The following is a 72,089-nucleotide window of genomic DNA, read 5'->3' as shown; positions in this document are numbered from 1 at the left end:
GGCCCATGCCAACTAGGTTGAAAAGTGAGAGGTCTAAGGTGTTCTAGGGAGCTATAGTAAAAATGAGACAGATGGGGGGGGGCATTAGGCTAAGAAAAGAAGTGCAGATGTGACAAGGGAGTGTTGGTTAATAGCCACATTAGAGACAATGATGGCAAGGCTAGGAAGAGATTGAGAGGAGTGGGTTGAGTGTGTGACCTTGGAGTGGGTGGGCGAGTTGATTGATTGTGAGACATCTAGAGTGTCCATGATGGAAAGGAAGTTAGAGGAAAGGTGACTGCAGGGCTTATCGCTGTGGGTGGTTGAAAGCCCAGGGGACAGGATGTGATGAGAGCAGCACAGTGGTGATGGACCCTGAAAATCCTCAAGGAAAGAATTATTATTAGTGGCTAAACAAGCCTATAGATTAGTTTAAGTTGGATGTTGATGACTAATGGATGGTTTTGTGATGTACATAAATGGGAATTAGGATACGGCCACCACATTCACATGAATTTGTGACTTACTTGGAATCTGAATACAAGTCTTGAGTGGGAAAAAACCTAATGCATCACCCTCCTCAAACATGGAGCTCCAGTTACTGTCTTTTTACATTCTGGGCTTGTCTACATGAACATTTAGATCGCAGCAGGCTGGGGAGTGAATCTATCCTGCACTAGCCTGTCATGCACTGTATCCATGTGGACCCTGCTGACGTGCACTGACAGTTTGTTATTGCACTTTGATCTACTCTGCTTTGAAGCGGGAGTAGACTAACGTGCACCAATAAACAGTTAGTGTGCATCACTTAGACACTTAGACCATGGCAGGCCAGGACAGGGTAGATTCGCACCCCAGTTTTCCACGAGCTAAATGTTTGTGTTGATAAGCCCCATAATATATACTTAGAAGAGTGGAAAAACAAGCAACATGGTATCTTCCCAGCAATGTGAAAACCAGAAAGCTATTTGAATATTCTTATCTGGGTGCTTTGCTTTCAGATAACAGGACAGAAGTAGTAGAGGGGTGTCAAAGGTATTTGTTCTAGATGCTACTTTTGTTATTGTTAATTGTTTTCTATTATTGCAGAACTGGAGCTCCTAGGAGCCATTGTGCTATATGTTGTGTTATAGCCATTGTGCTATATGTTGATGTTTTTCAACACTGAATAAGCTGAATAAATCATCATGGTTCTTAAATGAAAGCTAGATCACAGACCTATTTAGAAACTACTAAATCTTTTTATTTTTTAAAAAAAAACCTTTCCAAGGAGTTATAAGAATGAAAATACATATGTGGATTAACTGTGGTATAAGAAGTGCAAGGAATAGTTTTCTTTCCATAATACTGGAAATGAATGAGGACTTATAGGCAGCATGATGTTTTTGATGATGTACACACCTCTGAACGCCAAAGCTGGGAATTTTACAAAAAAGTTTGAGGCTCATCATAGTAACTTGTGGGAGCTGAGAAGCGATATGCCCTGTGCGTGAAGTTTGTCACGCATTATGTCTCTTATTTACTGTCAAGGCTGAATCCCCACTCTGTCACTGAATGCAGAAGATGGGGGCCCGCAAAGATTCTAAAAATTAATACTTGCCACTCCAGGTTTGTATGAAACTCCCAAGGCTATAGCTCTTCTCTGACCTTGGCTTGGTAAATGCTGCCACCACCCAAATGCCAAAAAAAACCAAACAACCCTTAGACCCAGGAAGAAACACTTGGGAATTCCTCCCTGAGGGGTACCCTCAAGCCCTTTCACCCGCGCCACCCTCTCCAGGGAAGAGCAGAGAAAGAAAACAAAGGAAATTAGCTGTTGCCACCAGCTAATCAAGCAGCATATGCACAAACCTCTTAGGCCACCAAAAATCCAATCATGTTTTTAAAAAGGTAAATTTTATTTAAAACAAAAAAAGAAAATACATTTGGAATTTAGGATTTTGCTAGATTTTAAAAGAGCAATGCCAAAAATTAAACACCTAAAATAGTTTTCTTGGGGGTTTTGCTTAAAGGTTACAAGCAAACAAAAGCATCTAGGGTTAGCACAGAGGAGATCCACAAGCCTTAAAAAATAAACAGAAATAAACCTGATTGCGTCTAGCTAAACATTCTGATCTACTTACACATTTGGAGTTCAGATAAGTAGTTCTAGGCATGATCTGATGATTTATGATCATACCTGGCTTAAAGCTGCCAGCCCAGAGAGAACAATGGAGAGACAAAGGGAAAGCTTTTTTCCCATTTTAAAAAGTTCTAGCCTTCCCATTGGCTCTTTTGGTCAGGTGCCCACTCCCTTTTCTCTACCTGGGGACTTTTTAACCCTTTACAGGTAAAGCAAGCAGCCACCCAGAGGGACTTTATAGCTAATTGGCTGGCTGAGTGTCCATAAAAGGGAGCTCCCCCCGACACTTTATTTATCATACTTACATATCTAATTTAGACTCTCAAGTGAAATTCCACACATTGTGCTAACTGAACTAAAAGGGGCATAGCACTATGAGCACAGGCTGGACCACACTTCTAATAACACTGGAGCAAACCACTGCTAGGGATTGGGTTACCAGTTATGTGGTTGATTGTGTCTCCATGGGGAGCATATAAAACAAAATTGGACATAAAGGCAACAGTTGCTGCTTTCAAACATAACTTTTTAATATTCCCATGCTTGTTTCAAATCACATACATGTGTTTGCAGCAAGCAAAACGGAACCACTGCATTTACATTTGGGCTATGGCAGCACGAAGGGGATACTGAGCTTAGCGATTTTATTGTTCTGTTTCATTCTGTTCGGAGATAATACTGTGCTTACACATTTTGTTGAAAAGTTTAGGTGAATATTTATGGTAAGCGAAGTCATCATGACTCCCTCCTGTGCTTTGCAGTTTCTAGGAAAGCATAATGTTGTGAAATATCTTTGAAGGTAATAAATGTCATATTAACTTTACAACTGAAGATTAATTCTTATCGGATCTGTCCCTAGGTAGGATAACAAATTCACTACAGTGCAATATTTGTAAATAGGATGATTGTTGTCTCGGGCAGACAGAACTGCTAATACAAATCTGATCAAGTCACACAAATATTATGCTGTGGTTAAGGTTGCCTAACACTTTCCATTATAAGACTCTGTTTTATAACAGCCAAAGTTTAACCATTTAGGCTAAAATTCTCTATATATTGCCTTAAGTGTGTATTGTGCTTTACATGTGTAAAGTTAGACAGCTCCCTGCCTGGCTGAATTTGCAAAATAAGATAATTTGGTTTAGAAAATAGGAATTCCTGACTCTTAGTCCTATGCTCATCATACTGAGCTATGCATCCCTCAATTAAATTTACTAGCTGATAAATTGAATATTCTCCTAAGGAGTCCTAAAAGCAGAAAGTTTCTGGTGTGTGCACACTCATGCTCACCAGCAGAATGAGCTACTGAAATATGTGCAAATTAATGTAAGCAGGCTGGTGTCTTGGAGCACAGGAGTGTAAATGGACCATTTGAATTAACTTCCCCTCTGTGTTTAGGATTCAGCCAGTTACCTGGATACTTTTGCTGTTGCAACCAGCAGATAATTATATCTAAGCATGTTGTTAAATGAAACCTGTTTAGATTAATCGGGATTTAGTCTGGTGGATTATGAGGATGGATTTAGATTTGGATTGAAGAAGTATTACATGATCCAAAAACAGCAACTACACCAGAACGAGCAAGCATTTCAGCCACCACAGCAAAGGCCAGGGCCGGGGGACAGTTGCTGAGCAGTTATGGCATTTGCTGGGCAGATAAATCTAGCAGTGAGGAAGAAATTATGCCTCTCCTTCCATCTTTGTTTATGTTCAGAAAATATTTGGCCCCTGGGTTCTTGTTTACACAAACTCTGGAGCAGGAAGGGGGCCTAAAGGAGTGGCTCTGAAATCACAGACATTTATTGTTTCATAGAATAGTGCCTCATACTTTCCATGCAGCCCCTCTGCTCCATAGAACCCACCTGAAGTGGTGATGGGCTGTAGGGAAAGCAGCACCCGGAGGAGCAAAAAGGGAGCATGAGCCAGACCCTTAGAGCCAATGTACAGGCCCAGGCCCTCAGGACAGATGGCCCTGAGAGCCATAGGCTTTGGAGGTTGAATCCTGCCTGCCACAGGTTTTCTCATAGGTAGGGTTGCCAACTTTCTAGTCGAGCAAAACCGAACACCCTGGCCCCGCCCTTTCCCCGAGGCCCCTGCCCCTCCCCTTCCCTCACCGTCACTCACTTTCAGTGGGCTGGGGCTGGGGGTTGAGGTGCAGGATGGGGTGAGGGCTCTAACTGGGGGTGCGGGTTCTGGGGTGGGGCTGACCTTGGGTGGCCCCTGGTCAGTGGCACAGAGGAGGGGGCTAAGGCAGGCTGCCTGCCTGTCCTGGCACCACGCTGCGCGCACCCTGGAAACCGCCAACAGGTCCGGGTCCTAGGCGGGGAGGCCAGGAGGCTCCACGTGCCGCTCTCACCCACAGGCACTGTTCCCCCTGCTCCCATTGGCTGGGAAACAGCCAATGGCAGTGCAGAGCCAGTGCTCGGGGCGGGGGCAGCACATGGAGCCCCGTGCCTCCCCCCACACACACACCCCACCTAGGAGCCGGACTTGCTGGCTGCTTCCAGGACACAGCGTGGCGTCAGGACAGGTAGGAACTTTTAACAGCCCGGTTGGCGGTACTGAGCGGAGCCACCAGGATCTCTGTTCAACCGGGTGTTCTGGTCGAAAACCAGACACCTGGTCACCCTGCCCATAGATGGGAGTGAGCTGGCCTCACATAGATGCAGTTTTACTTAAGTCGATATTTGTAACATAGGAAAAGGCCACATGAAAATAAAGGGGCGTGGCAGTCAGTCTTTGTTAACATTCTGACTCCAGTTGCAGGGAGCTGTCTGTGATGTTTCTAATGCAGATTTTTTATCTGAAATTGAAATACTGATAGCAAAGCACTAGCGATATGATTACAAAAGGTGAAGAACAAACCAACAAGGGCCAGCGCTGAGGGCTTTCTAACACATCTGAATCCCTAGTTTGTCTCAGAATATTCTAATCCCATCTTTCTGGTGTACATGTACCTGGATGAAAAGTGTTCAAAATATATTGATTACCAGTGAAATCTCCATAGCTTCCTTCTTCATGATTAGCTCTGCCATCAAGTCCAGAACAGTCCATATCACATGTACACTGCCTATCTCTAAATCCGCAAAATTAGATTAAGGGCTCAGCAACATCACAATGCAGTTTTTAATCCTCTGTGCTACCTACTCTGAACGCAAATGTCAGGGCAGTGAGGTCAAATTCCCATGAATGTCTTTCAGAAAAGCTCTTCCTTTGGGAAATGCAGTATCAATGCAGTTTAATGTGACTTTGTTTGTTATAGCTGCTTATTTCAGATTTATGCCGTGGTGTTGTAGCCATGTCTGGGTGCGTTAATATCTTTCATTGGACCAACTTCTGTTGATGAGAGAGACAAGCTCACAGAGCTGACCTTATTTCAGGTTTACATTCTTCCTATATGCCTCAGCTCTATAGGTTTCCATGACTTCCACAAAATGAGGGCCTGCTTCTACTGAAGTCAGAGACAAAACTTCCAGTTCTCTTTAATAGATGCGCAGTAGGGCCTTGAGATTTAAGATGAGGATAGACTGCAAAGGTCTACTGTTTGCAGCAGGGTTACTGTGCTTTAAGTTGCAATTTGTTTCTTTATTTAAACAGCAGAGAAATTCTAATACCAACACCTGCTGTTTCCTTGACACATCATAGATAGTTGACATGCATATTTGAGTTTGTTTTCCTGTAGTGCTTGCCTCCTAAAAATATACATTCAGATACATCTGCTACATCATTAACGTGTGATCATTTTGCGCTTAAACTCAGGCAAAGTAGATCATGAGTCTGAGGCTTTGTCTACATTGCCACTTTACAGCGCTGCAACTTTCTCCCTCAGGGGTGTGAAAAAACACCCCTTTGAGTGCTGCAAGTTTCAGTGCTGTAAAGTGGCAGTGCAGAAAGTGCACCAGCGCTGGTAACTACTCACCTCGTGGAGGTGGGTTTTTTTTTACAGCACTGGGAGAGCGCTGGTGCAGCGACTACACAGCCACATTAAAGTGCTGCTGCAGCAGAGCTTTAATGTTGCTAGTGAAGACATGCTCTGAGTCTCCTCCCACTCCTATTCAGTGAAGTCACTCCATTTTTATCAGCATCAGTGAGAGGAGAATCAGGCCCAGAGCCTTGAGGTTATATAGGTATTTTAACACTCTGTCAAAACCCCCCTTTTTCTCTCCAGTATTATCTAATGATTCATAATGTAATACAGTAGCTCCTCACTTAACGTAGTTATGTTCCTGAAAAATGTGACTTTAAGCGAAACAATGTTAAGCTAAGCCAATTTCCCCATAAGACTTAATGTAAATGAGGGGGCTAGGTTCCAGGGAAATTTTTTCACCAGACAAAAGACTATATACATATACATATGTGTATATGTATATACACACACACACACAATTTAATACTGGTACACAGTGATGATGATTGTGAAGCTTGGTTGAGGTGGAGGAGTCAAAGAGTGGGATATTTCCCAGGGAATGCCTTACTGCTAAATGATGAACTAGAAATTGGCTGAGCCCTCAAGGGTTAACTCTCACATGCTACAAGGCATCAGGAATGGAGAGAGGGGAGACAGCATTGCAGACAGAAACAGAGACACACACTGTATGTGTGAGAGAGAGATGCGCATTTCCCCTTTAAGTACACTGTCTTGTTAATTAGATCAGCTTGCTGAGACCGCAGCTGCTGCCAACAAGCTCCCTCTGTCCTGAGCCCTGTCCTGTTTCCCCCCTGCTCTATGGAGATGGGGTGCAGGAGCAGGGGGAAGTGGGACACCCAGATATTAGCCCCCCTCTTCCTTCCCTCCCCCGCACACAGCAAGCAGGAGTCTCGGGGAGCAGCTCCAAGGCAGAGGGCAGGAGCAGCACATGGCAGTGGGGGGAGGGACAGCTCAACTGCCGGCAAACTGATAGCCTGCTGGGCAGCTGCTGCACAGGGAACTTAGGGGATCGGGGAGCTGATAGGGGGAGCTAATAGGGGGGCTGCTGGTCCACCCTGGTTCCAAGCCCCCACCAGCTAACTGCAACGAGCTGCTCTTCCTGCAAGCAGTGGACAAAGCAGGCAGCTGCCAAACGACATTAGAAGGGAGCATTGCACAACTTTAAATGAGCATGTTCCCTAATTGATCAGCAATGTAACAACGTTACCAGGACGAATTTAAGTGAGGAGATACTGTGCCCCAAAATGAAGCAGAAGCAGTTTAAACCAGAGGTGTGGTGTGCCAACCACAAAATTCTAGTTGGAAAAATATTTTGACAGGTTAGTAAAATATATTTCCCACCAGTTATTACTAATAGTCATGACAAAAGATGAGTGAGTTACATTTTTTACAGAGACTGGTATGTTTGTATTGCAATTTTACCATTGCACCTTAGGTCCTGTTTGTGCTATCAGATGAACTGGGTTAGGAGACCAAATTACAGCATGCTTCTCGCTAGTATGGTTCCATCCTTGTAGTGTACATGGGACCTAAGTGTGCCCTGTAAATCATGCTAAAGCCTGGGAATTTAACATGATTCAGGGGCATCATGAAAACACACTGAAAGATGAAACTGTGTTGGGGACAACCAGAGACAGAATGGATGAGGTAATATATTTTATTGGACAAGTTTCTGTTGGAGAGAGAGAGAGACAAGCTTTTGAGCTTACACAGAGCTCTTCTTCAGGTCTAATATCCTGGGCCCAACATGGCTATAACAACACTGCATACATGTTTCATCCAGCTTATTTTTATAGTGTAGCTGGGACCTTTGAATAACTAAAACAAAAAATTGGCTAATGTGAAAGGTTGAGGCTTTCCAGAGCTGTCCAAAAACATGTCCTAACTGCTGCATTCTTGATGCTTATACAGCTTTTCATAACTGTTTATTGTTCTGGGAAATGAGAAAGGACTGTTTACACAGTAGCTACAGTAACATGTGGCACAAGGCTGCTAAATCTGTGATGAAGAATGTTTTCATTAGGAAACCATGGGATAGTTCTCCCATCCCTAATCTAAGTTTTCAGATCATGCTCCTTGTCATGATACCAGAAAGTGGGGGATTTTTATGGACAACTCCTAGGAAACAGAGCTGTGTGAAAGTTCCGGCAAACTTCATTCATGTGACAATTTGCATTACTTGGCATGCTAGAGAATATTTTGTTTTGAGCTCTTGTGTTAGAATGAACCCCAAAATACCAAGCTCTGATTGGCTTGGGGTCAAAACCATACCACCTAGCATAGTTCCATCCAAACCTTCACTTGCCCCCATTTGCTCAAAACTCAGTTTAGGTTCAACTTTTCAGAAAACCTGGCACGTGGTTTGTGATATTATCAAATCCCCAAACTGGTTTCTTTTTGGGGGATATGTTACAGGGTGACTCCTCCTGGAGAAGCCTCTTGTGGCAGTCAGTGGCAGAACAGGTGCATCTACCTCAGTTTCCCTCCTTCACAGTCCCCAGTAACTCCGTGCAAGCTCTCGTGCCTCAGGAATTCCCCTCCTTTGGGCCAGTTTATTTCACTAACAAAAGCCCCAAATCAGACTCTATTTATCACACCCAGTGCCTGTAGTCCTGGAAGTACCATGACAGCTAGTCCCTTGATGCCCACGTGCCACATCCTGGTGTCTCATGCCACATCTGGGCTCCTCTTCGGTCCTCTTCTGTCCTTCTGCCAGGACAGCCACCCCAACCCCAAGTGAAACCCTGCTCTTCCCAGCTGGAACCTCCACCCCTCTCTGCTGAAAGTGCCTCCTTCCCGGAGACCATCCATCACTCCCCTCCTGTTCCATTAACCTTTTGTCTCAGATGGGCCAACAGACAGTCCTTTCCACTGCTCCCTGGCTCCACCCGGATCCGGCATGCAGACATCAGCAGACAAGCCCTTCACTGCTCCCTCTGCCTTCAGCCCTCTGCTTTGGCTTCAAAGTCAGCAGGCAACTCACTCTGCTGCCTTCTGCCCTCACCAGCTGTCAGGCCCAGGATCTCTGGCTTGTGGAGGTCAGCAGGCAATCCCTCTTATTGTTCTCCTGCCTTCCCCCACACTTACAGCTTCCTTCAGGACTGCCTACAGTCTTCTGGTCTCTGGCAGCTCTCACTTGCTGATCTCGCCCCTCAACGGCTCATGTGCCCTCCTTTGAGACCAATTCGGGTCAGTGGCCTCTTCCCTCTTAAAGGGCCAGTGTCATCCTGTGACTGGAAGTTATGGTGAGATTTCAAAATCAGGCTTAATATGGGAAGCTAACTTCAGGGCCGGCTCCAGTTTTTTTGCCGCCCCAAGCAACGAAGCCAAAAAAAAAAAAAAGATAAAGCCACGATCGGCGGTGCTTCGGTGGCAGCTCTACCGCAGCCGCTTCACCGCAGCCGCTTCATTTCCTCCGAGAGGGACTGAGGGACCCGCCGCCAAACTGCCACTGAAGACCCCTTTCCTTTGGCTGCCCCTGCTTCCTTTGCTGATGCCTGGAGCCGGCCCTGGCTAACTTCAACTTTGGTCTCAAAATGTAGTTGTAAATGGGGAATCGTCATCGAGTGGGTGCGTTTCCAGTGGGGTTCCACAGGAATGGGTTCTTGGCCCTATGCTATTTAACATTATTATCAATGATCTGAAGAAAACATAAAATCATCACTGATAAAATTTGCAGATGACCCAAAAATTGGGAGAGTGGTAAATCACGACGAGAACAGATCACTGATTCAGAACAATTTGGATCGCTTGGTAAACTGGGTGCAAGCAAACAATATGTGTTTTAATATGGCTAAATGTAAATATATATAACTAAGAACCAAGAATGTAGGCCATACTTACAGGATGAGGGACTCTATCCTGGGAAGCAGTGACTTTGAAAAAGATTTGCGGGGGTGGATAATCAGCTGAACAGGAGCTGCCAGTGTGACTCTGTGGCCAAAAGAGCTAATGTGATCCTGGGATGCATAAACAGGACAATCTTGTGTAGGAGTAGAGAGGTTATTTTACTTCTGTATTTGGCAACTGCTGCTTGAATATTGTGCCCAGTTCTGGTGCCCACAACTCAAGAAGGTTGTTGATTAATTGGAAGGGGTTAATGGACAAGCCACAAGAATGATTAAAGGTTTAGAAAACATGTGATAGACTCAAGGAGCTCCATCTTTTTAGCTTAAGAAAGAGAAGGTTAAGGGGTGACTTGATTACAGTCTGTAAGTACCTACATGGGGAACAAATATTGAATAATGTGCTTTTGAATTTAGCAGAGAAAGGTACAACATGATCCAGTGGCTGGAAGTTGAAGCTAGACAAATTCAGACTTGAACTGAGGCATACATTTTTAATGGTGAGAGTAATTAATCTTCAGAACAATTTACTAAGGGTTGTGGTAGATTTTCCATCACTGATAATTTTTCAATCAAGATGGGATGTATTTTTCCTAAAAGCTCTGCATTAGACTAGACTAGAGAATCACAATGATCCCTTCTGGCCTTGGAATCTATGAACTCTGGGGCAACTGTTCTATCATCACAGTGATGTAGGTATATTGCATTGGCAACGGGATGGGCTGTAGTGCCCGGCCTGCCCTGAGAACTGCATGGGCAGATCCCGGCACCTGTACAGAGCCCTTACTGAAGTCAACGAAGCTCTGAACAGGCTCAGGGCTTTGCCCACATAGTTCTCAGCACATGACTAAGGCCTAGCTAATGGTTTCCATCTCTAATCTCTGTGATTTATACAATAGGTCTTTAGTTCCCTAAATGCATGATATTTCTTTAAACTGATGTAACAACTTCATTAGAAAGGAAGGATAATCCAGTGGTTAGGGAGCTAGCTGGGATTTGGTTCAGTTCTGGCACAGACTTACTGTGTGACCTTGAGCAAGTCACTTAAGGCTTGTTTATACAGAGAGTTGTTAGTACCTGGCAAGCTAAGATATAAATCTACAGTGCACTGTGTACTAGCCTGCTGCATACTAACTGTCCATGCCGATCCTATTTCCTGATCGTAGTGTGCTTAGAGCTGCTGTGCACTATGGAATTTTAGTGCATGAGGGTGGGGGCCACACGGCCAGTTAGTTCACAGCAGGCTAGTGCGCTGTAGATTTATACCCCAGCTGCTGCATACTAACTTGCCTGCATGCTAACTGCATACTAACTTGATCTCAGTTTCCCATTTATAAAGTGGGGCTTATAGCAGTTTCCTAGCTACAGAGGCGTTATGAAGGTAAATCTATTATAGACTGTGAGGTGCTCAGATTCTATGGCAGTGGGGCCATATACCCTAGCTAGATTACTTAAAGGAATTGAGATTCTGTTATATTCATAGACTAATAGAAACTTCCTAAGTGCCTAACATCTCATGTGATAAATAAAACTTACTTGAAAATGAGGCTTTTTTATTGTTCAGATATTTATAATAAAATACTAATAGTTAAGTAGTGTAATATCCTGAGGATCTCAAAGCACTTTACACAGATGGGTAAGTATATATAAAGCTCAGCTGGCCCCAAATTAAACAGAACAAAGGGATGGGGGTTGCTAAGAGCAAGGCAGTTCCTTTCCATTACAGCTCCTGTGCTACTGTAATTACGTTGCCTTAAAAGGCTGGCTGCACGGAGGTGTTGTGGTTCTTATCTCCTGTAGATAGTGTATTTATAGCTCATTTAGCTAACAAACGCCTGACTGTCTAATTACTAAATACATAGTTTGAGTAATCCAATGCAGCAATAAGCCACTGCACTAGTTCCTGTTCTCTCATTCTCAGACTAGACAGCGGAAGCATCACCAGGTTGCAGCAAGGTAAGAGCAAATAAAAGTTTGTTTACTGTCATTCCTCCTCGCCCCCAGAGGGGAAGTAGATTGTCAGCATTCTATGTATAGATGGTGAGCTAGATGCTTCCCTCTTACAGGGAGTGGATATTGAGTAGCCTGTTTGTTTCTTGCTGTCTAACAATGTACATGTACCATTTTCATTTCTCTGAGTTGTCAGCCTGCTGGTGGGAGCCAGGTGCTAAATAACAGCTGCTTTTTACATTTCAGCACTAATAATATAGTGTCATGTTTTCATGTTGTGAAAGAATACACCCATCTGTAAGTATAGCCACTTTTCTGCACTGGAATAGGAAATGGAATGACTTTAGGCAGAAAGCTCTTGATACATTTTTCTCTGTCAGCATCTTCTCCTTTGCTGATGAATATTTGGAAACTGGATACAAAATCCAAAGAAGAAAGATATCGCTGTTCAGCTTTTTCTCCTTGACACCATTTCCTAATGGCCTGGGGCAAATGACAGATGATGCTGATTACATGTTTAAACAATTACTTATGGATTATGGCAACTGTGCAAAAGAAGAAATTGAAAAACACTCCTGTGTTACTCAGTGTCAAGCAGGAATTCTTCATAACTAACGAGTGAAATAGCATTAGCAATACCTGCCAAACATCAGTTATCAATTTAATGTTACATTCAATTATCTTTATCCTGATCTCATGACAGTGCTGATTTTCAAGTGAAGTCTATACAAGGAAACCTCTTTGGAAAAATAAGATTGTTTGCATAGGTGTATAGTAGATTGCGTGTATTTTAATTTACATACTCCCGGTTTTATATAGAATAATGCTTTTATTGAGAGGACCTTTCAACCAAGGATCTCAAATGCTTTACATGGACGAGTAAGAATTATGATCCAGACTGTACATCTAGGGATAAAAGCCAACACTTACGAGTTTTGTGCCCCAAGGTTATTTACCACACTATTATTGAGGGACTGAAATTAATGTAGGCTGATTTTCAATGTTCCAAGCATCCACAGCTCCCAGGTATTTCATCAGCATTGTAAATTCTCAGCACTTCTGAAGATCAGGCCACTTAGGGCCTGATCCAAAGCCCACTGAAGTCCATAGGAATATTTCAGTTGACTTCCTGCGGGGTTTTTCCCAACAAAAACTAAATCAACATAATCCTACAGTAAACATCCCAGTAACCAAGTTACAATACACTATTCATACTAAAGAACAGCTCCACTTCCTTCCATCACACTAGTGTCTTGCCCTGAGCTTCAAATTCCCAGTTCCTGGCTCTCACCTCTAGGCAGAAACAGGGAGAAATAAAACAATCGTTCTTGCTAGGCAATTATTGTTAATATGTCATCAGCTTTGCATACTGACGCTTTCTTGAGCTTTTTATTTGCCCTTAACAAGCAAGTAGTGCAAGGATCCACAATGAAGAACTGGAAGTTTAATTTTACAGATGCTTTCTATAAGTGTCCGGCCCAAAGATGACTTTAGATTTTATGTTACTTTGGGGAAAAAAACACTTTGCCAGTGTGATACAGAGATATTTTAAAAGGGAAGTTAGTGCTTTTCATTGCATTTGATTTTAAAAGTGAAATTTGTATATACAGAGAGAGAAAGAGAGAAACCAAAACTTAATCCATTTTAAAAGCAGCCTTCACAATAATTCTTTGTTAATAACTAGCATTTGAAAAATATGACTAATGGATGAATAACTTTGTTTTTCCCTTCCAAATATCCAACTAATCAGAACAAGGCAAACCTTTGACAGCAGCTGGCAAGAGGTATGGTGAGAGTAAATCCATTAAAAGAGTTGTTCAATATAGAAACTCAAAAGGGCTGTTTTATAAGGAAAAAAATTAAACAGAGACATAGTTTGGGTGAAATCCTGGTCCCATTGAAATCATTGAGAATTTTGCCTAAATCTCCCATCAATGAGACCAGGATTTCACCCTTTTCCTGATATAATGCGGTCCTCAGGAGCCAAAAAATCTCACCGCCTTATAGGTGAGACCACATTATATCGGGTTTGGTCCGGAACGGCACACTGGCAAGAGCCGGTACACCGTGCCGGACTGGACCGGCTTCCCCAATGGTGATTTAAAGGGCCCGGTGCTCCAGCCGCTGCAGGGAGCCCCAGACCCTTTAAATCACCGCTAGAGCTCCAGCAGCAGGGAGCCCTGGGAGCCCTGGGGATTTAAAGGTCCCAGGGCTCCCTGCAGCGGCTGGAACCTCTGTCCCTTTAAATCACCGCCCGAGCCTGGCTTCCAGAGCCCCAGCGGGGATTTAAAGGACCCGATGCTCCAACTGCTGTGGAGAGCCTCGGTCCCTTTAAATCACCGCTGGAGCTCAGGCAGCGGGGCTCTGGCGGGGATTTAAAGGGCCTGAGGCTCCCCACGAATTCGGATATAATGCGGTAAAGCAGCAGGGCTCAGGTGGCGCTTTAAAGGGCCCGGGGCTCCCTGCTGCTTGACCGCATTATATCCTAATTTGTGTTATATCAGGTCACGTTCTATCGGGGTAGAGGTGTATTTTAAACGGCACTGAGCTTGCATAGGTGTGAAACAGCACAAAATGTTCATATTTTTCTCTACCATTCTTTCTTCTTTGTAGCTAAATGAAAAAAGTCTAATCAGAAGTTAGTAGTATCTGAACTGCCTCAGACAGTTGTTTTTACATTAGATGAATTATTACTGGCTGTAATATTTTATCTTTAGGTTTGTATCCTGGTGAGTTCAGTTTGATGATAAATCTAGAGTGATTTCAACAATGTCAGTTCATCATGCAAGACTGATTAGTTTTAGGAAGTTTGGCTGCATATTATACATAGTCCCTACTTTAAAAAAAAAAAAAGTTGTGTGACCAACTTTACATATTTTCTATAGACTATTTCTCTACATAAACATGGAAGGAACAAAAGTTAAACAATATATATTTTAAAGGGATACTGTGAATTAAAAAAAATAAATAAAAATACAAACCACACTTCTGTTGGAAATTGATTGGTTGATTACAGTTACAATTATTACCTAAGATTACTAAAACTGAAAGTGATTAGACGAAAAAGTATTTTTCCTCTATTTTTTTCAGTTTGTTTACTTTGTGCCTTTGACAGCATTTTAAGTGTAATCAATTTTACATATTTCTCCTTATGGTCAGTTTTCCCTGTTCCCTGTGTTGCTCTTTCAGATGGCAACAGGGGAGAGTAAAGGATTTTTTAAAAATAGGAAAATATGATTTTCCAAACCATATTGTCATGTGCATACAAGGGGGGCAGAGATAAAGTCTGAAACTACTTCTAACCATTTAAAATATATATACATACATACACACACACACACACACCTGGAGTTCAGATTAGAACTTTCCCTTTAAGACTGATACTGAATTCTAACTACTGAATTTTAACTTTTTTTTTTTAATTTAAATTTGCACACCTTCCCTTGTAGGAAGCTAGGATTTCAGTATAACGTAGATGGCATGCTTCTGATTGGCAGTTTGCAGCTAACAAAGCAAAGTCAAACTCCTCTACAGGACTGTAGTAAAAATCAGATGTATCTCACTTGAGTTCCTACATTACTAATGGATAAGGCTACAATTCTGGCATGGAAATTTTTAGTAAATTTCATATCAAAGGTGCAGGAAAAAATAGATAAGTCACAGAAAGGTCACCAAATATTTCCCACCTTGCTTGCACTTGTTGACATTTTTTCACCACAGTTTCACTCCAGTGGCCAGAAGGTGCTGAAAGGGCATGGGTGTGTGTGTCCTGAGCCTGGCTCTCTGCTCTGGGCATTGCAACCTGGCACATACGGTCACAAACCACTTAGGTTTGGCCTATCTGCTCCCAGCAGATGGCGGGGCAGATGGGCCAAACCTGTGTGGCACTGCAAGCCCGTATGCCAGGTTGCAAATCCGCTTGGTTTCACAGATATTAGTCAATCCGCAATCTCCATGAACTGGATGACAAAATCGTAGCCCTACTTATGAATATCACCATCCAGCAACCCACTATTCTGCCATTTATCACATTTATTGAACCCTGAGCACTGAAATTCCAGAAGTACAAAGGACATTATCACAATGAAATCCTGTCTATCTGTTTCCACCGGTGCTGTGGCAAGATGGGAAAATGAAGGGGCATGAGACTCACCTTCTGAAACAACTGTTAACTCCAGGAGCTGAGAAAGGTTTGGAGGCTGCGTAGGGCCCAATAGGGGACAACAGGAAAGCCCTAGTGAAGTTCTGTTGTCTGGCACTAATGGTGCAGAACAAAGTTTTAGAGAGAAAGGCAGCAGCAAACAGCTGCAAGCTGAGGTCACTGAGGGTAAAAGGCAGGGGCATGACTCAAACTGTGTGTGTGTGGGGTGAACCTTTAAATTGCACCCCCCTATCAGCAAGTATCAGTCATCTCTGCCTGTGAGATAGAGAAGTATTGTTATCACCATTTCACAAATAGGGAATGGAGCGAGACTATGTGATTTGCCCAAGGTCACACAGGACAACTGTAGCAGAGCAGGGAATTAAACCCAGCTCTTCTATGTCCCAGGCTAGTACCCTAGTCACTCCTCCATCCTCCTTTTGTGAACCAGGAGGCTTTCCTGAATCCTGAGGACGAGGACAGCAAGTGTCATCTCAAGGAACATATTGCAAAACTGATGCAAAATGGAGTTGTAACAACACAGATGTAACCCACTTCCCTCTCATTGTTCCCTTTTGTCTTCTTTGTCTTGTGATTATTCTGGTTTTTTGTGCGGTGAACTGAGCCTTCCTTATTGCTCTAGCTCCACTTCCTATTGCTGTTTTCAGCTCTTCAAGGCAGGTTCAAATCTGCAGGTCAGGGTCTGGGAGTGCAGAAATGAGCAGGTTGTGTCAAAAGAAGGTGGTGTTGGTGGGAGAAACACTTAGTAATGAATTCTTCCTTCTCAGCTGGAGGAAGATTGTTGAAGCAATACTCTGCAGAAACAATTACCACTTACAAGTGAAAAGGAAGTGAAACACAGAGACTAGATTCAAGAGAGAGGGTGCCTGCGGCAGGCTTCCCTGTTAGTAATTGTCTGTGTTTGAAGGTCTGGGTGACTCAAGAGCTTGGCAATGGAATACAAAGCCCCTAACTTCTAAATCACCTCAAGTTTGTATCCATCCCAGATCAGTAGTGACTGAAAGCTATATCTGATGTTTGCTCTGTGACCAACTACACGAGAAATGAGTTGGTCAACTCAGTTAATTTCCAAATGGGCTGGTGACCATCTCATGACAACCATCATCAAACACTGGCAACCTTGTTGGCCATCTCAACAGAGGCAAAGGACTAAACGGGCAGAGAGCCTGGACTATTTTATCCTGCTACAGGTGACCCCTCCGATTCAGGGAGGGATCTGCACCTGTTGTTTGGGGGAAATGATGGTAGCAGTCTTTGGGGTTGGCAATCCACCACTACATTTTCTTTGTTTTATGCACTATGTGATTCAGTAGAAATTTACCTCATGGTGTTCTTCATAATTTTCCTTTTCCAAAAACCAAAAGAAGTCATAAAACAAATATTTGTGCACTAATCACCAGCCAGATTCATTATTTAAACGGAAATTTAAAATTGGCCAAATGGAAAATAACATTTTAAACTAGCAAGTGTAAATATATATATAAAATGTTATTTTCCATTTGGCTAATTTTAAAATATAATAGATATAGACAATCTCCTCATAAGAACAGACACATTTATTTTAAACTTGTAAGAGCAATGTACGTTTGGGCCAAGACTTCTAGAATAAGTTTCAGGCCTCTGCACGTTTATGCCAAGTTATATATTTTTGCAAAAATGAATTTGTGATGGAAGTGCTGATAGGTTTTCTAAACAGACAATTTGAATGGGATTTTGCCTGACGATTGGTGCTATGATGGCTTGATGCCATGAACTGGAACTACGACACATTTGTACTGAACCGCTTTTCAAACATATCAAAGAGGCTCCAGTGACAATGGCTGTTGACCACCTAGAACAGAGGACTCTGTCGTTTTACACTTTTTTTTAAACTTCCTTTTTTTGTTTGTTAAAGTAGTAATGATTTTTTTAAAAATTAACATTAAAAAGAAGCCATTTTCCTGCTAAATGTAGGATGTGGTTTCTGATCTTTTAAAACATTTTGCTATCAGCTTTGTCCTCACAAGACACTTCCGTTCCTTTGCATTCCTGTGCTCAGTCCTAACTCTTCCCCACTGCATCCAGGCTGAAAATCCAGTTCTCTTCCAAAAACAGACTGTAAAAATGGCCTGGCAGAGTTCCACATTTATCACTTCTCAGTGATTTCTATACTAACCATGCCCAGTTTACACAGATAATGATGGATTTACTGTCAGCCTTGCAAGGTCAACCTGGGACCTGAATGTCAAGCTGCTTTTTTTCTAGCTCAGGGATCACCACGAGGAATAGAGTATCTCTTCAATTATTTGTGCAACCATGTTTCATCAGATTCTGCCCTCAATCTTCTACAGGGTTATAAATGTCTAATGAGAGCAGACTTTGTCTCTGCAGATAGAACTTTGTTAACTAAGTCTGGTAACAAGGTACTCAAAGGAAGAAAAACCCAACCAAAATGATATTCTAACATCAGAGACCTTGGGGTTCCTAACTGGGACACATCCCTCCATTTTTAATCAGTCCTCATTCAGGCAAAACTCCCACTGATTTTGGTAAGACTTTTGCTAGAGAAAGGACTTCAAGATTTGTCCCAATAGCATTACTGAGCTTTGTGATAATAAAATTCAGGTTTATTAAGATGCCACAATTGTAAATAAAACCATCATGTTTTTCTAGTTTAAAGGTATATAACAAGGAAATCACATCACTATCTATGAATATTGCAAACACAAATCTACCAGAACTAGCAATAGCTGTGTCAATACAGTAACATACAGAGGAACTAGATTTATTACTGCAGTTTCACCCTACAGTATGGCCAAAATCCTGTTATTGTCATATGTGGCAAACTGGGAAATAGCTGTACTATTTTAATGAATATGGTGAATATCTATCAGTGTGTTTGTTTATGATGGGTTACTTGCTATGGAGATGGATCAAAGGGATTGTTACAGGAACCAAGCAAGGAAAGTAAAACAATGACACAGATGAGAATCCTTGAGGAAAAAATAGGGAAGCTGTTAATTGTGGAATACCTCCAACCTGGCCCCATTTAGGTTGGAACAGTTTAGTATATTAAACCATTACAGGACCCCAGCCTAGGGGGGTTGAATGAGTTGAGAGAAGCTGCTCAGGGAGCATTGGTGAGTACTGATAGGGATACAAGAGACCCGCTGTCAGTCCAAATGTATGTCTACACAGCAACTAGACACCCATGTCTGGCCCGTGCCAGCTGACTCAGGCTTGCAGGGCTCAGCTTGCAGGGCTGTTTCATTGCTGTGTAGATGCCTGGCTCAGGCTGGAGCCCAGGCTCTAGGGCAGGGGTGCTGTATCAGGAGGGACCAGGGGGCCGTATCAGGAGGGACCAGGGGGCCATGGCCCCACCACTTTTTACCATCTGTAAGGGCAAGTGACGGGTGGGGAAGAGAGGGCAGAGAGGAGTACGTGGGGGTGGGGCCTGAAGGGGAAGGGGCGGGGCCACAGTTCGGACGCCAGTGGCCTCCCCACTTTTAGGAAGTTTTCGCCGCTCCTGCTCTAGGTCCCTGTGAGGTGAAAGGGTCCCAGAGCTCAGGCTCCAGCCTGAGCCCGGACGTCTGCACAGCAATGAACAGCCCCTCAGCCTGAGCCCCACAAACCAAGTCGGCTGGCACAGACCAGCTACGGGGGTTTTTTTTGCTGTGTAGTCAAACCCTGAAAGCCTGGGTCTGCTGCAAGCAGGCTGTAACTTGGTCCCCAAGAAAACAGGGTGGCACCAAGGCTAAGTCATGTCTACCAAGGGGCTTGAGGGGAATGCCAAGCAGGGGGAAGTTTCTGGTTTTAAATATACTTTGGAGTGTGAATAAATCATACTTTGTTTCAGAGAAGCTGCTTCTGTGTCACTGCATATTGCTCCTGTCCACAGGTTCCTAAGGGAAGCGCTTTCAGGTGCCACACCCATTGGGCCTGCAAAGTGTCATGGTTGGTAACTAGGGGGCAGAGCCGTAATTAAGCATTTTAGCGCCCAGGGCGAGCAGCCATATTTGCACCCCTTAGAGGTGACGCATAGGGGGAGCATGTGGGGTCACATGGCCCCCGCCCAGTTTTCTGCCTCCTATTTAGCACAGAGGTTTTCACACTATGGGGCACACCTTCCTAGGGGCATGCCCCCCCCAGTTTGAAAATGGTTGCCTCCTGCCAGGAGCCAGCAGATCGGAATATGGTAGGAGCCCCAGCCCACTCAGACCCCGGGCTCTCCACGCTGTGGGAGCCGGGACACTGGCTGGCTTCCCAGCAGCCCTCCCTGTCCTGCTCCCCAAGCCAGGCCACCTCTGCACAGATGGGCACTCCCCAAGCAGGGCGGGTGGCACAGCTCCAAGCTGTGCCTGACACACTTTGCCTCTTCCCTGAAGAAGCTGAGCACTGGCTGGCAACACCCTCTGGAGCTGACCCCTGCCCATGGAGCCTGGCTGCCATGAGATGCTCCCCATTCCCTGGAGGACTCATTCCTCTGGGGCACCTGCCTCTCAGCAGCCCGGTCACACTCTGCTCACTCCCCAGGCACCTGCCATTGCAGCCGGGTCACTCTCCCACCCTCCCTGCTCACAGAGCAGAACCGGCCCTTGCTCCCCTGCCCCAGCCCCATGGCTGCCAGGATTGCGGTCTCACAGCCAGAGCTTTAGGCTCAGCCATGCGACTCTGGCCCAGAGCTGGGGGCAGACGACTGCTGGCAGGGCAGACTCGCTCCCGCCAGCTGCCAAAACCAAGGCTGTGAGAATAGAGCATATTTCGTGTGGGGGTACTTGAGGGGGTATTTGGAGAACACTGGAGGGATGTGTGTACTGGGAGGGATACCTGGGGGTGCTGGAGGGGTTCTTTGGGGGTGCTGGAGGGGTGTCTGTACTGGGAGGGATATCTGGGGATGCTGGGGGGTATTTGGAGAGCACTGGAGGGGGTACCTGTGGCAGGGGTACCGCTGGAGGTGGGCTGCTGGTGCTGGGAGGGGATGGGCTGGCTTAAAAGACGGTTACTCACCGTAGTAACTGTTGTTCTTCGAGATGTGTTGCTCCTATCCATTCCAGTTAGGTGTGCGCGCCGCGCGTGCACGGCATCTCGGAACTTTTTTACCCTAGCAACTCCGGCGGGCCGGCTGGGCGCCCCCTGGAGTGGCGCCATTATGGCGCTGAATATATACCCCAGCCGGCCCGTCCGCTCCTCAGTTCCTTCTTGCCGGCTACTCCGACAGTGGGGAAGGAGGGCGGGTCTGGAATGGATAGGAGCAACACATCTCGAAGAACAACAGTTACTACGGTGAGTAACCGTCTTTTCTTCTTCGAGTGATTGCTCCTATGCATTCCAGTTAGGTAATTCCCAAGCCTTACCTAGGCGGTGGGGTCGGAGTGAGACGTGGCGGAGTGTAATACCGCGGAGCCGAAGGCTGCGTCGTCTCGAGACTGTTGCACCAACGCGTAGTGGGAGGTGAAGGTATGGACCGAAGACCAGGTGGCCGCTCGACAGATGTCCTGGATGGGGACATGGGCCAGGAAGGCGGCCGACGAGGCGTGCGCTCTCGTGGAGTGAGTGGTGAGGCGGCAGGGCGGCACGCGAGCAAGCTCGTAGCAGGTCCGGATACACGCAGTGACCCAAGAGGAAATCCGCTGGGAGGATATTGGCTCGCCCTTCATGCGGTCAGCAACCGCTACGAACAGCTGGGGCGAACGCCGGAATGGTTTAGTCCGCTCGATGTAGAAAGCGAGCGCCCGGCGGACGTCGAGGGTGTGCAGCTGTTGCTCCCGAGGCGAGGCGTGCGGCTTCGGGAAGAACACCGGGAGGAAGATCTCCTGGTTGAGGTGGAAGGCTGACACCACCTTTGGAAGGAAGGCTGGATGAGGTCGAAGCTGCACCTTGTCCCCGTGGAAGACGGTGTATGGCGGACCAACCGTCAGAGCGCGGAGCTCAGACACTCGTCTCGCTGACATAATGGCGACGAGGAAGGCCGTCTTCCAGGAGAGGTAGAGCAGGGAGCACGTGGCCAAGGGCTCGAAAGGGGGACCCATCAGCTTGGCCAGCACGAGGTTCAAATCCCAGGTCGGGGCAGGACGCCGCACAGGCGGGTACAAGCGGTCCAGGCCTTTAAGGAAGCGGGAAACCATCTGGTTGGAGAAGATGGACCGACCTTCCACGGATGGACGAAAGGCGGACACTGCTGCCAGGTGAACTCTCAAGGAGGAGACCGCAAGACCTTGCTCCTTAAGGTACCAGAGGTAGTCCAGGATGGTAGGGACAGGGACCACGAACGGATTGAGGCCTCACCGGTCACACCAGAGCGCGAACCGCTTCCATTTCGCCAGATAGGTGGAGTGAGTGGAAGGCTTTCTACTCTCTAGGAGGACTTGCTGAACTGCCACTGAACAGTCCCTCTCTGCGTGGGTCAACCACTCAGGTACCAAGCTGTAAGATGGAGGGACTGCAGGCTCGGATGGCGGAGTCTGCCGAAGTCCTGAGTAATGAGGTCCGGCCACAACGGGAGGGGGATGGGATCCCGAACGGAGAGCTCGAGCATCAGGGAGTACCAATGCTGCCTCGGCCAGGCCGGAGCTACGAGAATGACGGAAGCTCTGTCCCTCCGAAGCTTCTGTAACACTCGATGGACGAGCGGGAACGGAGGGAAGGCGTAGAGGAGGTGATCCTTCCAGGAATACAGGAAGGCGTCCGACAGGGATCCCGGCGCGTGACCCCGGAACGAGCAGAACCGGTGGCACTTCCTGTTCGCCTTGGATGTGAATAGGTCTACTTGGGGAAACCTCCACCTGTGGAAGATCGTGATTACGACGTCGGGACGGAGAGACCACTCGTGGGAGAAGAAAGACCTGCTGAGATGGTTGGCCAGCGTGTTCTGCACTCCCGGAAGAAAGGACGCTTCCAGGTGAATGGAGTGGGTCACGCAGAAGTCCCACAGGAGCATCGCTTCCTTGCAGAGGAGGGAAGAGCGGGCTCCGCCCTGCTTGTTCACGTAGAACATTGCAGATGTATTGTCCGTGAACACTGTCACACAGCGGCCTTGCAGGTGGGTGCAGAAGGTGCGACAAGCCAGACGGATCACTCGCAGCTCGCGGACATTCATGTGCAGAGCGAGCTCCTGGGGCGACCACAGGCCTTGGTTGTGAAGATCGCCCAAGTGAGCTCCCCAACCGAGCGCCGAGGCATCCGTGGTCAGAGTGGCGGACGGGCGAGGAGGCTGGAACGGAACTCCCGCACAGACAATCTCCGGGTCCAGCCACCATGTGAGGGACTCGAGTGTCGGCCTGGAGACTGTGACCACCATATCGATGGGATCTCGATGCGGCCGGTACACCGACGCTAGCCAAGTCTGGAATGGGCGGAGATGAAGCCGCGCGTATGCGGTGACGTACGTGCATGATGCCATGTGGCCCAGTAGGCGGAGGCATGAGCGCACCGTCGTGGTCGGGAAGGAGACGAGGTCCCGGATGAGGGAGACCATCGTCTGATGTCGAGATCGCGGTAGGCAAGCCCGGGCCAGCGAGGAGTCGAGGACCGCTCCAATGAACTCTACCCGCTGCGACGGGATCAAGGTGGACTTCTCGGTGTTGATGAGAAGACCGAGTCGTTGGAAGAGGGACAGTATGTCTGTCAACTGGCCCATCACCAGTTGTCGAGACTGTCCGCGAACTAGGCAGTCGTCGAGATACGGGTAGACATGTATCCGACGACGGCGGAGGGCTGCGGCAACCACTGCCATGCACTTGGTAAACACCCTCGGTGCGGTGGATAGGCCGAATGGCAACACTGCGAACTGGTAGTGTGCGTTGTTCACCACGAAACGTAGGTAACGTCGATGTGGAGGGTAGATCGCGACGTGGAAGTACGCGTCCTTCATGTCGAGGGCGGCAAACCAGTCTCCCGGATCCAGAGAGGGAATGATGGTCCCCAGGGTGACCATGCGAAACTTGGGCTTGAGCAGGTACTTGTTCAGCTCGCGAAGGTCCAGGATAGGACGTAGCCCTCCTTTCGCTTTGGGGATGAGAAAATAACGGGAATAGAATCCCCTGCCCCGCCTGTCCTGAGGCACTGCCTCTATGGCACCCACGCTCAACAGAGTCTGGACCTCCTGTAGGAGGAATTGCTCGTGAGAGGGGTCCCTGAAGAGGGACAGGTAGGGTGGGTGGGAAGGGGGGGGCGAAACAAACTGAAGGCGGTATCCCGACTGGATTGTTTGAAGCACCCAGCTGTCCGTTGTTAACTGGGACCACGCCGAAAAGAAATGGGAAAGGCGGTGTAAAATAAAGGGGAAGGATCCGGTAGGGAGAATGATGGGCCGTCCTCGAGCGTCCCATCAAAAGGCCTGCTTGGCCCCCTGAGGGGCCTTGGAAGAGGCCTGGCCCTGGCTACGCCGATTGCCGGAAGGACGACGGCGATTTTGAGCCGGTCGGCGGCTATTGTATGGCCGATAGCGTTGCTGGTAGAAGGGCCGGGAGGGTTGCCGCCGGAAGGACCTGCGCTGAGTTGCCGGCGTGTGCATCCCTAGGGTGCAGATGGCAACGCGACCGTCCTTTAGGGTTTGGATCCGGGAATCCGTCTTTTCGGAGAAGAGACCCTGTCCGTCAAACGGCAGGTCCTGCAGTGTATATTGGACCTCCGGCGGCAGGGTGGAGGACTGCAGCCAGGCGATGCGCCGCATCGTCACTCCGGAGGCTAAGGTCCGAGCTCCGGAGTCCGCAGCGTCGAGGGCGGCCGTGATGGAGGACCTAGATGATCTCCTTCCCTCGTCCAACATCGCCGCGAACTCTTGGCGGGAGGCTGTTGGCAGGAGCTCCGTAAATTTCGCCAGGGACGCCATGATGTCGAAGACGTACCTGGCGAGGAGGACCATCTGATTGGCGATACGCATCTGCAGACCGCCAGCAGAATAGACCTTGCGGCCTAGCAGGTCCATACGCCGCACCTCCTTCGATTTGGGCGCAGGAGCAGGTTGGCCGTGCCTTTCCCTGTCGTTGACCGACTGCACGACCAACGAGTCCGGGGTCGGGTGAGTATATAGATACTCATAGCCCGTGGGAGGGACAGAGTATTTGCGCTCAACCCCACGGGCCGTAGGAGGAACGGACGCAGGCGTCTGCCAGAGCGTGGTGGCATTCTTTTGAATCGTCCGCACGAATGGCAATGCGACACGCACTGGAACCTCTGCCCCAACGACATTCGTTATGGGGTCCTCGTCTTCCTGGACCTCCGCCACCGGTAGAGCCATAGCCGTCGCCATGCGGCGAAGTAGGTCCTGGTGCGCCTTCAAGTCTATGGGCGGAGGCTCCTTGGTCGACGCCCCGGCCACCGCCTCGTCGGGTGAGGACGAGGAGGATAAGCCCTGGATAACCGCTTCCGACGATGGATCTGCTGCCTGCTCGTCAGGAGGGTCGGGCTGCGCATGACCCTGGGGTTCAGGCGGTATGGAACCCACGCCTGGTGGCGAAGGGGCCGGTCGGCTGATTGTCGCCTCTGGTACCCTGCGCTCGGACGCTGGGGCTCTCGGGGGGAATGGCACCCCCTGAGTCTCATACTGGGCCCAGGGAACCCAGAAGCCCCACGGCTGCGCCCCTTGAGGATGGCCCTGTGGCGTGGGCGGCAGGTGGCCGTAGCCTTCCGTCCCGGAAGCGACCGACGCGGGGCGGGATGGCCATGGAGGTGCCGAGGCGCTGACGGAGTGCGCCGCCGAATAAGGCAGTCTTTCCCCGGATGGCAGCGAAGATCGATGCTGGTCCGCTCGGTACCGGGATGGCGACCGGGAGCGACGTCCGTCACGGTGCCGGGAGCTCGACTGGTGCCGGGAACTCGACCTGGATCCGGATCTGCGGTGCCGGGAGCGGCCGCGCGAGTCGCGGTGCCGGGAGCGGTGCCGGGACGGAGACCTCCGCCGGTGCCGACGCGATGGCGACCTGGACCTGGTGCGACGCCGGGAGTGCGACCGGTACCGCGATGACGAGCGGTACCGGGACTGCGACCGACGTCTCGACGGCGATCGGTACCGCGATGGCGAGCGGTCCCGAGATCACGAGCGACGGGACGGAGATCTGCCATGGGACCGGGAACGTGACCGGGACCGGGTGTGCCGTCCATGTCGTCTGTCCAGAGAGGGCGGCCGGGTCATTCTGGCCGGCTTTCCCGCCGACACGACAGCCTGCACCGGCGGTGCCGGGGGCCGGAGGCTCGGTGCCTCTATGAGCTGAATCAGCTCCCGCGCCGAAGAGAATATCTCCGGCGTCGACGGCAGCCGGGGCTCAACCACGGTTGGTACCGGGGAGCGTGGCGGCGCCAGACTCGACGGGCCTTGCGGCGCCGGAGTCAAAGGCCCGGTGCACGACTTGTGCACGGCCACTGCGGGGGCCGCAGGTGGCGCAATCTTTTTCGCCGAGTCCTCAGCGCGGGCCTTAGCAAGCGCCTTCGCCAGCTTATGTCTTTTTGAAGGCGAGAGCGAGCGGTGCCGGGTCTTCGTAGCCGCCTTCTGAGGCTGCGGGGCCGCGGTGCCTGAGCGGCTTGGTGCCGCCGGTGCGCTCTGCACCGAGGAAGCTCGCGGTGCCGGCGCGGACGGTGCCGGGGGCTGGAGCGACGCTTCCATCAGGAGCTGCTTTAAGCGGATATCCCGCTCTTTCCGAGTTCGCGGTTTGAAGGTGGAACAGAGCGAACACTTATCTGTTCTATGTCCTTCGCCCAGGCAACGGAGGCAGGCGTCGTGCGGGTCTCCGACAGGCATCGGCTTCTGGCACGATGCGCAGGGCTTAAAGCCCGGTGCTTTGGGCATGAGCCCGCACCGGGGGAGGCAAAGGTGGAAACCCCCCTTTTAACCTTATCTAAACACTAACTATCTAACTAACAAAACTGTAAAACTAATCACTAAACTAACTATGTACAAACAAGTAGCGAGAGCCAGGGTTGTGGAGGACAGAGAGCACTCCACAGTTCCAACTGGCCGTCACGGGTGGTAAGAAGGAACTGAGGAGCGGACGGGCCGGCTGGGGTATATATTCAGCGCCATAACGGCGCCACTCCAGGGGGCGCCCAGCCGGCCCGCCGGAGTTGCTAGGGTAAAAAAGTTCCGAGATGCCGTGCACGCGCGGTGCGCACACCTAACTGGAATGCATAGGAGCAATCACTCGAAGAAGAACAGGGGAGCACCAGCTGCTGCTGCTCAGGGGATGCTGCATGCAGGGCTCCTGCTCCCCCCCCCCCCATTCCCCTATCCTCTTCTCTCCCCCATCCCTTCCCCACTTCTCCATCCCCTTTCTCTCCCCATCTCATCCCCTTCCCTCTCCCCACTTCCCCCTGCTCCTCCTCCATCCCACATATGCCTCTACCTGCCCCATTCCCCTGCTCTCCCCCTGCCCCATCCCATCCCCTTTCCTTCTCCACTGCTTCTTCCCCCCCCCCCACCTCCTTCCCCCATATCCCCATCTCCTATCCCCCTGGCCCTGCTCACCAGAAAACTGTCAGTGTGCGCCAGCATGGTCCACATAGGCCAGTTAGTGAATGATACACTAGCATGCACTAGAATTCACATCTCTCTGATATGGATGAAAGCACCATATAGACAAGCCTTCAGGCATGGAGGCAGTGCATTCAACAGTGCTCTTTACTGCTGCTGCTCCAAAATGGAGAGGCACGTTCTCCATTCCCCGCTTTCAGCTCCTGCTGCCAATGGCAATATACACATGTAACCCTTCTGCCAGATGGAGCCAGCAGCAACAAGGGCTGGGTTCAGTATCTAGGGATTCCTTTTCAACACAACACAAAACTTGCTCAAGCCTCCTCCCTCCCCCCGCCCCACAGTAACCTGGGACAATTACACACCACCCTTGGGCGCCTCTAAGAGGCAATACTTCCCCTCTCACAAGCACAGAGTCTGAGTGTAGCAAAAACTTTTAATAAAAGGAGGGAATTAACTCAGCATTAATTTAGGAAAACATCACAACTAGGGTTCATAAACACAAATCATGAGCAAAAGACCAATCCCCAAGTAAGTTGGGCTGTGTCCTTTTCCCCTCAGGGTCTTAAGTCCAGCAACACAGAAGTCCCTTTAGTGTGCCCATCCCTTCTCTGCACCCCTCTCACAGTTGCTGTCCTTGGCCAGTGCAGCCCCAGAGTTCAGAGGTTCATCTGCAGAGTTCACCTCCCACTCTGTGTGGAAGGCAGGGGGGTAAAGAGGCACCTTACATGCTACACTGCTCGAGCACTCACTCGTCGCCCCAACGGCTGATTGCCACGCCTCTGCGGGGCTTTGCTCTGGCCCTCTCCACCAGCTTCTCTGCTGGCTGCTTGCCTCTCTGCCAGCCGCCCTGCTGGTAGCCTGCCATACCTCTCCACCAGCCACCCTGCTGGTCACGCCTCTCCTTCCTGTGAGGTGCTCCTCTCATCCCAATCTATGCAACTGCTGTTTCTGCTGTTCCTCAGCTCAAGCTCCACCTAAGAGAGGCAGCTACCCTGCCCCTTCTGTCCATTAGCTTCCAGCAGTGCCAAGGTTCTTCTTTGCAATGAAAAGTCTGGATGCCTGTAAAAGCAGCTGGAAATGAGGCATAGCCAGCACCATGGCCAGTTGGCTCTGCCTGCTGGTTTGGACACTGCTGGCTAGATTCAGTGAACACAGGACTAGGATTCAGGAGACCTTTGCTGTATTCCTCACGGTCACTGACTCACTAGGCCATCTTGGATATGACACTCAAACTCTCCATACATCAGATACCTCATTTGTAAAGTGTTTAATGCTTGGCCACCTTTGTAAAGCTCTTTGCAACCTATAGAAGAAAATTACTATGTACTGTACATGTCAAGGCTATTATTAGTCTACTTTAATATCCTGTACATTGAATTCTGTCACCACATGCTTTCAAGATCTATGTTTTGCAAAGGCAAGAGAGGCCATTCCACCTTTCTCCCCTGACCCGCAGCCAGGGCCGGCTCCAGATCCCAGCGCGCCAAGCACGTGCTTGGGGCGGCATGCTGCGGGAAGGCGGCAGGCGGCTCCGGTGGACCTCCCGCAGACATGCCTGCGGAGGGTTCGCTGGTCCCACGGCTTCGGTGGCACATCCGCAGGCATGCCTGCGGGAGGTCCACCGGAGCCGTGGGACCAGCAGACCCTCCGCAGGCACGTCTGCAGGAGGTCCACCGGAGCCGCGGGACCGGCGACCGCCAGAGCGCCCCCCGCGGCGTGCCACCCTGCTTGGGGCAGCGCAATTCCTAGAGCCGCCCCTGCCCGCAGCAAGCCGTGAGATAGGAGCTGCCATCCAATATACACATACCTCAGTGGTGGGGAGAAGCAGCAGGAGTAATGTTGGCTGTAGGAACAAGAAAGACCATGGCCTTTAGACACCTCCACTAACATAATGACCATCATATTGGCTATGTTTATTTCTCAACCACCCACCTGTTCTCCTTTATAGCTGCGTTTGTAACACTGACAGATCCTGGTCAGCGGTGGCTGGGATCAAACCCGGGACCTCTGGAGCTTAATGTATGAGCTGCTGTTGCATGAGCTAAAACACACGTGTCTTTTAGCCAAGTCTATAGCAGGCTCATCAGTTTCTAGCTGATCGAGCTGCCACTAGAGGGGGACAGAGTGCCACACCAAGCAGGCATGGATTAGACTTCCACTGGGTGGGCAGGATGGAAAGATGACGTGTTGAGGCATTAGTGGTATAGCAGCCTAGCTGGGACATTTGGACGATGTGGTATGGGGGACGTAGGGGAAGGACCGAGACAGTCTAACTAAATATATAAAAGAAGTCACTCACAACAAATACACCTTCAACCTTTTGTATTAATGTCATTTGTCTATTATTGTCTCTTATCTATTTCAATTGTAAGCTTTCTGGGCAAGGACCTTCTTCCTGTGTGTTTTTGCAGCACCTAGCACAGTGTGCTCCCACTTTTGAAAGGGGTTCTTCATGTGTTTCCACAATAAAAATAAGTGTGTGCTTATAACAAAAATTGTTGAGGAATGAAGTTGTGACTTTTCTTCTTGGACAAATGGCAATACTCCTGTGACTAACATTTTATCACAATCTTTGTTACAGTCAAATGGGATGTTTTGTCCTCAGTGGAGTAACTGTACAAACAGATACAGACAGACAAACACACATGCATCTTACACTTACTATTTGCTGTACCAAGAAGTCCTTCCAAACTGAATAAAATCCTGAATGTTGGTTCTGAATATGAAAAATAAATTTGAGCATAAATCTTTTCAGTTATTAACCATCAGCTTCAAATGCCTTTAATATTTTGAAAACAAGTGGTGGGATATGATTGGTGATGGATTAGCTGTTTGAAGAAAAGAGAGTACTGCTATACTGAAAAATATCTATGTATTAATTACAAGAAAGCCACATTCTAAAAATAGAATGGAACCTGAACCTAGCACACCATCATTCTAAAATGTAACAGCTTAGACTATTGTAAAGAACAGAAAATGAATGAAAAACATAATAGGACAGACTAGTCATAATATTACAGGTGGGTTTTTTAAGAACATCTAGAGAAGTTGTACACCCAACTCTCCTTAACTTTTAATAGCAGTTGAGTGCCTGACTCCCTTTCGTCCCACCCCAGGCCTGAATACTTCACACAATTACATTTTCTACCATTTCAGTAATAATTTCAAAAGTGACATTCTTTGGCATCAGAGTCACCTCAGCTTTCAAGGCAGATCATGTTATTTACTGTAAAGCTGTCTGCTTCATCAAACTTCATTTTTATTTTAAAACAAAGCCATTCCCATGAAGTTTAGAACACAGATAGGCAGCCCGTTTATGGAAAACATTACAGGAAGAAATGCATTATGTGTGTATAGCAATTTTAAGATGCATTTTTTTCATTTATAATTAAGTGGACTTGTTGTGGGTTAATGTTATGTATCAGTGGCCCAGAGATCAGAATCAACATCAGCAACAAACTAATGTATTTAATCCTATTATTTCAAAGGGACTGGGCATTTATAGAGTTCAAAAAGAACATGGGGCTATAAGGATCAATGGTAAGGCTGTTACTTCAAAGTGCATGCCTTGAGTTAATATTTTTAATCATAACATGTGTCTGAGACTCAGTCTCTGAGCCTCTCGTGCTATATGTGGAATAGACAAACCATGTCACTAGGCAGAAATAAATTGTTACCACACAAAAGAATCTTTATATAAAACAGGAAGCCCCCAACTATCTTCAGTTCAGGGAGATAGAATAGTACTTCTTAAACCGGGTCTTCAAAAATAGTAGCATCCAGAGAGGAAAATTGGGATGTGATTCTGCAGTCCTTTTAGAGGGAAAACTCCCCCTTTGAACTCAGTGCAAGTTTTGCTTCAATAATGACTGTAGCATTATGACCTGTAATTCTCTTTCCTTAGTTTCTTTTGCCATTTTTAGCTTAACAATTATGTTTCTGATAATGTCTTTCTAGTTTCCGTGTTTTCACTCAGTGTTTCCTTCACTTATTTTATAGTTCTTCACCCTCTGACTATTCTATAGTTTTTCTTTCTACTTTTTCCGTTCAGTTTTTCTATCTGTGCAGTTTTATTTCTGCCAAGAATCTGAACCAGAGCTGAAGTGAACATTATACATTTTCATCTCCAAACCTAAGTAAGAGATTGAATGTACAATTACTGTGAAATTGTACTCTGGAACTCACTCCATAGAACTCTTGTTCAGATCTCTTAGCCATTGTTCAGCTCTCTTGTGGCATAACCGGCATAACTAGTGTTAAATACTCTCTCATCATGGACAACTTTCACTGATATCAATGGATGTTTGACAGATGAATCAAGTACAGAATATGCAATAGAGATCTGGAGTGCAGATACAAGATCCACAGAAGGTTAGAGATAAAATTGTACCTGCTAAATGTAGTGTAACCAATATACAGAAATCTGGGGGAGGATTTCAAAATAAAATCTGACATTCAGTGCATTCCTAAGGCAAAAATTTACTCTTCAGGATTTGTGTGAGTTCCAGGGATAAGTCAACACTAATAAGGGCAATAAGGGGTTGATCCAACTCCCATCTTCAAGAGGTAGCAGCCACAGAGAATCTGAGACTGAAAAGAAGGAAGAAATGCTAACAAGTCCTATTTGTGTTTCAGAAGTTATTTAAAATGAACTACTATTTAATAAATCAAGGGGCAATATTTTCAAATTTACAATAGCAGTAATTGCTGCAAACTCTGTCTCCGGTAACTTGGCTTTCCTGGCGATCAGGGATGGATGATTCCAGTGCAAACCTGCTGATGCAACTCAATGCCCTCTAATGGCAGCAAAGCTGGTACCCAGAGGAAGTACCACAGAGGGGTAGGGAAGAGAGCATGTGGTGGAAGTGACATTTCTTCCCTCCTCCCCTCCATGCATTGGCCCTATTCCATAGGATCAGGCTCTCCTCTATCAGCATATGAAGAGAGAAGCATGGAGCCTGCAATGAACACTCACTCCTCAGGGAATTTTTGCCGCTCCTTCCACTCACCACTATGGCTCAGATGTAAGTTGGAATCATGAGGGCTTATCTCTCTTTGCTCCATGCAGAGTTGAGGCGTCTCTTCTGGCAGCGCTGTTCGCCTAGTATGGGACCGGTCAGCTGCTTTAATGCGGTGCCTCAGCCTCACTGGCTGCCCAAGACTCAGAGCACCATCAAAATAGGAATTTGTCATTAGTTGGGAGATTCCAGGCCCTTCATGACTCTCACTTGTGTTCCCTTCAGCTTCCTTATCTGCCCTAACACTATTGCCTCCTCTGACCTGCTCCGTTCACAGCAGCACCACAACCCCAGCCCCTCTACTTTTCAACATGGAGAGATCTTTATGACATAGTCAGCGAGACTTGGAATGAGATTTCCACCAGCAGTTCTCTGTCTTCCTTCTTGCTTCATCTGTCGCAGACCCTCTGCAGAGCCTCATGACCCATGAGGCTGAACGGCAACATGTGTAATTTCATACACACCCAGAAATAACATATTGAACTGTGTCACATTGGCCTGCTCACTTTCAGTCTCCAGTGGAGACTGGTTACTATGAATTAAACTATTACTGTTGATATCGCCTATCTTATAACATAGTAACTATGCACAGATATTCTGAGGAAATAATTGACATTTTAGAAACAGCCTAGTGAGACGACTGGTTCTCCCCTCTATACTGAAATAAGCATTCTTGAAAGCTACCAAACCATGAGAACCTGTCTCATTTTTCACTGAAGCAAAGGAGTGATTGTTAAAGACTATATGTGAAAACGATTCCAAAATGTTAAGAAAGCAAACTGTATTGAATGGAAATATGATTTCTCCAAGTTTGCCCAGAGTTCCTAAAAATACAACCCTTTTCAGATTGGTTTAGGAATAAATTTCCTCCCAGCAGAAGAAAAAGCCTTTGGTCTTTCAGAAGTAAATAGTCAGATCCTCAGCTGTCTATTGAAATCAAGCTATGACAATTTACACCAGCTGAGGGCTTGCTCCAGAGGTTCTATATCAGGGGTAGGCAACCTATGGCATGAGTGCCGAAGGCAGCACGCAAGCTGATTTTCAGTGGCACTCACACTGTCCGGGTCCTGGCCACCAGTCCGGGGGGCTCTGCATTTTAATTTAATTTTAAAATGATGCTTCTTAAACATTTTAAAAACCTTATTTACTTTACATACAACAATAGTTTAGTTATATATTATAGACTTATAGAAAGAGACCTTCTAAAAATGGTAAAATGTATTACTGGCATGTGAAACCTTAAATTAGAGTGAATAAATGAAGACTCGGCACAGCACTTCTGAAAGGTTGCCGACCCCTGGTCTATATCAACTCAGTGGGAAAAAATTCAGATTACCGCAAATAGGAGTTGCAACTGGGGATTTGAAGGGGAGGAGGGAAGATGAGAAATACAGTGAAAAATCTGTTTATATATTGCATATACAGGAGCAGTGGCAGAGGAGCCAGCAAGCAGAGCTGAAAACAGGGGAATCTGAATGGGAGTTTGTCCGGGAAGTTTGGGAAGGGTGTGTGGGGTGTTCTGTTTGGGTTTTTTGGGGAGGTGAGTTGGGTTTTTGGACAGAAGCTTAGGAGGGAAGGCTACAGAAGCAGCAGTGTTAAGGATCCGAGGAATGGAAGAGACTAAAGAGATGGCTGGGATGTGGAAATTACGGGATGTACATTATCCTGGAGGGGGTACCTGAAAGATGCGTTTTTGTATGAAGTGCCACCTGATAGAAGAGAAGATGTGAGGTTTGGAGATGCAGCTAGAAAATATGATTGAGTTTCAAAGGGGATTTGAGCAGATGATGGCAGGAAGGAGAGAGGAGGTTGAAGGGAAAACTCAAGACTTGCAGATGCAAACTGGACCAGAGAACGGTGAGGATAGACTGTTAGAAGAGGAAAGTAGCCAGTGGAAGCATGTGATGCCGAGAACAAGGCAGAGGAAAAGACTGGCTAGCGAAGGAGAAACAGGTCTACTGAGTTGTAAAATGAAGGGGAGAGGCAGGCAGTAACAGAAAGGCAAGGAAGAAGAAAAGAGCAGTTAGTCCTACAAGAAAAGGAGAACAGACAACAGAGATAGCCAGAGTTTGGAGACCCAGGAGGATAGAGGATGATTTGCAGAAGGTTGCAAGTGTGAACAGAAGACAAGAAGACTTGCAACCAGAAAGATTAGAAGCAGGAAGGCTGGAGAAGTGCACCAACACCAGGAAGAGGCAAGTCTACATGATTGAGAACTCCCTACTAAGAAGAACAGACAGGCCTGTCAACAGAGCTGATCTGGAGAACAGAAGAGCATGTGTGTGCTGTCTGCAGGGAGCTAAGATACGGGATGTGGACCTGAGAATAAAGAGGATCCTAATGGAGCGGGAAAGAATCCACTGATTGTCTTTCATGTGTGAACAAATGATACTGCTAGATTCTCACTGGAATGCATCAAGGAAGACTATGCCTGGCTAGGGAAGATGCTTAAAGAAATAGAGGCTCCGGCGATCTTTGGTGGGATTCTACCCATCTCTAAAGAAGGAGAGTGAAGGTGAGACAAGATGATGATGAACAGCTGGCTCAGGCAGTGGTGCTATAAGGAGGGCTTTGGGATGTTTGACCACTGGGAGGCATTCACGAAAAGAGGACTATTCTCATGGGATGGACTCCTCCGGAGTAAGGAGGGAAACAGACTTGTGGGATGGAGACTGGCACAACTGATTAAAAGATCTTTAAACTACGAATTCTGGGGTGGGGGTCAGAGAGGAATTCCACCCCCCATGCCAGATAGGCAGAGACCCTAGGGGTTCTTCACCTTCCTCTGCAGCGTGGGCCATGGGTCACTTGCTGGTTTGAACTAGAGTAAATGGTAGATTCTCTGTAACTTGAAGTGTTTAATATCAAGGACTTCAGTAACTCAGCCAGATTTGAGGACTTCAGTAACTCAGCCAGAAGTTAGGGGTCTATTACAGAAATGGGTGGGTGAGGTTCTGTGGTCTGTGATGTACAGAAGGTTAAACTAGGTGATCATGATGGTCCTTTCTGTCTTGAAGTCTATGAATCTGTATTCCAAATTTGTTCGGGGAATGTTAAACATCTGAAACCTCCCACATGAGGATGAAATTTCAGAAATATTTAAATATTGCTTGACTGTTTTAATCTTATTTGACTAAAATGTAAGGTTTGCATGATTCCATATTACTCTCTGAGCATTAATGCCAAAAATAGCCATTTTCTTAAATGGATCCTGGGATTTGCTGAATTTTGATTAAAATTTGATAGCACAAAACTTTCCAGAATATAGCAGCAGTTCATGGAATCAGCTAGAAACTGAGCAGTTTTCAAACTTTGCAGCATTGCGTTTTTATTTTCACAGGCCTTTCAATTAAAGCTATTTCATGGCTCTAGCAGGGGGAAATGAGAATGGCATATTACTACCAACCACCCGCCCCCCCTTTTCAACCTTTGTTCTGTTTGTTTTTTGAACCAAAGTGGAGAAAATTGCCAATATGCCTGTAAACTTCAAGAACTGGAAAATTGCTACAATACACATACCACTGAGAAAACCCAAACTAATATAATTCGATGTAAAGCTACATATAAGTTATAAAAAATGTTTACAGTCAATGGCATGGAAATTAATTTTACTTATAGCTTCAGGACTAAGTTCTGTTTTTCCCACACAAGTGTTACAGCCCATGGGAAAGAACCACTTTCCCAACCCCTCACAACACAACCAGGAATGAACCTGTCGGAATACTGCGTATAGTACTCCCTGAGTGCATCAGGAGACAGGCTAATGCACCCTATGGCACTTCATGCTTCATCAGGAGTGTGGCCAGTGAGGCTAAGGAAATGGCCAGGACTCTGGCCCTTGTGTAGCTCTTGATGCCCAAAGGCAGACGTGGTAGGGAGTACATATTGCACCTCTCAAGAAGGGGTGCTGTTCATCATGCTCACCCTGTGCACCTGAGGACTTCTTCCTATAGCTAAGTCAGACCAAATACTTTGAACCTCCTCTGCTCAGCTGCTACATTTCTGCACCTTAATTAATCCTTATTGTACACCAGTTACTTCTAACATTTTTAGAAGACTTTCAGCAGATCTGTGCAGAAAAATGCATTTGCAATTGAATGTCTACATTTGCGCAGTGGACTCTTCCAGTTGGGTGACTGCATCCGCAGATGGCTATTTAAGCACCAAAAGCACCATCAGCAGCAGAGATGTCTGTTGTATACAAATGTAAATTTCCCTTAAAGGCCTCTGAGAAATTGCCTGTTCCTCATAATATACTGCTGCAGTTGTGATCACCAGAAGTATTTGGCCTGAGCCCCCCCTGATTTAAAGGAAAGGGAGCTTCTGGCAGATCTTCTCTCTGTGAGGGCTTCTTGATACTGGAAATCATCCTCCTTACAAGTACAAAATAGCTGGTGTCTTTTAAACTTCAGGGCATGCAGCAAGGCTCATCTCTGATGCCAGATTTATGGGGAAAAGAGGAGAGGCCTAGAGGTCAAAATGTTTGGGGAGGAAAGTGGATATTTAAGATCTTTATTGGTAATTATTTTATTAATTAGTTATTTTATAGTTATTAGTTACTCTGCCGGTACGAAAGCTGCTTAATTTGCATTTGTATTATTAGTCCAAATAAAGAAAGAAAGAAAATTGTACATGGTCCTCTTGCCTCCCTTTTTAAGGCCTGCTCATTGCTGTTACAGCAGGATGACCGTGCCTTTGAAGCACTGCTGCTTTGCATTGCGTAAGTCATGCAAATACTGATTTAAAAAAATGAAGAGTTTGCATTTTGAAAATTATCTGGATATTTAATCCCTGCCTATATGGAGATTCTTGATAGACAGATTTCAGATCCTGGCCTGGCCCTCTCGCCATGCTAACCAATGCCATACAGAAATCAGGTTATAGCCCAGCTTCCTGCAAATTCTACAGACTATTTTATAATTAATATAGGCCTTATCCACACTGGCCAGGGAACCTGGGGTAGGCCCTGATTTAAGCACGTTTGGGTGCTTTGCTGAATCAGGGTCATTGTGCCTTTCTTGCAAGAAAAAAGTTTACATATAGTTCTGTCATAGGTTTTCCCCCCCACTCTGGACTTTAGAGTACAGATGTGGGGACCTGCATGTGAACCCCTAAACTGAATTACCAGCTTAGATCTGGTCTGGCTGCCACCACCCAAAAAAATTTGAGTCATTTGGGAAACTCTGTCTTCCCCCCAAAACCTTTCCCTCCCTGGGTAGCCTTGAGAGACTCCTCTACCAATTCCCTGGTGAACACTGATCCAAACCCCTTGGATCTTAAAACAAGGAAGAATTACTCACCGCCCCCCCCCTTTTGGTTCCTCTGGTGAGGTGTCAGCTAGGCTAGGTGAACTTCTTAACCTTTTACAGGTAAAAGAGGCATTAACCCTTAACTATCTGTTTATGACAGGTTCTCTGGAAAGATGCTAACTTGGTTTGAAATTTCATTGTAGAAGACAGAGTCTGAGCAGCTAAATTTATCCCATGTGTTGGGGTGAGGAGTGGACCATTCCCAGGTTTATATGAGAGTAAAGCAGACTGTGTTCACTGCAGACTAAGGCTGCGCTGAAGGTCAGGCAGACACCTCTGGTCAGGACACTCTTGCGATACATAAGCAATGGGAAAAATAGTGTTAAAAAATCCACACCAAGCAAATTGTACGGTATAGTAAAGTGTACATAAAGTTGTACCCTTCCGTAAGCAATATGTTTCTCATTATACAGTCAGTTCTTAGTGTGCACTGAATCAATCATTCTGGCCAAAGGCGTTGTAGGGGCTCACCTCTCAGGATTTGACACAACTATTAGATTTTAAGCAAATTCTGATTATAATACTCAGTTGAGGCCACGGCCTAATAAGAAATTCTGCACTAGGCTCTCTCCCCACTCCCCTTTACTAAATTATTAAAGCAAAGTATCTGTCAGAATACTTCAATGGATGTCCAAGGGCAAAACTCCATTGGCATTGGAGGGAGCAGGCCTGGACCTCAATTTCCCTGTCTTGTAAAATCATTTTTAAAATGTAAAACTACAAGAATATCTAGTTTAAGTTGCAAAATGGCCCCAGGAATATTCTTGAAGGGAACTGCAACATCCAGCATGCCAATAGCATCATTCTGTGGTTTTGTTATTTACTTTGTAGTGAGTGCTGTGTTAAAAAAAATCACAATAAAGACACATAACAAGAAAATAATATGGGTACAATTCAGACTAGCTATGTGGAAATCAAAATCACGACAAATTTCCCCTGGAAAAGGAATGAGAATTAGGAATGTCGGGGGTGCCAATGGGTTTGGTGTGGTAGAAGAGAAAGGGTGTGTGACTCCGCTGTCCCATTAAAAAATAATTACCAATAAAACAAAGCAGAGATGTGACCATTCATTGCTAGTGTCCCTCTCCAAGCACAAAGCCTCCAAAAAGTCAACCAGGGCCTAAGTCAACAGAAGTTCTTCTGCCCTTCTAACTTGGAAAGCAAATTAAATACTTGGCCAAAGCTCTTTTATCATCTAAAGGGCAGCATGTGGCCCTCCACCTCCACATATTTCATTCTAATAGCTCAGCAACAGCCAGTATACATTCTAGCTTAGAATTATAAACATTACATTAATTTGCAGCAAGTCAGAAATACCATTAAAAGATTGTTGGCACTGCGGTTGCTGTGAGTGGATGAGGGTGATGTAGGGAAATAAAACTAGTGGAAAGAGAGAAGAGCAAGTAAAATGTTACCTCAAGAGAGACCCAGAAATAACATTGCATACAGCCCAAATCTGATCACCTTCAGGGTTCATGTCCAGTCTCATCTTTTTACCCAGGCATTTACATAAGAACATAAGAACGGCCGTACCGGGTCAAAGCAAAGGTCCATTTAGCCCAGTATCCTGTCTACCGACAGTGGACAATGCCAGGTGCCCCAGAGGGCGTGAACCTAACAGGCAATGATCAAGTGATCTCTCTCCTGCCATCCATCTCCACCCTCTGACAAACAGAGGCTAGGGACACCATTCCTTACTCATCCTGGCTAATAGCCATTAATGGACTTAACCACCATGAATTTATCCAGTTCTCTTTTAAACGCTGTTATAGTCCTAGCCTTCACAACCTCCTCAGGTAAGGAGTTCCACAAGTTGACTATGCGCTGTGTGAAGAAGAACTTTCTTGTATTTGTTTTAAACCTGCTGACTATTAATTTCATTTGGTGACCCCTAGTTTTTGTATTATGGGAATAAGTAAATAACTTTTCCTTATCCACTTTCTCCACATCACTCATGATTTTATATACCTCTATCATATCCCCCCTTAGTCTCCTCTTTTCCAAGCTGAAGAGTCCTAGCCTCTTTAATCTCTCCCATTTGAAAATGGGAGCTGGCTTGGAAATTGTAACTCTAGGGATCGAGGATTGTTCAAAGAGGATTTGTAGTGGGTTATCTTAAACTGCTGCACTTAAGAATTACTTCTTATTATCCTAGCTCTTCTTCAGCTCTTTTCATCCATAGATCTCAAGGTAATTTGCAAAGGAAGCCAATATCATTATCCCCATTTTACAGATTGGGAAATTAAGGTACAGAGAAGCAAAGTGACTTGCCCAAGATCATCCAACTGACCAGTGGCAGAGCTGGGAATCTTCTGTGTCCCAGTCCAGTGCTCTATGCACTAGGCCACATTGCCTGTGTTTTTAAGGTATGTTAAAGGTCCCAAGAGCATATGGCTAGGCAACCCTTTTAGCATTTCTATGAATCAAACAACATTTAAGAAGCAGGTTTTATTCCTAAGAGCAGTGTAAGGCTCACTCATTTTATGCAGTGGGTATTTTGCCTGCATGAGGACTGCAGGATCAGGATCATTGTAGATTTTGTTTAAAAAAAAAAGTGAGAGAGAGATGTTACTGATACGTTTCATCCCAGGCCTGGAGCAGAGTACTGTACAAGTTCACGGGTGGGGAGGATGCACCTGCAGCAACAAGATTGTGAATCCCTTACTGTACATGAGAGAAGTCTTCTTAAAACACGTACACACTGATGCTATTCAAAACAAAGCACTTCAGTTGTTTTTCCACAAACCTACGTGCCATCCATAGGGAAGGGCTGCAGCGCCACCAACAGTAGCTCCCAGCGGGAAGTTTATGGGGTTTATATTCATCCTGGCAATTTTTCTTTAAGTTGAACAACTTACTCTTCTTGGAGTGTGTCCATCGTTACTGAAATATTAGCAACTTGAACTGCACACAAGGGTAGAGAACAAACATTTCTAATGTGCTTTGGATCCAAATTCTTCTCTCCCCGGGAGGTTTCTGAGGACCCCCCCACACACTATTTTTAAGTTAATATGTTTCTGTTAGAAAGATTGAAATATGAAACTAGACTTGACAGTAGAGAAATTATTTCCTGGTTATGTTGGAATTAATGGTTCTCCCTTTATTTAACATGCGGCCATTGGAAGGGTTCTCCTTTGTATGGTTCCCTAAGTGTGCATTGAGACAATCTGCTTCTTTGGCTTCCAACTACACAAGGGGGATTTGAATTTCAGTTGCTTCACCTTTCCTCCCTCCACTCCCCCCACTAAGGGGGGTAAAAAAAGCAGGAAGGACGACTACATGGACAGAGGCACCCATTATACACGCATGCTCCTCAGAACCCAAGGCACCTTATCCATCAAGTACCTAGAAAGAGACAATGTACATCAATCCATTGTTTAAAGAAGAGTGAAACAGCTGCCAGAAGAGCCAGTGCAAACAGATTCTCATACTAATTCTAACCAAATTCTTCATTCTCCCAGCCAGGTGAGGAGAAAATCAGTGAAGGGTTTGTGCTTGAATTGCTCTCAGCCTTTCTTTCTGCAAGCTGAGCTCACTGGGCTTTAACAAAGCTCCATTACTAACAAACATCACGGGGTTAAAAAAGCAAAAGTGTGGGGAGGGGGGAGGGGGAGCCATTTTCGGAAGAGGGCCAACAAAGACAGTGTGGTTAGGAAGGGGGAGGGAAAAAAAATCTACATCCTTGGAAGAAAAAGTGTTGAATGCCAGCTGCACAGAGCCTAAAAGAATCAGTGTTTCTGATGCTTTTGTCTCCTTATATGGTAAAATGATACAGAGGGGTTTCACTAGGCTGTGAAGGCAGCAGCCTGTTTCCACACAATACTGGCTGCAGAGCAGAAATCAGAAGAACTGCCCTTCCCAGGCTGTAGAAATCCCTGGTTAGCTGTGCAGCTACTCTACAAGTAGGGCCAGGTGCTCTCCTTACATATTTGTTAATGGATGTGACTCCCTGTCCTGCCTGGTCCAGGGAGAAACACTGACTGTCCGCTACTGCTCTGTAAGTAGATATCCCTTCCCCCACCCTTCCCCCCCAGTACCATTGACTATACCTTAGGAGTTATTGATTTAAATAACGAAGCGTGCAGAGTGAGAGATGTCTAATCCTAAAAAGTGTTCTGTAATGGATAAGAATAAGGGGAGGGGGAGATATTTAATCCCCCGCTAAAAAACACAGCTAGGGCTGTGAAGAGGATAGGAAGAAGGGTTTTTCATAAAAGCAGATCTTTCTGTATGTCTCTCTGTAAGTGATATCTTAATCAAGGTGATGAGGCATTGATCCATTTCATTCTATTACTATTTTTACTACTCTATAGGCTATTGTATCTTTATCTGATCCACAGGAGAAGTCGTAAAAGTAGGAGCTCAGGTTTTGGGGTTTTTTGTTTAAAAAACAACACCTCCATTAATATTTCCTAGCCCAACAAAAGAGCTGATTATATTTGCACTGTAGAAATAGTTGATACACATACAACAAAGATAGCTTCCTATTTGCTATTCCACACCAGGGACAAAATGTACAAGGAAAAGGGTGTACTTTTTTATTTGGAGAGATTTAATTGGAATGAAAAGCAATAAATAGCTCTGAATTTTTTCCTTTTGCCATATATATATATATATATATATATATAATGGGGATATATATATATGGCAAAAGGAAAAAATTCAGAGCTATTTTTATATATATATATATATATATATATATATATATATATATATATAAAATGTGTGTGAAACCACAATCACGGAGGTGGATTATCATGGACTTCTCTGTCTGCAAAATAGAGGAAAGATCATTTCAATAAATAATGCTAACTTTCATTTTTCTGCTTTCATTATTTTTCTAATCCCTTCCCCCACCCCCACCCTCAAACCAAGAGGTAATATTTGGGTTTTGATACATTGTTCACAAGACAGCATCCTATTTCCATGTACATTCATGCCGGGACCCAGTCACAATTACAAAGAGGGAAACCAATAATAGAAATATACACAAGAAATGTCATTTTGTTGTTCATCAACTGCTATTTAGAGGTATGTTGATTAAGAGGGTTGATTACAAATAAGTGTTATAACTAGTACATTTGGATTAAGTAATGATAATGTGACAAAATCTTCCCTTGGATATGCATATGCAGTTCCCATTGACTTCAACTGGAGTTGCCTTAGGCATATCAAAAGAAGAATAAGGATCATCGAATAGCTTATTGCATCCAATTGGTAGGGAATTTTGTAATTAAGTTTGCAGTTAAATTTCCATTATGATCCCTTATTTTCATTTGTTTCTACATTTCAGAAGCTCTCTCCTTTGGGGCTAACATCTTTGATTTATTTTTACTTAGCCAAATGGTGACTTTTTGGTTCCTGAAAGTTTAAGAAAAATTGATTCAGCCATTTGGATTTGAAACCCCCACTGGCACCCACTCCCCCCCCCCCCCACACACTTTTCTCACTGTATAAAAATTATCACCCGTTTCCCTGTCCCAGGCGGATAACTGGAAAAGGGTGGGCTTTGAAAGCTGGCTTGTAAGCAGAGCTCATTTTAGAGTTCTGTATAGCCTTGACCAAGTTTGAAAAACAATTAGCTGGATACTAATAAAATTACAAATGATTGCTTCCAGCAGCTCCCATTGGCCTGGAGCAGCGAACCGCGGCCAGTGGGAGCTGCGATCAGCCGGACCTGCGGACGGGGCAGGTAAACAAACCGGCCCGGCCTGCCAAGGGCTTTCCCTGAACAAGCAGCAACCCCAGTTTGAGAAACACTGCTCTATGAAGTAGAGAAGTACTATTATCCCCATTATACAGGTGGGGAAGAGAGGCACAGAGAGAGTAACTACATTAACAATTGTGAGGTGCTCAGATATTATGATATTGGGGGCTATATAAATACTTTGATATATAGATAGCTCATTGTTATTTAATGTTTGTGTAAAGTACCAAACTGAGAAACCCTTCTATTCATCTGTAGGAGAGGGAGAGTGATGCTCCCTTCCATGCTTTTCTGGAAGAGATGCAGTATGGACTATTTGGGCTATTGTCATGGTGCTGCTGATGGATTGTTTTATGCAGGATTTCTGTACAATGGGAGAGGCAGGAATTTTCACTGTATAGCGTCACATGATGTTCTCCCATTGCCTGGTTATATCTTTGGGGCTGGCTGTTCTGGGCATTGTACTGGCTGTGTGCAAATCAATAAAAGAAATTAACTCTTTTCTGGATGGATGTACATCTGTTGGTGAGAAAGTAGCTTAGTCTCTGTGACCGTTCAGTCCTGGGCTTATGTACTGTATTACATCTGCCACAGATGGTAGCTTTATTAACTTTGCACCATTTTTCTCCTATTAACTGTTTAAAAATGCTACCATTAGGCAGCTGAGTTTCTATGTTTGTAATGGTGAGCATTTGATACCCCCACCTTAAACAGATCACAGCCTTATGCCTCACTATTTATTCTGAAAGGGAAGGAAGGCAGACATCAAACTCCAGAGGTATTGAATTAGTGAATTAGCCGGAGGCTTTTAGCTTTAATTGTGTATGTCCTTCTTGTAGATTTAAGAATCACATGGAAGGTTATTTAAATAGGTTTCTTTTGTAGTTGAAATGTACACAGGTATATGTAAATACATATGTACTCCAGTCACTTCAATGACAATGTAAGGTGTGCCGAGTATGCTGTTGAACTGTCGGTGTTCATATCTACGCTGCCTTCTGTACTTACACGGCCACCGGCACTTACTTTACAACTGTTGGAATTACTTTAAAATGCTAAATTGAGGAAGATGTTGGCTGGTTGCAGAACAAGCCACAATTGCTAGAGTGTACACTTACCCCTACTATTACTAGTGCTCTTCTAGCCAGGCCCAACAGAAACTTTCCCACACAAGAAACAATTTAAGTGCCTTTTAAAAAAGTAATATTAAATAAACTTTCCAGTTCATGATAGGGACTGTGCAATCCAGGGATGAACCTAGGTAGCAGGTATACTTTGCTCAGGAGTATACATGCTAATACAGGTTGTTGTCTTAGACAATTGCTCTGAAGAACCTGAGATCAGATATCAGAATGCCACACAATAGGCAAAAATGTGGTGGGGTTTGTGAGAGGGGGCTGAATGGCTGGAAAGAACTAATTCATGGCTCAGAAGTATAATTACAGATCACCTTTCAAAGAGATGGGTTTTTTAAATCAATTGGGCATGTAACCTTTTATTCCATATCATGTGCCAGCAAGGCCTGAAAGGGATTTGTTAATGAAGTTTCTTTACTGCTATTTGTTACGCGTAAGAAAGAGCAGAAATGTCAAGTCTGGCTTTCCCTGGTTTTGTTGAATGACTTCTGGGAGGTCTTAGGAATGCTTTTTGCAAGCTTCAAACTCTTTGTTTTATTCTTAGAAACACACCCCCACCCACATATGAAGCAAGGAACAAATCTACAGTTAAAAGAATTGCTTTTTTCTATCAGCACTTACTGGTTAAGATCCCAGTCTGACTACAGTCATGGGGTAAGAGGCTGGGCATGTTCTGAAAGAGAGCAACAGCCTATCTTAAGATGCTTTGGTTTCTTAAAGGCACAGTACTGAATTCCCCCACTAAGCCCTTGGGTCCTGCTTACTGTAAGAGCACTGTACCATGGTATTAGGAGGCTTCTCTCCCTTCCCCTTCAAAGAAATGACAAAAGAAAGAAGAGGTGGACAACCAGCCAATTGAGAAAGAAAGTTAGCAGCAACGTTTACACAAAGAGAGTGGTTAAGCACCCATTAACAGAATTAGTACAACTGCCATTATACAGGATACATAGGTCGCCAAATGGAAGAGATTGCTGAAGTCATGCTTCCCCACGATGAAAGGAAGTGCAGAAGAGGGAGCTTCTGCCCACTCCCCTCTAGGAGTTTCCATTTCAGGGACCTTCAGAAAGATGGGGTGTCTCTATGCTTGGCATGGGGATGTTGGTATTCAGATGACAGGTTAACGTCAAAGTATCTTTGAAAAGTTCTTCTGCTTTTTCCCTCCCCGTTACCCAAGGAAGGGAAATGTGCACCTTCATAGAGGAGAAGTACACCACCACCACTTTGAGACGCTGTGCTTGTGGAATACACACACAGTAGTGCCTACTACTGCCCCTTTTCCCAGGGTGCAGCACAGACCACTGCCCCTGCATTGATCCATTTGGGAGTCTAGTGTCATTGCTGGGCCTAGACTTCCTTGGTCCTTACATGTCAGGGGTGCAAGGTCCAGGAGTATACCGAGCCCTTGCCCAGGAGCAGAAAGCAGGAAAAGCCCGTTCTGCCCTCTTTCCACACTGGACTAGGTACAATCTAGCCCCAAGTATTTTAACTCTCCTGATGTCTTTATTAGCTCTGCAGAGCAGATTAAATCTGGAAAACTTTAGAGCACTGTATGCCAGGAAAGAAGAATCACATGAAAGTGACACTACCTCATACTAGAAACACGGACAGTTAATTGCCAAAAATGCCACAAAATCAGCCACCTCTGAGACAACACACAGGAGCATGTGGAGAGAACTGAGATCTTTCACTAATGATGCGTAGCCCAGCATGTGTTCAACTTTGACATATTTTAGCCATTTGTGGTTCCTCAGACTGAAGACCAGACTAACTCTCCTGAGAGCCACATGAGTGCTACCGAAAGCCCTAAAATAGACTTTAAAAAAGCAATGGCGTGCCATGACAAAGCCCAGCAAACACGGAAGTCCAGCTCTTCAGCTGGGACAAATCGGCACAGCTCCATCTGGCCCAGAACATGTTACAGCAAGACAGTCAACGCCTCTTCCTAAGAATCAGGCATGTCACTCACCATAAGTGAACATTCCTTGCCCAATGGCTACTTAGAACTCAAATAGTCCCTCAAAGGTGGGCGATCTTACCTCCTTCTCCCCATCAGCCAGCCAGTCCATAGAATCACCCTAGTTTATTGTACAATATCTATTCCATATTAGGCTCTGTACATCTACCCTTTACTCCTTCTTTTCGAACTAATGCTTCTGGCAAATGTTCATTTAGTCTCTTCTTCAAATAAACAAAACAAAAAAAGAAATAACATTAGCCTCTGTTGCCTGCATGGAATTATGGTCTTGGTCAGAAAAAATATTAGATCTTGGAAAATTCACCTGCAGATGATGCAACAAGATGATTGATAACAATTGTGCCCATAACTGCTAAGTTACGGGAAAGATCATCTCTTGCCAGTAAATCCATTGTATAGTTCAGAATGGTAAATCATAACTACAAAGGATATCATAAATCTTTACACTTTAGCCTTTGGAGCATTAACATAAATAGTTTCCAAATGTTCCATGTCTGCATGGACTATGTCAGTGGAGTTGCCAGACAGAAATCTTCCTTTCTTGAAGGAAGGAAAATAAAAGGTTTGAAAAATCCTACATGCACACAACGTTTTTTTGTTTGTTTGTTTTGTTTTAAGAATCATGTGTGGGAAGTGTGTGAACACCTCCGAGGAGCACTTAATTTCTAAACAGAGAGCTAGCAGAATCTCATGCTCACAGGAGCACAGACTTTGGGTGAAATCCTGGCCCCACTGAAGTCAATGACAAAGCTGCCATTGATTTCAACAGTGCCTGGATTTCATTCCATATCTCAGTATGTCATTATAGTGAGAGTTAAAAGCTTTGAGTCTCTTAATATAATTTGTCTCCTATATTTTACAGTGAGGATATTTCCCCCTTGCTTTTACCATTGTTTTTCTTTTTAGTGTTTCTCAGTGTGGCAGTATACATTTTAATAACCACTTCTCTTATAATGAGCTTATACACGGGAAAACGGAAAGGAAGCACATTGTAAAGTTAATGTATTGAATTATTCTTTGATTATTGTCTTATAATCACTGCCCTACTTGGCACAGCAGGACCTGGACATATTAACATTCTGGGCATGCTGATGAGTCTATCTTTTTTTCCAGGCCTATGAAGAAAAGGTTGCCTGAGAATTTCTGTATTCCTTTGGAGCTTTATTTATGATGTGGATCATTGTAGAAGTGAGATTTTATGATGGGATAGGCTTGTTTATTACTAGGATTTTGATGAGGCTAATATTAACTGTTGTAAATAACTGTTGTATTATCGTAGCATAGGCGCCAACTCCATGGGTGCTCCAGGACTGGAGCACCCACAGTAAAAAATTAGTGGATGCTTAGCACTCACCGGCAGCCCTCCCCCGCAGTGCCTACCATCCCCCAATGGCTCCACTGATCAACTCCTCCCTCTCCCAGAGCCTCCCGCCCACCGCAATCAGCTATTCTGCAGCAGGCAGGAGGCGCTGGCGGGGAGGAGGAGGAGTGGAGATGGGAAATGCTCAGGGGACGGGGTGGAACTGGGCAGGAAGGGGTGCGGCAGGGAATTGAGCATCCCTGTGGCCCAGAGGAAGCCGGCACCTGTATATGGTAGCACCTGAAGGCTTTGTTGTGTTAGGCACTGAAGAAACACAATAAAAAGACAGTTCCTGACCCAAAGAGCTTATGCTCTATCCATAATACTAGACAAGAAGAGGGAGTTCTAGGTAAAGAGTTAAGCAATCTGATTGGTTTATTAAGGCCCGGTCTACACAAGGAAATTAGGTCGGAATAACTACGTCACTCAGGAGTGTGAAAAAAATCCACACTCCTGAGTGATTCAGTTAAACTGACCTAACCCCTGGTGTAGACAGTGCTAGATCAATGAGACCTAGCTACAGGGAGGTGGAGTACCTACACCAATGGGAGAACCCCTCTTGTTGGCATAGGTAGCATCTTCACTGAAGTGGTACAGCTGCACTGCTGCAGTGTTTTAAGCATAGACAAGCCCTAAATAGTAGTATTATTCACCCACTGTCTAGACCCCTCACCCAGTTTAATGCTGGTGCACAGGACAGGTGCCTGTTGAGTTGTAAGCATCTTTTATAAATCTAAAACAAATAAAATGATTTATTTCACCATTCTCACTTCTCATTAGATAGGCCCTATTATCATGATATGTGATATGATATGGCAGAGGTCTAGCAAAGCATTAATGGTGTGGAAAAAGTTAGAGAATTGTTATTCCCACAATACAAAAACCAGGGGTCATCTGATTAAATTAATAGACAGCAGGTTTAATACAAAGAAGAGGATGTACTTTTTTACACAATGCACAGTTAGCTTGTGGAACTCCTTACCATGGTATGTTGTGATGGCCAGAAGTATAAGTAGGTTCAAAAAAAGAACTAAATATGTTCATGGAGGATAGGTTCATCAATTGCTATTAGCCAAGATGGTCAGGGATGCAACCTCAAACTTGGGACAGCCCTAAATCTCTGAATGCCAGAAGTGGGGAATGGAAGACAGGAATGGGTCACTCCAACTGCCCTGTTCTCTACACTCCCCCTGAAGCTCTGGTACCGGCCATTATCAGAGACAGGATACTGAGCTGGACAGACTATTGGTCTAACCCAGTATGGCAGTTCTTATGATCTTACTTTTAATTTCCCGCCCCCTGCAGAAGAGGCTGCAAGTGTACCCTATAGAACAGAGATGGGAACCAACCAAATCCTCAAATCTAAACTTTTAGGAAGTTTTGATCTCGATCCCAACTTCATGAGTGAATCCTGTCTGAACCAAAACTTAAGTTCTGAATCTAGAGGCCCAAACTTTGGGAGATTTTGCAATTAGCCTCCTTCTCTTTAAACCAGAGGGCTGTGAGCTTGAGAACCTCAGCTGAATACAGCTGCCCTGGAGACACAGATAAGACAGATGGTCACTTCAGTTATTAGGACCCAAACCATTTAAGGCTTTATAGACCAAAAGCAGTTTAAATCTACATCTGGAAACCAAGTAGCAAACAGTTTGAGTATGGTGCACAGGTAAACAGAAACCATTTCATAGGCAGACATTTACACACTCTATTTTGTTGAATGGTTTTAAGGTGTAGTTGCATACAGCTCACAATGCAGCAATTAATTTGCAAAGACGTTGATAATTGTAACAAAGTCCACCTAAAAGGAACTCTCAGCCTTCTAACCAAAGGCAAATAATAAAAACGACTGCTACCTGCATATCCAAAATGAGTGGTGTGGTTCAATAAGACTCCCAGTTTGTGAACCTGAATAAAACAGTAAGTATTCCTCATGCAGGGAAGCGGACATAATCTCCGCTATTTCTTCCAGTTGCTTTCCTAGTCTATAAAAATTAATTCAGTCTTATCTGAACTGAATCTCAGATAGCTAACTCTCCTTTATGTCCAAGTCTCTCATAGACACTGGATAAATCAATCAACTGCATTGGATAGGATCAGAGGAATAGATATAGGAATGGGTGTTATCTACAGATGCACTCATACCTCCTTTCTAACCCATCTAATGGCCCATAAGCAAGCTGAATAGAAATAGCCACTGAAGCCACCCCATGGCTCAGTGCAGGTTAGCAATTGCACAGCACTACTCACTGGGATCTCTCAAAAACAAGGAATGGAAGCATTCAAGAGTGACCCTGCTAAGCCTATGCCATAGGTGTGTCAACAACTCAGTGGTACAAAATCCCACTGACAGAGCGAAAAGACTCAGCATAGACACCCGGTTTTCACCCACATCTCCAGAAGGCTGCATAAAGCAACACAATCAGTATAGTGTCTGTACAATAGCGAGGCCTCAATCAAATTAATTAGATGCTAGGATGACCAGAGGACTCTGGATCTCATTTGAGTTCCCTTCCCTACAACCTTCTGAATAATCATTCTTTTATGAGGAAGATTGGAGTCTAGTTGAGAATTAGAGTGACTCTCGGGGTCAAAGGGTGGTTTCTTAATGAGTTCCTAATAATCACTTCTTTAAAAGAAGACTGGCTGTCAATGCCTTCCTGTGGGATGGTAAGATTCATTCTCTAATAATGGCCCCAGCAGATTCTCGCTAGATTTCAGCATCCAAAACAAGTATTGCAGAACTATTGACTAGGTTACTGATTTAGAATCCAATACACACTCTGAAATTTGGTAGGTTCTTGTCCCAAGATCAGGCCCAGTATTATCAGAATTACTGCTTTGAGAGCCCCCGGGGCATGCCAGTGACAACACCACACACACTTCTGGAAGATCTTCTGTGATTGTAAAATTGATTTATTATTAAAACAATTAATCCAATAAGTAAACCCAGACAAACAAATTGATGTAACAGAACATTGTAAGGTGGCCAGCACCATTACAGGCATATACTAACTCTATTCTTGGGGCGAGCTTTAGAAGTTGAGATAGATCCTAATTTGATTCTGGCTCGCTGATGAAGAACTCCAATGGCTGTACCTGAGACCAGACGTTTTATAGACCTTGATGGTCCTCATGCATATGTATGCATAGCTCTTCCCTCCTTTACCATACCTTAACTTCCTTGCCCCCATAATATTGGAGAGCCCTTCTCCTATAGGCTAATATATTAAGTAAGCAAAGGTTATTAACATACATCAATTGAATTACTATGGTTACCTGTGGTTAGGCATCTGCAATATTTCTTCAAAAAATAGTCTACCAGTTTTAGAGTGTCTTCTTGCAACACTTGTGACTGTTACAAAACAATAAACAGAATCTTATGCCATCTTGTGACTTAAGGTCACCCTTAGTTTACTTACTTATGCTAGCTTATTCAGCAACTACTCTTATGCAGGCTGAAAGGCCTTATACTTATGCTAACTGCTTAAGCTATTCTTACAGATCTAGGCCTACAGATCTCACATTTGTGCTATCAATTCCTTACTCCTTTATCTTATGATTATTGCTATAATTACTGTACAGCTAGAGGAGCATAACTGAATTTCCCGGTTGCAGTCTGCACAGCATTCCCAGAACCTTTGGCAGTGGCAGTGGCCACACCTCACACAGAAAGCCCTCTGTCTCCCCGTCATACTTGACTCAACTATCTCTATATGTGCAGAAAGCTCACTTCAAATCTGACTGACATAATTCACAAAATACAGTAGCATGAAAACTCTTCACAGCAAGAAATGCTCAACTCGCACACTGGATGAAACAGCTCAGATTAACCAGGCTGTTCCCCAAGCAAGACCATTCTGCTGAATCAAACTTCGTAAGCATTATTGCTGGGGAAAACTTCTTGTGAGCAGATTATTTCATTACTGTCCATTATGAGGATGCTTGCACCTTCCTGTGAGGCATCTAGTACTAGCCACAGTCGAAAGACCACTGGTCTGACCCAGCACAGCCATCCTTAGGTTCCCAATTTCCCCTCACATGAGGATTTAATTCATTAATTAATGAAAAGGTGTTGAAATTACTTGGCATTACATTAAATATAGGTGTAAAACAATGCAATAGGTCTGAAGGGGGTATATCCCATCTTGTTTCTTTCATTGGAGTTCAAGATAATAAGTCATTAGTCTGAACTTGTTTTCTTCTTCATGACAGGTCAGGATTCTAGACACCAAAATGACTGAACGCTTTGACTGTCACTACTGCAAGGAGTCTCTGTTTGGCAAGAAGTACATCCTGAGAGAGGAGAGCCCCTATTGTGTGAAGTGCTATGAGAGCCTGTACTCCAACACTTGTGAGGAATGCAAAAAACCAATTGGCTGTGATTGCAAGGTACCTTGGACTTGTGTTTCATTGATATCACTTCTGTCAAAATAGATTGGCTAGGTCTGTTCCCTGCATAAAGCATGCACCCTCCCCACAAGTGATCCCCACAACATTACAGAGGGATCTGGGTGGAAGATGTCAGCTCCATAACATCTTATTAACTAGGTAATTAAGAACCTGACCTTCCAAAGTGCTATGCTCCTCCCTGGAGATCCAGGGGAATTGAAGGTTCTCAACACCTGTCAGGAAGTGCTTCAATCCAGATTTCTAAGAATATCCAGAAATTTTGGGTGCCTAATTTGATTATGGCCAGGCCCACTTTTCCAAGGTGCTTAGTAATCAGAGCTCCCATTGACTGGTGTTGCAGATGCTCAGCACTTCTGAACGTGAGGCTCTAGGGTTCTAATGCTGGGCACCCAAAGAGTGAAATACCCCACATTATAGGGTCACTGTTGAAAACTTGGAGCTTAACCTCTCTGCCTCAGTTTCTCTATGGGTTAAAAAGGGCTATTAATAATTACCTGCTTTACACAGCTGGTGTTAGGATTATTTGAAGGCAAGTGAAATGCTTCAGGTGAAAACTGGAGAGTATTTTTTACCATCTAGGAAAAACTTAGAACATCAGCCTTGTGTTTCATAGGTTAAAATGTTATTGAGTTTCTCTCCAAGTGATAAATGTTAATATTTAGCAGTTCATTTAACAATAAGAACACTACCCAAGTAACACAGGGAGGAAGGGGAGCTATGAAACAGACAACATGCATGTCTCATACACTCTTGCAGCAGAAAGTGTCCATAGAACTAACTTAACTGGCTATCCAGGAATTCCCCCCGTAGTAGGGGACTCACCACTGGCAGATCTCTCTGCAGCTGAGCATGATGTAGCAGCTGTTTCCTCTCTAGTTCCCTCTGGCAGTGGTCACGATGGTGCTGTGGCAGTCTGCCTCATCTCGTGACTCAGCCCTCTGGCCAGGTCTCATTTTAGTCCCATCCTCTTCTGGGGTACCAAAAGTCTAATAAGTAATTCCAAGGCCAGGTCTCTGGCCCCTGACCCTGGTCCCGATGGTCCTTACATCCTTCAATCAGGGTTTTAAATCATCCTTATTCCCTTATGTCAGGGGAGCTTCATGCCACCTTCTCAAGGCTGTTAGAGGAATCCAAGCTCAGCCACTGTGCTGGCTTCCAGTCCTGGGACCCTAGGATCAGCAGCTAAGATCTGCTTTGCCAGACACCTGATCACAGCCTCCCTGGATTCCTTCCTACTATTTGCCGTTCCTCCAGCCTTTCTCCCAGCTTTTTCCAGGCTCTTTGTAATGAGCAACACCTCCCAGAGCTCCTTCCCACAGGTCCAGTTCCTGCCCTTGTGTCGGGGTCAGCCACAAGACCTTACTCCAGTACTGTGTCTTCCAACCATATTCCCTCCCTGGGCTTCCTGCAAGTCTCTCTACCCTATAGTTCTCAGAGAGTGATAGCAAAGCTCTTCCCTCTCTCCCTGCAACTCCAGACTTCCTTCCTTTATAGCAGGACCTAGCATCTCCCCGTCTAGGCGTTATGCAACCAGATGAGTTAATTGGCCTCTCAGACCCACACTAACCCTTTCACCACATGTGTGAGGTAAACACTCCCATTGCACTCCCTCTACACCTCACCTTCCAGGTTAGCAGATGTGGTCGGGGCAAGGGATTGGCTAGAGTGTTCCTCTTTCCAGCTCTCTGGTGGCGGAAAATGACCCCTTCAGGCCACAGGCAACTGGACATGGGTTAAAGCAGCTTTAAGGCTGCTCTCCTCTAACTTACACTGGAGGCCAAATTTATCCCTGTCTGGCCCTAGAATCAGAGAGCTGCAAACATGGCAAAAGGTCATCTTTGCCCATTCCCCTGAGATTCTGCACTGAGCATGGCTCAGTTGAACCCAAGAGTGGTGGCCTGAATTTCAAAACCACATTGAATAGGGTACAATACTGCAGTCTATGTATAGGACCCCAGAAATAATCTCAAAACCTTCCTAGTCCAGTTTAGAATGTAATAGTTAAGCCACTTACCTCAGACATTCATCTATACATTTGCCATGTCCAAATTGCTCATGTAACAGTCCAACCACTGCCAATAAGCAGTTTGCACAACTATGATTGTCATGGTGGAATTACAATGGAGAGTTGAGCTAGGGTGATGGAAATGTAATTTGGGGGGGCATGGAAGTGAACTGGGGGTCTAAGGGTTAGGCCCCTATTAAGGGGTGTGGTCAGGAGATTGGACTCTCAAAAATGATACAAATGCCAGTTCTTCTCTTCCCAATTCATTCACCCACTGTGACGCTTTAGGGTTCAATGCAGACCAGTAAAGGGTTATGTCACCACCTGTCCTGCAACTCTGCGTGCTTTTAATGCCATGATGCTGTGGCGAACAGCCCTAACACCAACAGACAGCATGCAAGCAAGCAGGTCCCACCATGGCTTCCAGCTCCTTTTTGCAGGATGACCCCAATGCCCCCCACATCCCGCATTTCCCCAAAACTCTCTGCCCTGCTGTGTCCAGCCCTTTTCTGGAACACACACAGAAGTTAAGTTCACGGCTCCTTTAACAGTGAACAGCAGGTCATTCATTTAACTGGGGTTTGACAAACTCTATTTTAATCACAGCACCGAATTGGTTTATCATAAAGGTAACACAAATTTATTAAACAAGAAGTCCTCCGTTTAAGTGATACCAAGTATAAAGCTAGAAGGGGTCACAAGCAAACAAAAGCAAAAATACACTTTTAAGACTAAAACTTAATTTCAGCAAGTTTCTCACTTGTGCTCAGTTCCCAGAGACTTCAACCCCCTTGGGTAAAGGATCCAATATTCTGTGATTTCAAGAGCTCTGACCCCTATAATCCCTCAAGTGATAGATGCCAAAATGGCCTTTTCTCCCTGCTTATATCTTCCCAAAGTTCATTGGCCCTGCTTCAAGAGGCAGTAAGGCTTCCTGGGGGTGCAATCTCCACCCCCCACTGAGTTTGTTAAGTAGTTAGGTTTCACCTGGTGGCTTTGTTTACCTTGCCTTTAAATGTGCTTTTCTTTGTCTTTGGTCACACCTTGCTTAATTTACATTGGAGACAGATAGATAGCTGCCTTCCCTCCTGTCTGGGAGAAAATGTCTTTCTCCCTTTGGTCACAGACTCAGTGAACATCCATAATTCTTCATAGAGTGTTAACACACACATTTCACAATGATATTAATCACCAGTGTGTCATTAGTTCTCAAATTATATATTATATGACACTTCTAGATCCAGATTATGACACCAGTGTGTGAGGTGTAGTGAGTATGTCAGGCCCGACAAGAGTTGCTGACACAAAGTAGTGAACCCTCAGTGGGCCTCTGTGTCACATCCAGCCCAACTGACAAGTCACTGGAAGGGCTCCTTTAGGAGACTTTACATAGGTGAGAAGGTTTTGCTACCCATGGCAGGAAATAGGCAATAATCTGTGAAATGGTAAATTCAGTGCCAACTTTCCTATAGCTCATAAACACACAGAACAGGAAAGGGAGAGAGTCTGACTGACCTGATAAACTGAAATCATATTTCTGCCCTTCTCTAGAATGCACTTTTGTTCTAATGTCTCTTTCTAATACCCGGAGAAGATATTTCCATGTGTTGACATTCAAGAATCCCAAAACTTGGACTGAGTTCAACAAATCTCAGACCAAGTATTCAGGAGTTATTCAGGCTGAACTTTTCAACTCAGATTTATGGATTTAGGGAGTGTGGGTGTTATCCAATATACTTATCTGCTGTGTTTTTAAACTAGACACTCTTTAATGGCTGATAAAGGTAGGTAGTAACATTTTAATATTTCAGATGATTGTGGGGGTTTCTAAGTGGAAAGAAGAGACACAAAACTGTCTTTGTGGAGAATGTAACTGCAGTATTGCAAATGAAAATGAGAGTTTCTCAGTGAGGATTTGTTAAAAGTTATTAGAAAGAATAACAAGACAGATAAATCATATCTACTATTGTAGTGTTCTTTTTACTGCAGGATGGATCTATCCCACAGGTCTTAAAACAACCCGCGCCGCCCCCCCCCCCCCAAATAACAATATTGACAAGCATTGTAATGTGAGTTTAGAATGAAGCTGATTTTAATCATTTTATCTACCGCATGTAAAATAAAAACCGAAGGCCAATGAAGGATCTGTATTTATTTTCTTGTTCAGGTATAGCTTCTATACAGCTGAAAATTTTCAAACTAGAATTTGATACATTTAAGAAACCACGCTATGGGCCTGATTCTCCTCTCACTTATGCCAGTTTAAATGAAGAGTAACTTCACTGAAGTTACACTGGTATAAGTGAGAGTTGAAGCAAGACCTATTTTTTTTCCAGTCCTCAATGTCACTGATGGAGCCCTAAGGATCTCCATTTGTTTATGGACTTCTGATACTCCCTGTAGGCCCTTTGTCATAGCCACTGCCACACTTCTAAACTGTGTCGTCCCTCTGCAGCTGGCAAAGCGTTCATTTTTGCCTCATGCACAGAGCCAGATTAACGTACAGCAGTGTTTCTCAAACTGGGGTCACCGCTTGTGTAGGGAAAGCCCCTGTGGGGCCGGACCAATTTGTTTATCTGCTCCGTCCACAGGTCCAGCCGATCGCAGCTCCCACTGGCCGTGGTTCACTGCTCCAGGCCAATGGGGGCTGCTGGAAGCAGTGGCCAGTAAGTCCCTCGGCCCGTGCTGCTTCCAGCAGCTCCCATTGGCCTGGAGCAGCGAACCCTGGCCAGTGGGAGCCACGATCGGCCGGACCTTTGGATGGGGCAGGTAAACAAACCGGCTCGGCCCGCCTGGGGCTTTCCCTGCACAAGCAGTGACCCCAGTTTGAGAAACACTGACGTATAGGCAAATTAGGCAAGTGTTTAGAGCCCAAATTTGGGGAAGGGGTGCGCAGGGGCAATTTGGCTAATGAAAGGGCAAGTGGGCCAAATCTGAGTGGGATTTTGTGCACCAAGTCACAATGCCACTCACTCAAATTATGGAGTGGCAGCTGAGCTACATTTGAGTGAGTGATGTTGTGACCTGCTGCAGGGGGTCATATTGTGAAGAAGTGTATGCTTGCCTAGGGCCCAGTGATGGGGTAATTCAGTCCTGCATGGCACTTTTCTGTTATCAATGGCCAAGTGACTCAGTTCACTGCTTCCTCAGACTCCTACTACCCAATAGCCAGGTAGCAATAGGGTGACCAGATGGTAAGGGGAAAATATCGGGACCGCTGCAGGGAGGGACATTTTTTGGGGGGGGTTTACACTCACTCATCCAGGTCTTCGGCAGCAATTCAGTGGACAGTCCTTTAGTCGCGGACGGTCTTTGGCGGTATTTCAGCGGTGGGTAATAAACCTTGCCGACAAAGACAGAAGCACCTGCCGCCGAAATGCTGCCAAAGACCGTCAGCGACTGAAGGACTCTCTGCCGAATTGCCGCTGAAGACCTGGAAACAAAATATCGGGACAAATGGCGTCCCGACTGTGCGCTGGTCGGGACTCGGGACATACTCCTCAAAATCGGGACAGTCCTGATTTTATTGGGACATCTGGTCACCCTAGGTAGCAAGAGGCCAGAACTGGGATTAGGATTTGGGTGCCTCATTGTCCACTGCTTTGTACCTTGAGGGGTCTTTTTCAACTGTGGAAAGTGGGTGTAAAATATTACCACAAATACAGTTGATGTATTTGCTTTGGTAACACTTCATATCCACTATGCACAGGTGTAAATGAGCACACAACGTTCAAGGCAGTAGGGGCCTGATCCTCCTTTGAATTATACCAGTGTAAATCAAGAGTAGCATCTATGGAGTCAAAGCAGTGTAAAATAGGTGCAAGTGAGACGACAGGAAAGGCAGGCTCTGGGTTTCCAACACAGCAATGCAGAACACAATCCACTAAACCTCTTTAAGACATCTAGGCCATGTCTACACTAACGAGTTTACAGCTGTACCGATGCAGCTGTGCCACTGCAAGATCACTTATGTAGCCGCTCTATGCGGATGGGAGAGAGCTCTTCCATCAACGTAATAAAACCACCCCTAACGAGTGGTGGTAGCTATGTCAGCAGAAGAAACTCTCCCGCTGACATAGCGCTATGCACACTACCACATATGCTGGTGAAATTTCATGTCACTCAGGGGTGTGTTTTTTCACACCCCTGAGCGACATATGTTTTGCTGACATAAGTGGGGTAGTGTAGACATGGCCCTACGCTGAAAAAAAACCCTTTTTTGACTTAAATCTAAAGGTGGTTTATTTTAAATCTTGCAATCTCTTTATAGTACTTTCATGGATGACTGTGAATATAATTCACAAATTACACAGACTGGTACTTTATTTAAAATGTTGGTTTTCACAGAAACACAAATAACTAAATGACAACATGTTATGTTAATAATACATCTGGCCTGAGGCCATCATGTTAACTGTAAACATTTCTAGCCAATGTTTATAAAACTCTGACAGGCAGATTAAAAACGTTGTGTATTGAATGGCAGGAGGCACTGGTAGACATTAAAAAAATACCCCCACGTTGCTTTCAAAGCCATTGCACATTATTCCTGCCAACAACTTCCTAAGATTGTCTCTTAAGAAAGAATGAATTTGTATTAAAAAAAATAGGCTTACATTTCAAAGCCCAAGTCACTGGTGAACTTGTGCTACAACTAATGTTTCCCACTCGTGCTTGCTTGAAACACTGAACATTCTTTCTGGAAATTCCTCTGTCATTTTCAAAAACTTAGATGTTCACATTTGCTGAACGACTTAAATTTGACTTTTGAGTTGATTTTAGCATTCTTTGCAATTTTCTAAAAATAGTTTCTTTGAAGTCTCTTTGGCATAGAGAACATCACCAATACAGGATGTACCCACAACAACTCACCTTTCTAATGCAGACCATAAGGCGACATATAAAGGAACGAAAAAATCTGTTTGCAAAATCTGAGAAAAAAATTAAAAGAGGATTGTTGTGGAAGGCTACTGTAGCAGCATGTGGGCCAAAAATTAATCAAGAGTCAATCTTAAATATGCACTGCAAATAGAAAATGGAGCCATCAGTACTATATAGAACAGGAAGGTTATCTTAACAGCACTTCAATTAAATCTCAATCCTTTGCTGAGCTGCGATTCTTATTTTGCTTTGGCACTGAAAATCTGACTTGTCTGATATCCTGTGTTGTGTTGTGAGGAGGAAGGGAGGAAGAGACACCAATGACCTTCACCTGTACATTGTCTAAGCAGCGAGGTGCTGGTTTTAACAGTTCATCACTCAGTCACAGGCCCTGCACACCAAAAATGTACACAACACTTTGAAATTGTCTCCTACTCTTCCTGCCTTAGATTCTAAGGAGAATATTGTTTCTAGTAAAAATGCTGATGTTTTCACTAATTCATGAACACAAATATATTTGGTTACTTTCCTGTTCATAACCTCTCTAATCTCCTGCTTCCTATTGTGGTCTCTGAGGAGACCAAGTTCAGTGGAAAACACAATGGCTTAAGTAGTAAAGCGTCACTAAAAACAATACTGTTTCAGGGCAATAAGGGATTTATGTTTATAAAACCTGGTAATTCTAATCTTATGGTTATGTTCAGTTAAAAAAATGTTATTCACCTACAGTCATATCACAGAAGAGGAAAAATATATTGTATCCTGAACATGTAAATTAAATTATGGAAAAAATACAATCTCACCCTCACTTAAGAAGGCTTGATTTGGAGAAGTTTGCTTTGAGGACAGCATTATATAATGCAGGTTTGACCTTTGTGGAAAGATCAGGCTGAGAAGCACCCCCATCCTGTTTCTAATTCATACAAGTTTATTAAATTAGGGAGTTTTTAATCATCAAATGAAGCCAGCTAGGGGAGGAAAATTATGTTTTGAGCTCATAAGGAAAGAAACTTACTTAAGTGCTAAATATTTCCCCTGTAGATTCTGCTACAGGCTTTTTTTAAGCTCTGCAGAAGCATGCAATTTCTCCCCTCTGCTTTAACCGGTAACACCTATCCCTGAGATTTGTCTAGAGCGCTCTTTCTTTGTGTAGGCTATAGAACATTCATACCATAAACAAATGTTCATGTGTACACGTATGTACATACACACACACACACAGTTTCAACTTCCTTACTTTGGTCAGAGACCCATGATCCATCCAAGGTAACCCTTCTACATTTCTCACCTATGCTTGCTTCCCATAACAATAGGATAACACAAGCTAAAACATACATTTTCAAAAACAGCCTCTAAAGTTTCACCCACAATATTGCAATCTGGTTTAAAAATCAGGGTCAATGGACACATTGGGCCAGATCCTCATCTGCACTCGGGCTGCTTTGCTCCACTCTGGTTGCACAAAGCCGCTATGAAGCCAGCTTAACCAGCTGAGGATGCCTTCTAATGCTGGGGGATCCTTGGATGTCACACTACCATGATAATGGCTTTATGTCACTCCCTCCTGGCCTCATACATGTAGTGAAGATGGATCGAGTGTCTTTATAGCCATGATCCCTGCTGCTGGAACAGCTCCTTGGAGTTGTGAGCAGCCCGTGCAAATTAGAGGAGGTCTGAGGCTGCTCTAGCTTGCACTGAAGACCGGTCCAGCTATAGGACATAATTTGGCTTCAAGTCACCATTGCACATGCAGCTCAACCACAGCTCAGCAATTTCTCTAAGCCAATATGTCTACATTACACTTCAAGATTTAACCTAGCTTTGGTTAGCTTTGATGACTCTAGAGGTTTCTGGACAAAAAACAGTTCATTGTTAAAGAAAAGGGAAAGGCATAGGCTTTATTATTTTGAACTTTAAAAAATGCAAGTTACATTTTTGGTGAGGCTTATATAAGGAAAAAAATAAGCAGTTAACAGATACCAACTTTGGAGGTAAAAAATAGTTTGAAGACCACAGCAAAAAAAAAAAAAAAGGAAAAATAAGAAAATTTCTTATTTTTTCCAGTTTCCTAAGTTTAAAAATGCCTCCACAGTTTTACAAAAGATAACAATAAAGAAAATAGATTTGCAGACATTCCATTTTCCAGCAAGCAAATTTCACATTTTGGAAAACTCTGTTGGCTCTAGGTTGCACTTTTCCAGGAAAAATATTATTCCTTGGAGATCATGATTAAGTTGTTCAACTTCCTTTCAAGAAAGAAATGTAAATATCAATCTCTTCAACAAAATAGGGTTTGTTTGTTTTTTCATTTTGATGTTAGAAAATCTGATATTTAAGGGTCAGAAACTGGTTTCTTTGAGAAGGTTTTGTCCGACGTGAACAGAGCAAGTTGTATGAATAACTCTTTGAAAACAGTGAAATAGGAACCTCTATGGGTATTACACTTTGTGTGACCTCAGAATTGGAAAAACAAGAACATCTTCAATTACTACTTGAAAAGAGATTTTGAGGGAGTTGAGGGAGCAGGGCGGGTATTCAAACAAGATTTTCTCACTGTGCCACTGTTAATGATCTGTCTCACTGATGATAGTAAAATGCTGACATTCCTTGGTTCATTCTTCTCTCTTCTGTTCACTAACATAATTTAGTGCAAGCGGTTTGTCCAAATTATAGGTAAGTTTTTAAATGGAAAGTGAAAGGTTAGTTTTTCCAGTGTATTTTAAAAATTGCCTTTTCATGATACAGGAATCAATGCAAACTCTGAGAACCTATACATTTAAGAGGCCCTTGGGTAAGTCAAGCATTCTGATTATTCAACCTACGCAAAAGTGCAATGGGTTGCTGTCTTCTTTCTTCTTTTCTTTTTTTTTCAAAACCTCTTCAGTTGAGATTTATTTTGTAAAATCAGGATGGTTTGGATCTGGATTTTATCTGAAACTCCAAAGACTTTGGGAGTTACAGTGGACATGGGTTTTTAATCATTCCTGAAAGGACAATCCTTTGAAATAATTTTCTGCACTGACATTTCAGTAGAAGAAATATTGTTTGGAACCGTGATGCCAATCCTAGTATCAGACAGTTCTAGAGTGGCACCTACGGAAATGATGTGACATTGCATCTATTTGGGGTACCCATGGCAAAGCAGCAATGTAAGTAGCAGCAAAGTGGTAGTGACAGTTCTGACCCATAGTTAGCATCTAAGTAAAACTGAACTAAAGCTAGTCCTAAAAAAAGGAGAGATACATGGCCAGTTTGATCCTTAATGTAAATCCATTAACAAATGGAATTAATACCAGAGCTGAATGTGGAAGAGAGATTTCTGCCAAGACCCATGTTAAGGAGGGATGACCTAGAAGACAGCAATGGCCAAGATGGAGGTCGAAAATATATTATATTTCTGTTAATGACTTAATTGTCAGGGGAAATACATAAATGAGATTACTTGTGTCTCTGCGGTATTACAAAAAGCAACGGTTACATTGCTTTTTGGGTTTTGTTTAAAGCCTATAGGAAAGGAGACAGAATTGTCTTTTGCCCTTTTGAGTAACCACAGCAAATCAGTTCATCGTCAAGCAAAACAATTTGTTTTCCTGAGCTGTATGAATAAGCCTCAAAACCTGGCTATGTGATTCAGACTTGGATATCCTTGTGTAACCCTTCTGCCCATCAGAGTTAGCAGCAACTCAGTATCTGGGGGTCCCTTTTCAATAACACAATACAAAACTGGCTTGAGCCCCCATCCAGTGACCTGGGACAATTACATACCACCCCCTGGGTGCCTCTAAGGGTACGTCTTCACTACCCGCTGAATCGGCGGGTAGCAATCGAATTCTCGGAGTTCGATATATCACGTCTCATCTAGACGCGATATATCGAACTCCGAATGCGCTCCTGTCGACTCCGGAACTCCACCACCGGAGTCGACGGGGGAGCCGCGGACATCGATCCCGCGCTGTGAGGACGGGTAAGTAACTCGAACTAAGGTAGTTCGACTTCAGCTACGCTATTCGCGTAGCTGAAGTTGCGTACCTTAGTTCGACCCCCCCCCCAGTGTAGACGAGGCCTAAGAGGCAATACTTACCCTCTTGCAAGCACAGAGTCTGAGTGTAGCAAATGCCTTTTAATAAAGGAGGGAAACAATGCGGCATTATGTGGAGAAACACAACAAACAGGATTCATAACACAAACCCATGAGCAAAAGACCCACCCCCAAGTAAGCTTGTCAGTGTCCTTTTCTCCTCAGGGTCTTAAGTCCAGAAACCCAACAGTCACCCCATCCACAGTTTCTGTCCTTGGTCAGTACAGCCCCCAGAGTTCAGAAGTTCATCTGCAGAGCTCACCTCCCAGTGGAAGGAGGGGGAGGTATGGGGGCACCTTACACGCTCCGCTACTCAGGTCGACGGCCGATTACCACGCCTCTCCACAGGGTCTCTGCTGGGTTCTTCACTGCCAGCCGCATCACTCCACCAGCCAGCCTGCTGGCCACTCCTCTCTGCTAGTTATCCTGCTAGCTACTCACTAACTTGTCTTCAGGCCCTTCCCCTATTTAACACATCTCTCAGTAATTTCAGCTGTTAGTAAGGTGGCCTCAGTGGTAGCATGTTCAGAACCACTAGCCCAGAGTAGGTCTAATGCTTAGACCTAGAAATCAGCAATTTCAGCTCTGCAACACCTAACAAGACTACCACAGAGAGGTCAAGGGTACCCATACTACCAGGTACAGATACCTGTCCTCAGCCTCTCTCAATTCACTGGGCTTTGGAACCCATGTTCCTTGCCTAGCAAGTGCTACTTAGTTGAGGGCAAGTTCCTCCATCATAAAATGCGAAGTACAGTTCTACTGTCCTTGATTCACATAACCAGGATAACAACACTTTATTAACTCCTGCTCCAATAACAAAGAGACTGGGGATCCCATAGCAGTCAAAGTGACCATTTGGGCAAGCAGTCCATCTTGCTAGGCTGGGTGGGTGTGCCCAAGCAAACAAGATCAGCCCCTGAAGTCCTTTTCCACAGCTCACCACCTGATGTCAGGGTAGAGCTCATTCTGACTCTGCTTACACTTGGATATTCTCCCAATTTACAATTGTGAAAATTATTCATTCTGTTTATTCTGTGGTTTTGGATTTCTACAGGATCTGTCCTACAAGGACCGACACTGGCATGAAACCTGTTTCCACTGCTTCCAGTGCAAGAACTCATTGGTGGACAAACCTTTTGCTGCAAAAGAGGAGCATCTACTTTGTACTGAATGCTATTCCAATGAATACTCTTCCAAATGCAATGAGTGCAAGAAGACTATCATGCCAGGTTAGGATATACCACTTTCATTTGTCTGTACTTTAAAGGCCTGCCCCAAAGCCCACTGAAGTCATTGACAGTCTCTCAACTTCATTTCATTTTATATGGTTTAAAGGCCAAAGGAACCATTTTCTGTATATCACAGGCTGTTCATTCTCATCCAGATGCCCCTATATTAAGCTCAAAGACTTTAGTTATACTAAAGCATTTCAGTCCTCAGGGAATTAAACTATGTGCCACTGGGAAACAGCGGGAGAGAGGAAGGTGTCCAAATGCCAAGGCTGCTGCAATGGCAGGAAATTGGATGAGACCAAAAAGTGAAGGCTGGGTCAAATATCAAAACTAACCCCCAGCATCCTTTGTAACAAACAGCTTTACAACACTGAATGTCCTAATTCATAATCTGATGGGCCAGTTGGGGATGTTATAACCTATGTTTTAAGTTATCCAGATCACCTAATTCACATAAGAGATCTCCATACATCCATTATACAAATTAGATGGATTAATACAAAGAAACAGGGAAAAGTAAGTTCAGTTCTATTTTTAATTCAATTTTTGATAAGCATTCACATCGTGCCATAATCAATTTGTACACTATATATGAAAGTTTTATGCAGCCTGGACAGCCAAAGTTCTTATACACCTTGTCTGTCTAGTTCTGTCTCTTTCTTGTACACCATCTTGACTGGCTGCTACCATTTGAAGAGCAAAAGGGGGCTTTTAAAGTTTAACTTTTTACTTAAATAGCTAAATGGGGAGCTAAATACTCCCCGTTTAGCTTTTTAACAAAATGTGAAAAAAGCAGCCAGGCTACCTCCAAAGTGCTGCTGAGTACAGAATCTGAAAAGACAGAACCATTTCCCTCTCAAGCTCGGCTATCCAAGAAACAGCTGCCTCTCAAAAGCCGCCTCTCAACAGCCTGAAACTTGGGTATATGGTAACAGACTACTGAAACATGCTCTGTAGTTTACAATGCTATAGCATTCCATAACAATTTGAAGGCTTAAAAGGCCAGAGGTTGGGGCTGGGTCTAGAAATAGATAATGAAAACAGTTTTTACTCTTAAAATTCAGGAATCCATATACATGCCTGGTAATGATCAGTGATATGATGCTATTCAGCTGAATTCTTTCTGAATTGGCATTTTCATGTCAACCATGTAAAAATTGGCATGGCTGCCTCACAGGCCGTGACATAAAAATTTCAGGGGCTTGGGATATAAGATAAGATGTACAAATAGAAATCATGCAAATGTGTTTAAAAGCAGATGGCCAAAATTGCTTAGGGTTCCACATTTGCACTCTTTCTCCTTTTCAGGGGTATAGATACATTAGTTGTGTTTTATTAGTTGAGAAGTGTAGCTAATTGTGTCATTTTTAATTGTGAGGAAGAGTGTTCATGAACATTATTTTAATTTAGCCATCTTCTAGTGTTTGGTGTGCTTCATTTATTTTAAGCTTACAACCCAGACAGCATATCAATTAACCAAACATTTTGCAACCACATCCCTACCTAATGTATGGAGATAAAGCCATCATCACACTTGGTAATCAGGCTGCTCTACACCAGTGTTTTTCAAAGTTCAAGTCGGTCGCGGCATGTCAGGCACTGGGTCACTCTGGTCAGCACTGCCGACTGAGACGTTAAGAGTCCTGTTGGTGGTGCTACCCAGCTAAGGCAGGCTAGTGCCTACCTTTTCCGATACCACGCAGTGCCCCGGAAGTGGCCAGCAGTGGGTCTGGCTTCTAAGGCAGGGGAGTCAGGGGGCTCCATGTGCTGCCCCTGCCCTGACTCCCTCCTGTACCCCAACCCCTGCCCTGAGCCCCCTCAAACCCAGAGCCCCTCCTGCACTTCCTGCAGATGTGGTCAATGTGGTTCAAAAAAGATATATTGGAATTGGAAAAGGTTCAGAAAAAGGCAACACAAATTATTAGGGGTATATTACGGCTTCCGTATGAGGAACAATTATTAAGACTGGGACTTTTCAGCTTGGAAAAGAGACGGCTAAGAGGGGATATTACTGAGGTCTATAAAATCATGACTGGTGTGAAGAAAGTAAATAAGGAAGTGTTATTTACTCCTTCTCATTACACAAGAACTAGGGGTCACCAAATGAAATTAATAGGCAGCAAGATTAAAACAAACAAAAGGAAGTATTTCTTCACACAACACACAGTCAACTTGTGGAGCTCCTTGCCAGAGGATGTTGTGAAGGCCAAGACTATAACAGGCTTCAAAAAAGAACTAGATAAATTCATGGAGGATAGGTCCATCAATGGCTATTAGCCAGGATGGGCAGGGATGGTGTCCCTAGCCTCTGTTTGTCAGAAGCTGGGAATGAGCGATGGGATGGATCACTTGATGATTACCTGTTCTGTTCATTGCCTCTGGGGCACTTGGCACTAGCCACTGTCGGTAGACAGGATACTGGGCTAGATGGACCTTTGGTCTGACCCAGTATGGCTGTTCTTATGTTAAAAGGTCTGGGACTAACATAACTGGCATTTCCATGAGACTCGTCCTTGTGCTTGTATTTGAGGCACAAACACAAAGCAGAAATGAAATGAAGAAATAATTGCAGGACTTTAATAAAAGGTGTGGAACAGAGCGAAGGTAAGGCTAATACTGCAGATTTCACAAGAATTCCTAATGAATGAATTCTCACAGTGCCATCTGAAGCAAGCCTGAGGCTCTCTGTAGCTACTCCAATCTCCTTACCATAACTCGCACACTCTGGAAACTTCGTCTGTGAACAGCACCCAACTCCTTGCTATGCTAACTAATCACTACACAGGTTCTAGCAATCAGTAGAAACAAATCAAAACTACAGTGGTTAAAACTGCTATAACTGTCAGCATGAAGGGCTTCATTTTGTGCTTTGATCTCATGACAGGTACACGCAAGATGGAGTATAAGGGTAACAGCTGGCATGAGACCTGCTTTATCTGCCATCGTTGTCAACAACCAATTGGAACAAAGAGCTTCATCCCCAAAGATAATCAAAACTTCTGCGTACCCTGCTATGAAAAGCAGTTTGCCATGCAATGTGTCCAGTGTAAGAAGGTATTATTCTTAATTTATGTACCTCAAATTTACAAAGTTGTCATATCTATCATATCAAATTGGTGGAGGCTTTTTTGTTTTTCTGTGTGTGAGATAAATTGTTATGAAAACAATGATAAAATCAGCTGACCTTAGGAAATGCAGTACAACTTTAGGGTCCAATCCTGCAAACCCTTATTAACAAGCTCAATGCTTATTAGCATGAGATGTTTCCTACAAGGGGATGACATTTTCTGAGTGTGGGAAAGGCATGCAGTGTGAAAATTTCAAATTAAAGCACTCAGCAGTGATCGGACCCAGCTCCCACTGAAATCAATAATATTTTCCCATTGACTTCAACAGGAGCCGAGTTAGGATAATGCTGAGTCCTTTTGGAAATTCCAACCATAAAGATCAAGAGGAAAAAAGAAAAAGAGTTACCATGTTTATAGCATATATATTCTGAAATTAACATTTTTGAAGTCACTACTCCATAATAGGTCATAGGCATTTGCAGGATCAGGTCAATTATTTGCACAACGTATTTCCTACAATTCATACACCACCATTCTTAGTGAATTAGAATTAAAAAATACCAGAGGAAGAAATAAATTAATGACTTGATCCTGCAACCCAAAGTCTTGTGGCTGATTCCTTGCTCACATAATTTAGTCTCACTGACTTCAGTGGGATGGTTTGAATGACTCGTTATGTGATGGATGTCTGGGACCGGGTCAAAGAGATGCAAGCAAAGGAGAAGAGATACATTTTCAGCAGAGATTTGAAATTAAAAGGTCTGTTGATGAGGAGGAAAAATAAAAGGAGGCTGTTTCAGACAGCAGAAGCTGCAGAGATAAATTGTTTCACCACCGGGATAGGATGTGAAAGCATGGAAAGGAGGCCAATGCTGAGGTGAGCACAAGGAAAGGAGTAGAGGAAAACAGGGAAATGAAGCAGGATGGTGTAAGGGTTTTATATACGAAGAGGACAATTTTGAGCAAGATTACAAGATGAAAAGGAAGCAAATGAGTTGTTTAAAGATGAGACTTTGCATAATTGGGCATGATAATCACTTATCCCAAACCAAGGCTTCCCTCTCAAGGTCAGTTCCTGCCAGTAATCATAAATGTTATTCCTGGTTTTAAAAATAAGTCATCCTCAGTAAGAAGGTTACCTCACAAAACCTCTTTTATTCTTGAAAAAAAAAACCTCACCACCCCCACAGGCTATCACTACAGGAGGTGTAACTTACCGGGAGCAGCCCTGGCACAAGGAGTGCTTTGTTTGTACTGGATGCAAGAAGCAGTTGTCTGGACAGCGCTTTACCTCCCGGGATGAGTTTGCATATTGCCTGAGCTGCTTCTGCAACCTCTATGCCAAAAAATGTGCTGGATGCACCAACCCCATCAGTGGTAGGTGTCTTACTACCATGATCTTCAGAAATGTAGAAGCAATTAATTTAAAAAATATGTGTTAGAAATGTAGTGGTCAGGTTAATTTAAGAGACCCAACAAATATCCCAGTCATATCATATCCTGAATTTGAGCACTTTTGCTTGTGCAATCTTTGGAGTCTTGGAAAAATTGGAATGAGTCCTCACTTTGAATTTTTCTCCTTTTCATTTGATTTCCAGGGAACATGTAGACATATCCTAAAACAGCTATGCATATAGTAGGACATACATACCCTATATGGTATTCAACCTGCTTTTATTTCTGAGACACTATTGTATTCACCAACAATAGTTTCCCTCCCAATAGAAAGTACATTTAATTAGGTCTCTCATTCAACTGCAATGGGGGTTTCCTGGAGTCTCAAGATAAAGCCTTGTGATTTCTAAGCACCTGATATAAAAATATTAAAGAGAACAATTATATAATGCTGTATTAACACCACTAAGCATAAATATATAACCCTCCATGTGAGGTGGTCAATGCTTTAGACATCTGAGTTATACAGTCCAAGACTGAGGTTCTGAGCCACAACTCTGAGAGAGTCTCTCATCTGACATTACCATTGCTCTGCCCCAGGCCATTATTTCACTCGTTGCCTGTCTGCTTACACCTCTCCTGCCATTACCAATAGTCCACTTTGGATGGCACACTTAGCACTTCTTTGCCATCATGGAAATTCAACATTTTCTGTCTATCTTTATGCTGCAATCTCCCCCTTTGAGCTTTTTGATACTAACTTCACTTCCCTCTCAACTGTACAAAATACTCTTGACAAAATCGTCTCTCACTTGTCAATTCAACCACCTTGCACACATCCTTTCAGTCTCTTCACTGACTGGGACGGGACTGCACTGCTCCCTCGGCATCAGGTTCAAACAGCTTGTTCTTGCTTTCAAGGTCATGCAACACACAGCTCATACTGAAATCTGGGCCCTTGTCCCCTTTCACCTTCCTCCAAACTTCTGCTTCACCAATGAGGCCATCCTCAATGGCCCCTTCACCTCTTTCTCTCAAATATTTTTGCACTTTCTTCCCATGCTTCCACTTTATTGACACACCCTCCTCAAAACTGCCAAACTATTGCCTTTCCTCTACTCAGGTCACTCAATCCCAGTTCTGCAATGTCACCTTCACAATTGAGCAAGTTCACATTAAAAAAAAAATTAAAAACCCTACTCTTTCAAGACATATGTATCCCTGTACTGAATAACTATGTTATCATATTTCTGTAACCCATATCTTTCCTCTCTGTTCTGACTCCCTGGTGTACATTATATCCCATTTCTCTGTCAAATCCATCAGTTAAGGCTCAAGTCCATCACTTAAGCTCCAGTTCCTACTCACACTGAGTAGCATGAAGAATAAGGGCTGGTCTATGCTAGAAAATTACATCAAACCAGCGATGTCATTCGAGGCTGCGAAAAATCCACACCCTTGAGTGACATAGTTAAGCCAACCTAAATCCCCATGGAGACAGCACTAGGTCAATGGAAAAATTCTTCCATTTATCTAGCTACTGCCTCTCTGGGAGGTGGATTATCTAGACCAATGGGAGAGCCCTCCCGTTGACAAAGGAATTGTCTACACTGAAGCTCTACAGAAGTGCAGCTATATGTTTTAATTGTAGATAAGCCCTAGGATACTACTCACGTGTAAGGATGGCAAAATTAGACTAAAACAAAGCAGGAATGGAATTCTCTCTCACAAAAAGTTTTTCATTGCCTTATATCTGATATCAGTAGCAGTCCCCAAATAGCATGCTTACACTAAGCCATCTGATGACTGGTACTCCATTGTTTTTCCTTATTACTTTTGGTTTTTAAATAGGACTCGGAGGAACCAAGTATATCTCCTTTGAAGAACGGCAGTGGCATAATGACTGCTTTAACTGTAAGAAGTGTTCTCTTTCATTAGTGGGCCGCGGCTTCCTCACAGAAAGGGATGACATCCTTTGCCCCGAGTGTGGGAAAGATATTTAAAGTTTAAAACAAGGAGGAAAGCAGAGCTGTGCTTGCAATACATATTTTTTGAAACATGCGATGTTGTGTACTAGCTTTAGTCAACCATATGAAGACTTTACTCTTCTGTGTTTCTCAGTACCGTTCACATCACGTAACCTTTTTTTTCCTCCAGACTGTCTAAATCCAAAGGCGGATTGGGAGGTGGGCAACAAATGATTTCGGAATCACTGGGTGGGTTGTTGATGGTTAAGAATTTACACAGTTAACCAAGATAAGTGCAAGACTTAAGATATGAAATGTTTTGGCTGTTATTGACATTTTCTTTTCTTCACTGAATATCTGAATGTACAAACCTGACTTAGTCTTTAAGAGAGTGATATGTTTGAATGATTACAGGTGAAATCTTGACCCACTGAAGTAAATGGCAAAACTCCGTTTGACTTCAGTAGGGCCAGGAATTCAAGCCTAGTGTTCTTGGAATGTGTAATTGCAGTGTGCTGTCAAGGGTGTAGAAAGATGAGAATGTAGTGTGTGTATCAGTGTTAAAGGATCTGTGCCATGCCTTAACTAGGAGAAAATGATTATTAATCATTTAAGTGGGAGTGTTCTGTAAAAAATATTTTATTGCATGACTAGATGATCATTGTGTGAAATACAAATTCTGTTGTATCAAATGAAACTACACTGCATAGTGTATTTCTTAAAATAATAAAATCATTTAATAAATTCAATTTTTTGTGATTTTTTGTGATTTTTAAATTATTTTTAATGTGTCAACATTTTCTAAAGTAGTGTGTACATAGAACGCTTCCAAAGTTTTAAAAAATACAACATAAACCATATAAATACAACCCACTTCCCCAAAGTACCGGAACTATTGAATTTGCAAGATTCTGATAATTATCCTCAAATGGATGCACCAAAATACCAGGTAATCTCCCATTGATTCCAATGGGTGGAAGACTCTCCAAACAGAAATGAATAGTAACTGAAATGTGCAAAAAGACCAAAGTAATATCATCCACTACAATAATTAATGTATGCTCAATTGCTGTATTTAAAAACTGGTAAAAAGTATTCTTCTGAAAATAAAGT

General features: G+C 44.5%; 1 protein-coding gene across 3 annotated transcripts; it reads left to right on the top strand.

The window, feature by feature from the left end:
- Positions 1-41,557: 41,557 nt before the first annotated feature.
- On the top strand, positions 41,558-71,725 carry FHL2 (four and a half LIM domains 2). Of its 3 annotated transcripts, none has more exons than XM_045006576.1 (6): positions 41,558-41,756; positions 52,150-52,326; positions 64,369-64,543; positions 67,431-67,600; positions 68,805-68,991; positions 70,861-71,725. In XM_045006576.1, exons 2-6 carry the CDS (start codon positions 52,171-52,173, stop codon positions 71,010-71,012), a joined length of 840 nt encoding a protein of 279 aa, XP_044862511.1. In that variant the 5' UTR covers positions 41,558-41,756; positions 52,150-52,170; the 3' UTR covers positions 71,013-71,725. The 3 variants fall into 3 exon arrangements, with proteins under 3 accessions (XP_044862511.1, XP_044862519.1, XP_044862528.1); XM_045006584.1 differs by having other exon boundaries at positions 41,559-41,756; positions 64,359-64,543; XM_045006593.1 differs by lacking the exon at positions 41,558-41,756 and adding an exon at positions 62,264-62,382 and having other exon boundaries at positions 52,221-52,326.
- The last annotated feature ends 364 nt before the right edge of the window (positions 71,726-72,089 follow it).

Source organism: Mauremys mutica, chromosome 1 (assembly GCF_020497125.1).
Source record: "Mauremys mutica isolate MM-2020 ecotype Southern chromosome 1, ASM2049712v1, whole genome shotgun sequence".
In the NCBI taxonomy this organism is placed as follows: Eukaryota; Metazoa; Chordata; order Testudines; family Geoemydidae; genus Mauremys; species Mauremys mutica.
The sequence above is the reverse complement of the archived record's forward strand: the minus strand, read 5'-3'. Positions and strand labels throughout refer to the sequence as shown.

Excerpts from the sequence above, each read along its gene's own strand:
- FHL2 (XM_045006576.1), top strand. The coding sequence starts at position 52,171 with ATGACTGAACGCTTTGACTGTCACTACTGCAAGGAGTCTCTGTTTGGC. Across the intron at positions 52,327-64,368 it reads CAATTGGCTGTGATTGCAAG|GATCTGTCCTACAAGGACCG; the intron begins GTACCTTGGACT and ends GGATTTCTACAG. Across the intron at positions 68,992-70,860 it reads ATGCACCAACCCCATCAGTG|GACTCGGAGGAACCAAGTAT; the intron begins GTAGGTGTCTTA and ends GTTTTTAAATAG.